General features: G+C 36.4%; 2 protein-coding genes across 2 annotated transcripts; one reads left to right on the top strand and one right to left on the bottom strand.

Annotated features, from left to right (window-relative positions):
• The first annotated feature begins 29,821 nt into the window (after positions 1–29,821).
• LOC149818319 (THO complex subunit 3) lies at positions 29,822–56,990 on the top strand. The gene is made up of 11 exons (XM_089986499.1): positions 29,822–29,940; positions 30,005–30,100; positions 31,824–31,953; positions 54,216–54,307; positions 54,855–54,923; positions 55,410–55,467; positions 55,657–55,756; positions 55,943–56,029; positions 56,282–56,360; positions 56,459–56,591; positions 56,676–56,990. The coding sequence occupies exons 1-11, from the start codon at positions 29,875–29,877 to the stop codon at positions 56,708–56,710; spliced, it is 945 nt and encodes a 314-aa protein (XP_089842625.1). The 5' UTR covers positions 29,822–29,874; the 3' UTR covers positions 56,711–56,990.
• LOC149818320 (E3 ubiquitin-protein ligase WAV3-like) lies at positions 56,816–60,727 on the bottom strand. Its single transcript, XM_089986498.1, has 3 exons — positions 60,350–60,727; positions 60,138–60,221; positions 56,816–58,845 (listed from the first exon to the last, which is right to left on the bottom strand). Exons 1-3 carry the CDS (start codon positions 60,449–60,451, stop codon positions 57,460–57,462), a joined length of 1,572 nt encoding a protein of 523 aa, XP_089842624.1. The 5' UTR covers positions 60,452–60,727; the 3' UTR covers positions 56,816–57,459.
• Between the last annotated feature and the right edge of the window lie 7,927 nt (positions 60,728–68,654).

A 68,654-nucleotide genomic window follows, 5' to 3' on the forward strand; every position in this document is an offset into this window, starting at 1 on the left:
CACAACAGCATCATGCCCACTTCACTGCTGCTATCTTCACAGCATATGCCCACCACATCCATATGTTGCACATCTGCACTTCACAGAATTTCTGTTAGTGATCATAGTTTTATTAGATCCAGCTTTAGCGCACACACCAGCATGCCTTACCATTCCATCTGTTGTTCATCATTGCACCTCCAGTATCCTCGACTTCCCTTGCCATTAACTCCTCCACCTAACACACTCACCATACCGTCACAACAATACTCTGCATATCACTCACTCAACACATTACCCTTACTGTATTACACATCATGTTGTTCCTTTATCATACCCACCTGTTGCCCACGCCATCTTCCTACACCTGCTGTAGCTATCCCGCTGCGATATCACTTACATCTTCACATCATCTTCCCTTTGCATATGTATCCATTCTACGTCAATCACCATCTTCTTGCACCTTCCCTCTCACTTCACTCATACTATCAACATATTCATCTTGCTGAACTTCCACCTTTCACACCACCATCACAGCCCATGTCCCTTTTACTGTTTCCCTCTCTGCATCACTACCATGACTGCTCATTCTTGGACCGAACTTTGTCATGATTCACACCCCTTTACCTTCTACAACCTCCTATCACAACATCCATGCTTACATTGCCACATACTTGCAGCATCCTCACCACCTGTTGTAATTGCAGTAACACTGCATTCCACCCTCTACCTGTTGTACCATCAACAACCACCTATCACTTCACTTCGCTACATATACTCACAACACTCTTCCCTTTATAGCACTTTCACCCATATTCATGTCAATACCTATACACACCACTTACCCACATCCCGCAACACTTTATACAACATTTCTCATTCACCTTCCAATTACAGCACACATTCAGCACATACATACACTTAACTCCAGCCGCACTTTCTCTACACTCTACTCTTCACATTCACCTACTCTGCATCTATGTCATATATAATATATATTACTTCCCATCCACAAGCATCTCTTCATTAAGATAAATATGATCATATGTATATTGATTTCAGCATAATTTGCTTCTATATTTTTACATCTTTTGCTATGTGCTAACCCTGTTTTGTAAGAAATCTGTGGACAGTGTTATTTTCTTTCTTAGATTAGGAATTTTATTTTTTAAAGTTTAATAAATAGATATTAATGAGAATTTTATATTTCCAGCTTAGAATAGAATGTATGAGCATGCAAATCTCACAAATTACCTGTTTCATCTCAATTTTACTTTTATTTCAAAAATTCATGAATGGTGAAACACGAATAGCACATGCACTTTTCTAATAAGAGGTAATTAATCCTAAGTAAATGATTCATATTTATGGTCATAGTCAAAATGTGAACAATACTTAGGATTTTTATCTTTTATGGAAAAATATTTGACTTTCACTTGGGTCTCTTTTAAAAATTATCATGTTTCTCTGAAATTTTCTTCCTTTATCAGAATTTGATATGTGAATTAACTTAAAATATATTCATGGCCATAGTCAAAATATATTGAAGGTTAATTTCATTTCAAATCCTATAAATGTACCAAAAATTTATTTTATTCTTTATTAGAGTTTAAATATAGAATATATTATAATATATTTGTGACCATAGTCATGAGTGTATTATAATTCTAATCTTATTTCAATTCTTTCAAAGAATGAAATATGCTTTTAAATTCCAATCTTTAAATTCTTTCAAAGCATTCATCATTTAGGATAGAATTTCATTTCAAATCATTTTTCAAAATATTTTTCAAATTCCAAGTGATTTTTGAGATAACTTTTTCAAATATATTTTCAATTTTTATTTTTCAATTCTATCTTATTTCAAAATTCCAACTTTCAAAATCCTTCTTAATTTCAATTTCAAAATCATATTCTCAATCCAATTTTCATTTTAGATTCTAAATTCAATTTCAATTTCCAACTTCATTTCCAAGTTCAAAATTAAATTCCAAAATCAATTCAATATTCCAATTTCAAAGTTCAATTCAACTTTGAAATTCCCTTATGATTTTAAATTTCAAGTTGGAATTCAGGTTTTATTCTCCATTTCTATTTTAAACTCCAAAACCTCCAAGTTCTATCTAAATTCTGAGTTTGATTCTCAAATTCAATTCACTTTGAAATTCAAAATCAAGTTTTGAAATTGACTCTGAGTCTCAAAATTGATTTTCTCTAATTCAGTCATAATTTCAAAACTCATTTCAAAATCACTTGGAGAAATCTCAAAACTTCTGAAATACTTCCTCAGAAGCATATATCTTTGCATTCGCATTGCACAAGCATGATTCAATGTGCATTTTAGACTTAGAATAATTTCTTAGACATTGTTTAGGCAAAGCAAAAGGCATAAATTCGATCCTTGGTTCAATTGCCCTTGGTAAAGGCGCTAGGAACGATTGAACCTTGTACCGACAAGCAAATCCCGTCTCTCCATTTTTTCTTCAAATTTTATAAAATGGAGGCAAGTAAATTTTCAAAATCCTTTTCAAATAAAGGTCAAGTGAGACCTTGCAAAAGAGTTCCTCTCTTCTTTCTTTCTTTCTCTTCTCTCTTCTTTCTTTCTTTTTATCCCCTTCAAAAAGGGAAAAGAGGCAGAAAGGAAAAAGAAAGAGAGAAAAAGGAAAAGGAGGAAAATTTTTGCAATGATCACATAAGTGGCGATCGTGATGGGACCCATCTTCGTCCGGTCGAATTTGTGCCTTTGCTGTACTTTGAAATTGTCTAAGTCTTTATTCTTCAAATGTCAGCTTCATTTTCATGTAAACCTTAGGAGCCTAAACTCTGTCCTAGCTGACATAATGCATATAAGATCTAAGTATTGTTTGGTAGGACCATATTGAGGAGTTCTATTCATGCTCACTTAGACTTAGGTCTGAAATACAACTCTCCTCAATTCTAGGGATTGAATGCAAACAATGTATGCAAGTGTGTGCTTCTTTATTATTAAACTCTATCTCTTTAGGACTTTACACTAGAGCCGTCTGATTTCTTGCATGTTGAGCATATCTTCAAAAACATCCCTACCTATATTGTCCTGGTCTTCGCGTTGTTGGGCTGTCTCACTGAACCATAGTTCGGGAGAAAGCCTCACAACTGGACCACTTATTTGGGTTAACACCCCCCTACCACGTACTAAGGTCCATAGTCTGAAGTATATCGGTAGGCGCTCAAGGATTTTGAGAATCCATTGCTTTAGAACCAGAGAAATTTCTATGTCATGTACTTCGAGCTTCAGCTTGAGTATATCGGCGTATCTTGATTGGAATCAAATGATTAAAACCTTAGAATTAAGATTAATGTCCTACAAGCCTTTTCAAATATTGCATTTAGAGTCAACTTCTAGGGAGTGTTGTTCTGTACATCATTGTTTGTATAGCTTTGCTTCTTCTGTGGATATTATCTTATAAATCTTCATTTACTTCACCATTTTCAAACTCTGAATATTCATTTCAAAATTTCTTCTATTTCTCAAAATCCAGGTTGTATATTTCTCTTCCTTTATTTCTTTGTAATAATTTTCCTAAACCCTGGACATTTTTTAAGATTTCCCTATATTTCTCAAATCTAGGTATATATTTCTTTTCCTTTATTCCTTCATAATAATTTTAAAAAAAAACCTAGACATTCTTTTTAAAATTTTCCTTATATTTCTCCAAATCTCGGTATATATTTCTCTTTCTATATTTCTTCAGAATTATTTTCTAAAAAAACATAGATATCTGTTTTGAAGTCTTCTTCTATTTTTCAAAAAGTCTAGGTGTATTTTTTCTTTTCTTCTTCTGATTTATTCAATTCTTTTGATCCTACCTGCAATTCTTCAAATTTTGAATCTTCGCCATCCTTTTCAAACTTCTCTTCTTCTTCATTTCTCTTAGTATATCTTCCAATTTTATTCAAATTTTTTGCCTTCTCACATAAAATGGCTTTGCTTATCAATGAAATGTCAATTTCCTTCATACCTTTGGTGTTCAATATATCTTTCTTTTGCCACACTGGGGCATCTATTATTGATCTTCATTTAATTCATATTCTTTTTCCCGCTCAGGTTAAGGGATAAACCTGAACCTCGACCTTCGAGGTATTTCTTTCTTCCCTTTTAGGTTAAGGGATAAACCTGAACCTCGGCCTTCAAGGTATTTCCTTCTCCCCTTTCAGATTAAGGGATAAACCTGAATCATTTTCCATGATTTTCTCAAAATTTTCCTTAATCTTTATTTATTTTCCTTTCAGGTTAAGGGATAAACCTGATGCCTCCTTCTAACGAGGTATTCCTTTCCAGCGTCCCCGTTCAGGATAAGGGGTAAATTTTGAAAAGTAGTCCACATACAGTTAACTATGATGGTCTATTGAATTCATAATTTTCATCAATCTTGGTCAAATTCTCCTTAATTATTGTTCATCTTTCCATTCAGGATAAGGGATAATCCTGACATCTTTCTCGAGAGAAATAAGATTACCCATAAGGGTTTATCCAAAATCATAAAATTTTGAAAATCTCTGTAAAATCTCTGTCATGATCACCGAAAGCTTTCTAAAGCAACGGTCCTTTTTAAATCATGAGTTCAATATTTTTGTCAAATTTTACCAACCTTCCTCCAAATAAACCCTCATGTTGATCCTTCTTCAAAACCAACCATCGTGTTGATCCTTCTCTAAAAATCAACCCTCGTGTTGATCCTTCTTCGAAATTAACCATCATGTTGATCCCCTCATGTTGATCCTTCTTTGAAATCAACCCTCATGTTGATCCTTCCTCAAAATCAACCCTTGTGTTGATCCTTCTTCAAAATCAACCCTCATGTTGATCTTTCTTCAAAATCAACCCTCGTGTTGATCATTCTTCAAAATCAATGCTCGTGTTGATCATTCTTCAAAATCAATCTGTTGGCATCTCACTTTAAAGATCCCATATGCAGGAAGGATCAAACAAAACCTTTTTGTCAATAATTCTTTATCAATTTTAAATAATTCTCATCAATCTTCTTTTCGTCCCCGTTCAGGATAAGGGGTTAATCCTGAAAATCAGACCACATACAGCTAACTATGATGGTCCATTAAAATCCTAAATTTTTCATTTTCTAAATTCAAGCCTCAGGTTTACTCTCTTCAAAATTCTTGTTTCCCCTTCAGGTTAAGGGATAAACCTGAGCTACCCATTCAGGATAAGGGGATAATCCTGAAAGTGGACCATATACATTTAATTATGATGGTCTACAGTAAATCAAAGGTCCTAGCTCTTTCGTTGGTCATTAAATCAAAGGTTCCAACTTTTTTTGGTCATTAAATCAAAGGTCTCAGCTCTTTCCCTGGTCATTAAATCAAAGGTTCCAGTTTGTCACTGGTCGTTAAATCAAAGGTTCTAGTTTGTCATTGGTCGTTAAATCAAAGGTCCCAGCTCCTTCATTGGTCGGTAAATCAAAGATTCCAGTTTGTTATTGGTCGTTAAATCAAAAGTTTTAGTTTGTCACTGGTCGGTAAATCAAAGGTCCCAGCTCTCTCTTATGGTCGGTAAATCAAAGGTCCCAGCTCTCTCGCTGGTCGTTAAATCAAAGGTTCCCATTTTCATTGGTTGTTAAATCAAAGGTTTCAGTTTGTCACTGGTCGTTAAATCAAAGGTTTCAGCCCTTTTGTTGGTCGGTACATCAAAGGTCTCAGTTTTCACTGGTCATTAAATCAAAGGTTCTAGTCTTTCATTGGTCGATAAATCAAAGGTTCAAGTTTATCATTGGTCGATAAATCAAAGGTTCCAACTCCTGTTGGTCACTAAATCAAAGGTTCCAATTTTTAGTGGTCATTAAATCAATGGTTCTAACTTTTATTGGTTATTAAATCAAAGGTTTCAGTCTTCACTGGTCATTAAATCAAAAGTTTCAACTTTTGTTGGTCGTTAAATCAAAAGTTCCAGCTTTCGTTGGTCGTTAAATAAAAGGTTCCAGTTTTCCACTGGTCGGCAAGTCAAAAGTTCCAGCTCTCACTGGTCAGTCTTTCAAAATCCAGTTTTACTGGTCGAGATTTCTGAAGTCTAATTTTCAACCCAAGGTCTCATCAAAATTGATATTGAGTAGTTATTTCATAAGAGATTCTTGAAAACTTTGCCAATTTACTTAATAACATTTGTTGATTTCAACATTTTACTGCACAAAGGAATCACCTCAAATTACCTCTAGTATTCTTTCCAAAAAGGTGAAGCTTTTTGCAAAAAAAGATAAAATTCAAATCTTTTCCCTGTTGATCAACCAAAAGGATGTAAGAAATGTCCTTGGTATGATTAGCGAAAGAAATATTCAATGATGTTGAAAAGCCATAAGTGAATCGATATTGATCATAGCTATGACGCATGTTTAAAGATGACTTTCTGGCAATCAGGCAGTAGAAATATCCTAAGTTATAAAAAGAATCCACTCAATCCATATCTCCTCAGTCACTTAAGCCGCAATTAAATATCTGCAAAAGGGATCTCTCAATCATCATCAAGTTGAAGAGTGGTGGATGAGTTAGATCCCCGGGGCCAAAGAAGACTCGGATCATCTCCAAGTTGAAAGAGTTTCTGATATGTCATTTCAGGAAAAGTTCATATCACCACCAAGTTGAAGATGGGTGTGACGAACCTCCCGACAAACCCTAAAAGATATTTTAATTTCTACTATCATCAAGAGATTTCCAACCAAAGAGTCAATATCATCAATATAATTCCTGAGATAAAGAAGGATCAGAACATCTCCAAGTTGAAAGAGTTTGTGACGTACCCTTCCTAGGAAAAAAATAAAAGTCAAGACATCTCCAAAAGAAAGGATAATGTAATAAACTTCTCGCCAAAACCCAAGAAAGCTTAATGTCTCAAAAAAAGAGTGCAAAAAGATCATCATGGGAAAACCCTCAGATATCAAACTGTCAAAATTGCCAAAAATAATCTTTTCTTATGCAAAATTCTTTTATCGATATCTTTTCACTGCTTGCTTTTATGAAATTGAGAATATTTTCCTTTTCTTTTCATGTCAAGGAAATGGATAGGTTCCTTGAAGAAAATCAACTGCGCTAAAAAATTGAACTTGACTGTTGAATCCAGGGATTTAACCTCATTTTGGAGGAAATACTCTAGGTAAAAAAGAGAATATCTTTTGCACATACGCGCATATTTTCAAGCCTTTGAATCAACTACAATTTCACCTTATTGGCAAAATTTTCTAGCTATCCAAACATGAAATAAATACTCAATGTCTATTTTGATATAACCTAGCATGGTTTACAAAAAGAGTTGCCTCATTCTGATGAGGTATTTCTTCCAGTCCCATCATGGTTTTCCCCATCAAGAAATCCTTGTCTTTATATATCTATTCAGAAAAGGATTATACTTGAGCCTCGTCTCACGAGGCATTTTTCAAAAATGTTCCATCAGGATCTTAATGTATCTCTTCCCTATTCTGGTAAGGGTAAAACCTTAAATTCATTTTGAAATATCTTCGTCCCATCCAGGTTAAGGGCTAAACCTAAGTCTTTTTCAAAAAGCTTAGTTTGTCTCAGCCAGGAGACTTCTTCAAAATCTCCATCTTTCACCATCTCAGGATCTTCATCCCAAAGTCCCATCACGATTTCCTCATTTCCTTCTGTCCAATTATCTCATTTTCGAGGATTTTGTCATTCCCAAAGCCATTCAGGATAAGGTGCTAAACCTCAGAATAATGTTTTTTAAAATCATTCTTCCACACCCAGTTCAGGTTTTCTGACTGGGGCATTTTCAAAATTTGGTGTATTTTTTATGCCACTAAGTTCGGCTTTCAACCGGCTTAGCAGCAAAGAGGAGCATCTGTGAACACTCCAAATTTTTCAAAAAAAATCAAAAAAATCTCTTTTTGCCCCTGAGCCCCATCCTCTAAATAAATTGGGTCAATTTCTGATCAAAACTCTATTCATTTCTTGGATTCACTGGAATCCAAATTCAAAATCTATATTTGACTCAATCTTGGATTCAAATCCGATATCCGAATCCAATTTTGAGTCCGAATTTTCTATTTTTTAAAAAATCAAAAAAATCAATTCTTTGTATTTTCTCAGATATTTTATCTGAATCCAAATGCAATATGTTTTCAAAATATTGGATCCAGACCTATTTCTAAAACCCAATTTCCAAAATTAACCTTGTACTTTCTCAAAAACCCCATTTCAGAAAATCTTGAATATTTCAAAATAAATATTTTACAAAATACTTCAAAAACCTCGTTTGGATTCCATTTTCCTAAAATCCCTCATATTCTCAGAATTTTTCTTTAAAAAAAAGAAAAGAAAAAGATTTCAAAAAGAATGTTAGCTTAAACCATCTTTTTGAAAAAACTTGTAAATGAACCTTCTTTTAAAAAAATATTCAAAACTTAAAGGACTTCTCCCGAAAATACCCTGAAGGCTTTCTGTTATAAAACAGAGCCGGAGGGGGGTTGAGGAAAGATCCGTCTTCACCCCTCCCTTTCACAAATTTTCTCATCTCTCCTTCCCCTTTTTCCCATTTCTCTTTCTTCCCCTGGTCTTCTTCCCCATCGACTGAAAGAAGTCGATCCTGCTGCAGGAGCTCCAAGCAATCCGGTAAGAGCCTTTCCCATCTTCTCTATGTAATTTTTGTTTTTCTTACTTTCTTTTAATTTTCCTGTTTAATCGACCCCATTAGAGCACTTCTATGGTATTGGTTTGCATATAGCAAATATTGATTCATATACACAGTGAAACATCGACGGAATTATCAAATTCCAACATTTTTTAGTTGTCTTTGCAAAATTTTATGTGATTTCTATTGCTTTGATTTTTTTTATTATTGCTATTGCGTTCTATGTCCTTAAGTTGATTTGAGACTTACATTCTGTTCATTTTTCTTGGTTACAACATATCATCCCCATCTACGATTACATTTGTTTATGTTATATCATGTTTTTCTTTCTTTTTTTTATTTCGATTTCTTGTTTTACTCTGATTGCTTGTTCATATTTGGTGTCTTGTTTTGATAACATCCGATGGCATCTCAATCATTTTTTTTTACGATGTTTCATTCATTCTAATTGTGTTATGCTGCGTTATCTATTACATCTCTGTTTAACTTCATCCGATCTATCAGATGTTCATCGGCATTTCATTTTCGTCCTCGTCCATGGTCTTAATTCAGCACCGGTGTTCGTATTTATTTTCTTCATCGCATCGTCCATTAGATCAAATCTGGTTCATTTGCATTTTGGTTGTAATCCACCTCCACCATTGATTTCAATCTGGTTGGTGCAAAGACCCATTCTCAAGGTCGTATTATGGGGGCACATTTCTTTAGCCATGTTCATGTGATGCCCCTGCTGGAAATTGTTCGCACTGAGAAGGCATCTCCCTAAGTAATTCTTGATCTGATGACTCATTGAAAGGGCATAAAGAAAGTCCTTGTTGTTGTGAGGAACGACATTGGATTTGCAGTTAATCACACATTCTTTTCCTATGCTCAAGAGGCACATCTCTTGGCCGATCTTGGTGTGGATGTATTCAGAATTGAAAGACCAATAAATGATTTTGGCACGCCCATGGGTCCTTTCCAGCTTCAAGATTCGGTTGGTCATGATGTGGCACTCGTTGTTGCGACAAAGTGTGGATTCCCCTTTTTCTCATTTTTTTTTAGCATTTGTGTGTATCTCATTATCCCCTATAGCATATCTCTATTTGCTTAGTCCTCAGCTTTCTCTCTTTTAAGTTCATGTTATATTCACTATCGTGATCCATCCCCTTTGCATATCATGCATCATATATTCACCATCATGCCTTATGCATCCTGCATCATACCTGATAATGTCACAAACAAAAGATTCCAATAATGATTCAAAACTAGGATTAGTTCTTTTTGCCATATGCTTGCAAATACCATTCCTACAGTAGGCGATCATAGTAGACACAGAAATTTGTAGTCATTTTATTAATATGATTTAAGTGTCCTTGTATATCATGCTTACCTCTATGGCAATCAGTGATCTGTAGTAATTGGTGTTTTCACTCACAAAAGGGGTGAAATCATAATCATCCTCCTTCGAATATTGTTTTCCCACCAAGTCTGATTGTGCTCTGCGCTTGTATATTCATAATACAATGTCCTCTATCATTTGCTTGCCTGATTGTGCTATGCGCTTTTTTATCATGGAATGATATTGTTTGATATGCAACCACTTGAATATCTTTTCCCAAAGTATTGTTTGTAAAGCTTCTTTGTCTGAAAAGTTGAAGTCTCAGCAAATTCGGGGCACTAAATCCAATGTCATGACACTTCTTGGAACCACCTGTGATGATGGTGCTATACCAGAATGTTTGGATGGACCTTCATTTGTTAGATCTCATGATGATCTTGAAGAAAAATACACTCAGTAGTGCATCAAGATTTGAAAATATTGATTTGCAACATAAAATTCAAATTGAACAATGTTGTCAAACATAGGCATGGTCGAATATTTTGGGACAACCACTAGCTCCCTTGTCTTCTTAACATGCCAGTGTTGTGATTGACCAAATCTTCACTGGGATATTATCAACTGGCAGGTGGCACCTACTGTAACTATTTTGTGAAAGTGCAGTAGGATCGAGGCAACGAGCACTAGAGGGGGGGTGAATAGTGCTTTTAAAAATTGTCTGCGGAATTTTGATGGATTTTGCAATTCACAAAGCAAACACAATAATTTATCCTGGTTTGGTCTTTCCCGACCTACATCCAGTCCCCAAGCAAATCCCGCTTGAGATTTCCACTATCAACCATGTGTAACTACAAGATCATACAGACCAAATCCGGTCCCACTTTCAGTAACACACCTACCGAAAGCAAACAACTCCTTTAAACCAAGGAGTCCTTCATTTTACAGAAAATTGAAACAAGTAACAACTTATAATACAACCTATGAGCCCTTCTTTTAAATGCAAATGAGATGCAATTGGCTTTTGAGGTTGTTGAAATACTCTACTCACGAATTCACTATCTCTCAAAGGAATTTGAGTGAAAAATATCACGTGAGTGAGGAAATGAATATGAGTGAAAAGCAAAGAGTAATTGATTCAAATTGATTGAATTATAGTGCTTTTGAGTGTAAAATGCACTCATATTTATAGTTGAAAGATTTCATACGTTGAGGGTATGAAAGAGTGTCAAAACAATCCATTTTGAACGATCAAAATGTTTGAAAAAATGAAAAGACACGTCTTTTTAAAGTTTCAGGAAAAATGACAAAATTAGTCGACTGAAACAGTAGTTAGTCGACTAATAATTAGTTATGAGTAGACTGACAGTTATCATCGGTCGACTGATCTGTTAATCGAGCTGTTTGAAAATCTGAAAATTTGAAACTTAGTCGACTAGAGAAAAGTTAGTCGACTGATAATATCATTAGTGAAAAACACAAGTTCTGTCCGGTCGACTGATAAAAGCATTAGTCGACTGCTGCTAAATTTCCAGAAAATAGATGTTCTGTCTAGTCGACTGATAAAGTCATTAGTCGACTGCTGCTAAAATTTCTACAAAACAGATGTTCTGTCCGGTCGACTAATAAAACCTTCGGTCGACTAATTTGATAAAAAATGACATTTTGTTTAGAAAATCTGGCACGAAAGGGTTAGTCGACTGGTGAGTCTATTGGTCGACTAATAAACACAAAAATTTAAGAAAAGAGTTTTCTAAAAAGATTTTCATGAAGGGTTCTTTTAAAAAAGTTTTTCTAAGTACTTTTTAGCTGAAATGCAACTGAAATATGCACTCTAAGTAAGGCTCTTACAAGAATCTAAGACTTTTAATGAATTTAACATTTGCACACTAGTCTTCAAAGATTCTTCATCGAATTCTTCAATGCTTGTCATCTTTCTTCATCGCCTTAGCTGAAATTAAGTTGATTTACTTGCTCATCATCAAAACCTTGTACTTAAAGTATCATGTACGACTTCATTGTCGTAACAATCTCCCGCTTTTTTATGATGACAAACTTAATCAAAGATGAAGCATTTAGATGCATAGATGGAGATTTTACACCCCCTATCAATATGTTGCAAAACATTAAAAGTTAGTACATTTAAAGCACATATATCACATATTGATTGGTTTGCATTTCCATTATTACTTCATGCATTTTTAAAACTTTTAAAACTTTTTCATAAATGCAAATTTCAATGCTTTTATGATGTAATTTCCATGTCATAATGCAATATTCAATTTCTATCTTTTTCTCTTAATTTCGCATTTCTTATGCAAGAAAGGTCTATCTTTTTCTCCTGCAATTTCCATCATGTGTCTACCAAGAGACACCAAGTTCTATCTTTTCCTCCCCCTTTGTCATAATAAAAAAAAATAAGGGCAGAAATAGCATAAGCAAAATGTAAATTAAAGTTCAAAATATTACAACCCATAAAGTATCAAAGTTTAGTAAAGACAGAAAACAAAGATCAGAAAAGTGAGTTGAGCAAGTCCTTGATTGCAGTAATATCTTTCTGAATCGAAGAAAGTTGTTGAGTCACATCTTCACGAAAAGTGTGTTGATGCAGCTCCAAAGCTTCCAGTCGCTGCAAAACTTCATCATTGTATTGACTAGTAGAAAATTTCTTTCATTTTGCTTGAGATGAAGGTGTCGTAGAAGATGGTGAGGGTTCAGAAATTGATGGTTCAGATTGATCAACATTTAAAGGATGCAAATATTTGATTTTCATTCGTTTAAAAATAGTTTGATCAAAGAACTCCTTTTGCTTAATATATTTTTCATTGGTTAAGGGAACTTTGAAATGTCTGAAAATACGAGTTAGAAGACATCCATAAGGAAGAAATGGTTTTTGTTTCCACAAATTAGTAAAATACACATTGGCCCAATTTACAGAAATATTTTCAAATAAGACATAAAGAGCCGTAGAAAGATCTGTGGAATAATAATCAAAAGAACCAGTTTTAGGTAGAACATTATGGGCAAGAATTCGTCCAGCAATGCGTGCATGAGTTTGAAGATTAGTATTTTTGAAAGGAGGACAATGAGGTGCATCGGGAAGAAGAATTTGTTCAAAAATTCTTTCATCATTAAGTTCAATAGTATTGAAAAGAGTGTCTAAGGGTGGAATTTCTAAGATTTGTCCAAGTAGTTTAGAATCAAACTCAATTTCAACATCACGAACAAGAGAGAAAAGAACTCTAATTTCATGATCAATTTGTAAATTTGTATAAAACAAGTGGATCAGAAAAGGATAATGAAGGGTGTCTGCACAGGCATAAAAAAGATGTGAAATTTCTGGAAATAATTCTTTGATATTGTAACGAGAAAACATGTGAAAGAGGACATTTCGGCCTGGTAAAATAAGAAGTGCAGAAACCAATCCAAAAGTATCATATAAAAGAGGATTTTAGAGTAATCTGAGAGAAAATCCATATTTTGCTTAAGGTGTAGGAGGAGGAGAACCTTTTGCGGATGCAGTCTTCTGACGAGGCATGGTTGAAACAAATTCACCAAAAAAAAAATCAGTTGCAGAGAATGATTGATCAACACAGTCGTTGAGAAGAACAGTTGATGTCGGTTTCCAAATGACGTTCGGCGGGAGGAAGATGTTGTCGTGCGTCGTGCAACAGAAATAGAGGAAAATACGGTGGCTGATGGCGGGTGAGAAGGCTGCCACAAGGGGATTTCAGGAACTGAAGATGCACTGATCACGGCAAGAGAATTCCGGCGAGAACTGAAGATGCACCGGTCACGGCAAGAGGATTCCGGCGAGAACTGAAGATGCACCGGTCACGGCAAGAGGATTCCAGCGACTCCCTGTCACGGCCAGAAGATTCCGGCGAGAAGAGGTTCGAACGACTCTCCGAGGGTTTTTCGGAAGAAAGAGAGGAGAGAGAGAGAGGGTTTCGTTTTTCAAAGGGTTTCGTTTTTAAGAAAAATGAAAAGGTGCGTAAAAAAAAATGAAACGATGCCCTTTTTTAAAAAAAAACGGGTGTTAAAAAAAATCCAAGGGGTATCGAGTCCCTTTAGTTGAAATTTAAAAAAAATTTAGTCGACTAAAATTTTATCGGTCGACTAATAAGGTGCGACTTAAAAAAAAAATTAAAGCATCAGTCGACTAGAAATTTATCGGTCGACTAATATGGTGCGATTTTGAGATTTTGTTCAAAAAATCAACATTTTATAAATCCAAAAACGAGCAAATGTCTAGTTCTCTCCTAATTCTCATAAAATCTTCATTTTTAAGTGGTTTAGTGAAGATATCGGCATGTTGTTCATTAGTGGAAATAAAATTTAACGAAATGTCTTCTTTTAACACATGATCTTTTTAGAAATGATGTCTAACTTCAATATGCTTAGTTCTTGAGTGTTGAACAAGATTTTTCGAAAGATTTATAGCACTAGTGTTATCACAATAAATAGTTGTTGTAGAGTAATTCAAACTAAAATCTTTTAAGGTCTGTTTCATCCATAGTACTTGTGAACACACTAAACTAGCCGCTATATATTCTGCTTCAGTTGTTGAGAGTGACACTGAATTTTGCTTTTTACTAAACCAAGAGACTAAGGAATTTCCTAAGAAATGACAAGTTCCACTAGTACTCTTGCGATCAGATTTACTTTCAGCAAAATTTGCATCACTATATGAAACTAAATCAAAGGAAGATGATTTTGGGTAAAACAAACCAAAATCTGAAGTATCTTTCAAGTAATGAAGAATTTGTTTTACTGCAGTTAAATGAGATTCTTTTGGATTAGCTTAAAATCTTGCACACATACAAACACTAAACATTATATCAGGTCGACTAGCAGTTAAGTATAATAGAGATCCGATCATACCTCTGTAGAGCTTAGTATCTACATTTTTACCATTTTCATCTTTAAAAAGAGAAGTAGTTGTACTCATAGGATTTCTTCTTGATTTCGATGAGACCATTCCAAACCTCTTGAGAAGTTCTTTTGTATACTTAGCCTAATTGATGAAGATAACTTCTTCAGTTTGCTTTATTTGAAGTCCAAGGAAGTAGTTTAATTTGCACATCAAGCTCATTTCAAACTCTTCCTGCATAGCTTTAGCAAACTCTTTACAAAGAGAATCATTAGTAGAACCAAATATTATGTCATCAACATAAATTTGCATAATAAGAATATCTGAATTAAGTTTTTTAATAAATAAAGTGGAGTCTACCCGACCAATGAAAAAATCAGATTGTTCTAGAAAATTTCGTAGTCTTTCATACCACGCTCTTGGTGCTTGTTTAAGTCCGTACAAAGCTCTTTTTAATTTGTAGACTTTTTCTGGATATTTCTCATTTTCAAAGCCTGGAGGTTGCTCTACATAAACTTTTCATTGATGTGTCCATTTAAGAATGCCCTCTTAACATCAATTTGATATAACTTAAAGTTCATGTAACTAGCAAAAGCAAGCATCATTCGAATTGACTCCAGTCGAGCCACTGGTGCATAGGTTTCATCAAAATCTATGCTTTCTTCTTGATTATAGCCTTGTGCTACTAGCCTTGCTTTGTTTCGAATGACTTTGCCATTTTCGTTCAGCTTATTTTGGAAGACCCATCTTGTTCTAATTACTGGATGATCCTTTGGTCTATCAACTAGATCTCATACATCATTCCTAGTAAATTGGTTAAGTTCTTCAGACATGTCCAAAAGCCAAAATTCATCATCACAAGCCTCATTGATATTCTTTGGTTCTATTTTAGATATGAAAACAATATTTGCAATATATTGCAATTGCCTTCTAGTTTGGACACCACTCTTTATTTCTCCAGTAACTTGTTCATGTGGATGATTGGGAACTTCTTTCCAAACAGGTTAAAGAGGAACATTTTCATGAGAAGTGCTCTCTAACAAAGGTTCTTCTTGAAGTATTACTTCTTCTCCTTCGCTTGGAGGTATAACCTGCTCACAATTCTCATCAAATGCAACATGTAAAGATTCTTCAATACAAGATGTTCTTTTATTAAAAATACGATAAGCTTTACTTCTAGAAGAATATCCAAGAAATATTGATTCATCTGATTTTGAATCAAACTTATCAAGATTATCTTTGGTATTTAACAAGAAGCATTTACTACAAAATTTTTTGAAATATGAGATCCTTGGTATACGATCATAATACAATTCAAAACATGTTTTATGTAAAATTGGTCGATAAGAACACGATTTAAAACATAACATGCAGTATTTATTGCTTCAGCCCAAAAGTATTTTGGTAAATTTTTATCTTGAAGCATGGTTCTAGCACATTCTTGCAAAGTTCTATTCTTTCTTTCAACAACTCCATTTTGTGGAGCCGCTCTAAGAAAAGCAAATAAATCACAATACTTTAGAAAAGATTCATTTTCAAATTCACCACCATGATCACTACGAATTTTAATAATAGATGTAAAATTTTCATTTGTAATTCTTCTACAAAGTTTGGAAATTTCAGAAAAAGCATCATTTTTGCTTTTTAGAAAAATCACCCATGTAAATCGAGAATAATCATCTACTATAACAAAAGCATACTTGCTACTATTCAAACTTTGAATTTTAGATGGTCCAAATAGATCTAAATGTAAAAGTTCAAGAGGACGTTTTGTTGAAACTATATCTTTTGCTTTAAAGAACTTTTGATTTGTTTACCCCTTTGGCAAGCATCACATAAGTGATCTTTCTTATATGGTATTCTAGGTAGGCCTCTTACAAGATCATTCTTGGATAACTTGGAAATAATTTTAAAGTTAACATGTCCAAGTCTCTTGTGCCATAACCATTGAATTTCATTTGAAACAATAAGACATTTTTCATTAAAAGTGGGTAACTCATCTAGATAAAGTTCATACACATTGTTCCTTCTTATACCTTTAAAAATGATCTTTTTATATTCAAAATCAGAAATTAAACATAAATCATGTTCAAAAGAAACAAGAAAACCTTTATCACATAATTGACTAATGGATAATAAATTATACATTAAACCATCTACTAAAAGAACATTTTCTATCAAGGAAAATTTTGGATTACCAATATTACCAATACCTATTACTTTTCCCTTGTTATTGTCACCAAAGGTGACGGTTCCTCCATCCTTATTTTGGAGGGTGAAAAATAACTTCGGCCTTCCAGTCATATGTTTGGAACAACCGTTGTCCAATATCCATTTGCTCCTTATTTTGTGTACCTACAATAAAATTAGAAGACAAAGCATTTGACCCCTTTCTATTTTTGGGTCCATGAGAGTTAGTCTTAGGAACCCATATCCATTTGGATTTTGGTTTCCTTTGATAATAAATATTCTTTCTATAAAAAGATTTAGCATTTCTAGAGTAATCATGTCTAGGCTTATAAGCATTATAAGTTCCATGATTAGATGCATTTCTATTAGAACTGGAAAATTTAGTTCTATGAACAAATGGTTGAGAATATTGTTTTTGATTCTTCACCACATAGTTTGGTCTATTCTGAGTATCAAAGAAGCTATATCCCAATCCGGTTTTATTAACCGAGCATCTTTGAGAACCAAGAAGTCTTTCTAGATTCTCTTGACCATTTGTGAATTTGGTCACTATAGAAAGAAGATCATTTGATTTTTCTTTTAGACTAGTTATTTCTTTTTGTAAGAGATTGGTTCTAATTCCAATATCTTTTATCTCAAATGCTTGACAAAAGTTTTCCTTCTTAAGATCTTTTATCTCTTGAAGTAACACTTTGTTTTGAGAGTCAAGAGTTGAATTCTCAGATTTTTACTTTTTGTTTTTAGAACTTAGACTCTTAAATTTAGCATATAAATCATTGAATGCTTCTAATAAATCATCATAGTCAAATTGACTTACCGAGTCTTCTTGTGCTGCAAAGCACATGTTGGCAACTTCTTCATTTGATTCTTCATCGGAAGAGGAGTCACTATCATCCCAACATGCTTAAAATGCCTTTTTCTTCTTGAATTGGTCCTTGGGCTTGATTTTGAGAAGAGGACAATCTTTCTTGATATGTCCTGCCTTTTTGCAGTTAAAGCACTTGACTTCATTGGGATTGAAAGAATCCGCTTTCTTTACCTTTCTTTGAAATCTTTCTTTTTTGATGAATCTTCTTAATTGCCTTGTGATGAGGGCAATATCTTCATCTTCATCTTCTTCTAAATTTTCAGAGTTAGAAGTAGCCTTAAAAGCAAGAGATTTCTTCTTGGGTTCTTCTTCTTGTCTGTCTTAAAGTTGGACTTTATATGCCATTAAGTTACCAACCAAATCTTCAAGAGTGAGAGTGTTTAAATCATTTGCTTCCTCAATAGCTGTAGTTTTTCGCTCCCATTCAGGAGTTAAACACCTTAGAATTTTTCTGACTAAATCCACTTGTGAATATTCTTTTCCAAGGGATTTCAGAGTGTTAGTGATATCGGTCATTCTTGTTACCATGTCAGATATAGATTCATTTTACTTCATTTTAAACAATTCAAATTTATGAACTAAAGAAGCAATTTTAGATTCCTTTACCTTTGACGTACCTTCGTGAGTCACGAGAAGAGTATGCCAGATTTCATTTGTTGTAGAGCATTGAGAGATGCGATTGAACTCTACCTTGTCAACGGCACAATACAATGCATTCATAGCCTTGGCATTAAGTGAAGCAGTCTTTTTTTCTTCATCGGTCCATCGGCTGAAATCAGTTGATGGCATTTGGTACTTTTCTGAAACGACTCTCCAAATTTCGAGATCCATGGATTGTAAGAATATTGTCATTCTCACTTTCCAGTATCCATAGTTTGTTTCGTCGAAGAGAGGAGGACGAACAGAGGAGCATCCTTCTTTGTGCTGAGATGTTGTAGTTGCCATGCTAGATGATGGTCAAATCAAAATAATAGCAAACCTACTCTGATACCAAATGAAAGTGCAGTATGATCAAGGCAACGAGCACTAGAGGGGGGTGAATAGTGCTTTTAAAAATTGTCTGCGGAATTTTGATGGATTTTGCAATTCATAAAGCAAACACACAAAGAACACAATAATTTATCCTGGTTCGGTCTTTCCCGACCTACATCCAGTCCCCAAACAAATCCCGCTTGAGATTTCCACTATCAACCTTGTGTAACTACAAGATCATACAGACCAAATCTGGTCCCACTTTCAGTAACACACCTACCGAAAGCAAACAACTCCTTTAAACCAAGGAGTCTTTCCTTTTATAGAAAATTGAAACAAGTAACAACTTACAATACAACCTATGAGCCCTTATTTTGAATGCAAATGAGATGCAATTGGCTTTTGAGGTTGTTGAAATACTTTACTCACGAATTCACTATCTGTCAAAGGAATTTGAGTGAAAAACTGAATTGAAAAATATCACATGAGTGAGAAAATGAATATGAGTGAAAAGCAAAGAGTAATTGATTCAAATTGATTGAATTGCAGTGCTTTTGAGTGTAAAATGTACTCATATTTATAGTTGAAAGATTTCATACGTTGAGGGTATGAAAGGGTGTCAAAATAGTCCATTTTGAACGAACAAAACGTTTGAAAAATGAAAAGACGCGCCTTTTTAAAGTTTTAGGAAAAATGGCAAAATTAGTCGACTGAAACAGTAGTTAGTTGACTAATAATTAGTTATTAGTAGACTGACAATTATCGTCTGTCGACTGATCTGTTAATCGAGCCGTTTGAAAATCTGAAGATTTGAAACTTAGTCGACTGATAATATCATCAGTGAAAAACACAAGTTCTGTTCGGTTGACTAATAAAAGCATTAGTCGACTGCTGCTAAATTTCCAGAAAATAGATGTTTTGTCCAGTCGACTGATAAAGTCATTAGTCGACTGTTGCTAAAATTTCCAGAAAGCAGATGTTTTGTCCGGTCGACTAATAAAACCTTCGGTCGACTAATTTGATAAAAAATGATATTTTGTTTAGAAAATCTGGCGCGAAAGGGTTAGTCGACTGGTGAGTCTATTGGTCGACTAATAAACACGAAAATTTAAGAAAAGAGTTTTCTAAAAAAAAATTCATAAAGGGTTCTTTTAGAAAAGTTTTTCTAAAGACTTTTTAGCTGAAATGCAACCGAAATATGCACTCTAAGTAAGGCTCTTACAAGAATCTAAGACTTTTAATAAATTTAACATTTGCACACTAGTCTTCAAAGATTCTTCATCGAATTCTTCAATGCTTGTCATCTTTCTTCATCGCCTTAGCTGAAATGCAGTTGATTCACTTGCTCATCATCAAAACTTTGTACTTGAAGTATCATGTACGGCTTCATTGTCGTAACATTTTGATCGTGGATGATATGAGAAGGTGGCTTGGCATTAAGAAATTGATATTGGAGTGTACAATCCAGAGAAGGTGTTGATGCCTCTGGAAAGCCACCTAGAAATGTCTTGTTGGTTGACCACACTATGGATGGATTTGCTGCTACAGCTACACTGTATCATCCCTTCACGCCATCTTCACTTCTCTGCACTTTTTCAGCACCTGCACACCATCCACCACATGCTATCACTGTTGCACATTCACTGCACTACACAACAACATCATGCCCACTTCACTGCTGCTATCTTCACAGCATATGCCCACCATATCCATATGTTGTGCATCTGCACTTCACAGAATTTATGTTAGTGATCATAGTTTTATTAGATCCAACTTTAGTGCACACACCAGCATGCCTTACCATTCCATATGTTGTTCATCATTACACCTCCAGTATCCTCGACTTCCCTTGCCATTAACTCCTCCACCTAACACACTCAGCATACCCTCACAACAATACTCTGCATATCACTCACTCAACACATTGCCCTTACTGCATTACAAAGCATGATGTTCCTTTATCATACCTACTTGTTTCCCACTCCTTCCTACACCTACTGTAGCTATACCGCTATGATATCACTTACATTTGCACATCATCTTCCCTTTGCATATGTATCCATTCTACGTCAATAGCCATCTTCTTGCACCTTCCCTCTCACTTCACTCATACTGTCAGCATATTCATCTTGTTGAACTTCCACCTTTCACGCCACCATCATAGCCCCTGTCCCTTTTACTGTTTCCCTCTTTGCATCACTACCTTGACTGCCCATTCTTGGACCGAACTTTATCATGATTCACACCCTTTTACCTTTTACAACCTCCTATCACAGCATCCATGCTCACATTACCACATACTTGTAGCATCCTCACCACCTGTTGTAATTGCAGTAACACTGCATTCCACCCTCTACCTGTTGTACCATCAATAACCACCTATCACTTCACTTCCCTACATATACTCACATCACTCTTTCCTTTATAGCACTTTCACCCATATTCATGTCAATACCTATACACACCACTTACCCACATCCCACAACACTTTATACAACATTTCCCATTCACCTTCCAATTGTAGCACACATTCAGCACATACATACACTTAACTCCAACCGCACTTTCCCTACTCTCTACTCTTCACATTCACCTACTCTGCATCTATGTCATATATAATATATATATATTACTTCCCATCCATAGGCATCTCTTCATTAAGATAAATATGATCATATGTATATTGATTTCAGCATGATTTGCTTCTATATGTTTACATCTTTTGCTATGTGCTAACCCTGTTTTGCAGGAAATTTGTGGAAAGTGTTACTTTCTTTCTTAGATTATGAATTTTATTTTTAAAAGTTTAATAATTAGATATTAATGAAAATTTTATATTTCCAGCTTAGAATAGAATTTATGAGCATGTAAATATCATAAATTACTTGTTTCATCTCAATTTTACTTTTATTTTAAAAATTCATGAATGGTGAAACACGAATGACACGTGCACCTTTCTAATAAGAGGTAATTAATCCTAAGTAAATGATTTACATTTATGGCCATAGTTAAAATTTGAACAATACTTAGGATTTTTATCTTTTATGAAAAAACATTTGACCTTCACTTCGGTCTTTTTTGAAAATCATCACGTTTTTCTAAAATTTTCTTTCTTTATCAGAATTTGATATGTGTATTAACTTAAAATATATTCATTGCCATAGTCAGGATATATTGAAGGTTAATTTCATTTCAAATCCTATAAAGGCACCAAAAATTTATTTTATTCTTTATTAGAGTTTAAATATAGATTGTATTATAATATATTTGTGACCATAGTCATGAGTGTATTATAATTCTAATCTTATTTCAATTCTATTAAAGAATGAAATATACTTTTAAATTTCAATATTTAAATTCTTTCAAAGCATTCATCATTTAGGATAGAATTGCATTTCAAATCATTTTTTAAATTATTTTCTAAATTCCAAGTGATTTTTGAGATAACTTTTTCAAATATATTTTCAACTTTTATTTTTCAATTCTATCTTATTTCAAAATTCCAACTTTCGAATTCCTTTTTTATTTCAAATTCAAAATCCTATTCTCAATCCAATTTCCATTTCAGATTCTAAATTCAATTTCAATTTCCAACTTCATTTCTTAGTTCAAAATTCAATTTCAAAGTTCAATTCAACTTTGAAATTCCCTTCTGATTTCAAATTTCAAGTTTGAATTCAGGTTGTATTCTTCATTTCCATTTCAAACTCCAAAACCTCCAAGTTCTTTCTAAATTCTGAGTTTGATTCTCAAATTTAATTCACTTTGAAATTCAAAATCAAGTTTTGAAATCGAATCTGAGGCTCAAAATTGATTTTCTCTAATTCATTCCTAATTTCAAAACTTATTTCTAAATCACTTGGAAAAATCTCAAAACTTCTGAAATACTTCCTCAGAAGCATACATCTTTGCATTTGCATTGCACAAGCATGATTAAATATGCATTTTAGACTTAAAATAATTTTCTACACATTATTTAGGCAAAGCAAAAGGCATACATTCGATCCTTAGTTCAATTACCCCTGGTAGAGGCGCCATGAACGATTGAACCTCGTACTGACGAGCAAATCATGTCTCTCCATTTTTCTCACAAATTTTAAAAAATGAAGGCGAGTAAAATTTTAAAATCATTTTCAAATAAAGGTCAAGTGAGACCTTGCAAAAGTGTTCTTCTGTTCTTTCTTTCTTTATTTCTCTTCTCTCTTCTTTCTTTCTTTTTATCCCCTTCAAAAAGGAAAAAGAGGCAGAAAGGAAAGAGAAAGAGAGAAAAAGGAAAGGAGGAAAATTTTTGTAATGATCACACGTATACAGTTCCTTCTCTACCATTGCTAAAGCCTTATGGGATCAACTTGACAAAAAGTACAATACCAAAGACCGAGGTCTTAAAAAGTATTTGGTTGCCAAGTTTTTGAAGTACCAGATGGTTGAGGGCAAGTCGGTCACTGAACATGCACACGAGTTTTTGTTGTTGTTCCATAGTTTGGCTGAGGCTGATATGAAACTTTCTGAGAAGTTTCAAGTAATGACCATCGTGGAAAAATTCCTAAGTCTTGGGTAGACTTTGGTATGTCTCTCAAGCACCGTAGAGAAAAGATCTCTCTGGATAATCTTATAGTATTCATAGCCATTGAAGAAGAGCATAGGAGTCATAAGAAAGTTGTGATGCCAACTGAACAGCCTAAAGTCAATATGATGACCAGATCTTTTAAAGGCAAGGACCAAAAATCTAAACCTGCAAAGAAAAACCAATTCAAACCTAAGGCCAAAATTCAGAAAAAGGCAAAGTCCAAACCGTGCTGGAATTGTGGTCAGGTTGGGCACTGGGCTAAGGAATGTCCTTCCAAGAAGGCCAAAGCTTATGGGACCACATATGGTACTCTTCAAGTCAACATGGTGACTGAGGTCGTTGGTACCAACACTGAGTATGTCTCTGTTAACCCTCAAATCTATCTTGCTTATGAGCCAACTGAGTGGCTGGTTGACACTGGGGCTAATGTGCATGTTTGTGTTGATAAGTCTGTCTTTGTCTCATACCAGGCTGCTGAAGGTAGATCCATTACTATGGGCAACTCAACTGTTGCAAAGGTGTTACGAATTGGATGCGTGGATCTGAAGTTTCTTTGAGGACGAGTTCTTTCTCTACACAGAGTGCACCATGTGCCTGTAGTTAGAAGGAATATTTTAAGTGGTTCATGTCTAGTTAGAGAGGGTTATGAATTTAATTTTAAATGTAATAAATTTGTTATTTTACATTCTGAAACCTTTATTGGCAAGGGGTATTTAAATGATGGTTTGTTTAAACTTTGTGTTGAAAATATTTGTAATAATAAATTAGAGAATAATATTTCTTTTGATTCATTGTCTAATGTTGCTTATAACATAGAATCATCTTATTTGTGGCATAATAGATTAGATCATGTAAATTTTAACTCTGTAAAACACATTATGAAGTTGAAAATGATTCATGAACATTTCATACATAAAACTAACAAAATGTGAAATTTATGTGAAAGCAAAACAATGTAGGAAACCATTCCATACGATTGTTAGAGATTCTGAAATATTGGATCTGGTGCACACAGATATTTGTGAGTTTAATGGAGTGTTAACCAGAAATCATAAAAAGTACTTTATCACTTTTATAGATAATGGCACTAAATATTGTTATGTGTATCTGCTAAAATCAAAAGATGAAGCTTTTGATAAGTTTCTTATTTTTAGAATGAAACAGAAACATAAACTGGTAGAAAACTTAAAAGATTGAGGTTCGATAGAGGGAGAGAATATATCTTTAACAAACTTGATGAATATTGCAAATCTGTTGGCATAGTTCATGAATTTACCGCTCTATATTCTCCTCAATCTAATGAGATTGCAGAAAGAAAAAATAGAACCCTAACTGACATGATAAATGCTCTACTTGGGAGTTCTGGATTATCCACCTATATGTGGGGAGATGCTCTGAATACGGCTTGCCATATTCTAAAAAGAGTTCCCCAGAAGCATAAGGATAGTAACCCTTTTAAACTCTTGAGAAATAAGAAATCTAGCTTGAAATACCTCAAAGTGTGGGGGTGCCTTGCAAAGGTACTTGTCTCATAGCACAACAAGAAGAAGTTGGGTCCTCAAATCGTAGATGTTGTCTTTTTGGGTTATGTAGAGAACAACTATGCCTATAAGTTCTTAGTAATTAAGTCTGAGATATCTGACATAAATGTAAACTCTATTGTTGAGCTTCGAGAAGCTACATTCTTTGAGAATGTATTTTTCATGAAAGTTGGTGTACCTCAGAATCTTTCTTCTTTAGATATACCTTCAACTTCTGGTTTCATTCCCGAACATGTGGAAAGAATGATAGATGTGGGGGTTGAGTCATCTTGTTCCTACTCTAGACCAATTGAATCTAAGGAAGTTGTTGAACCAAGAAAAAGAAAGAGACCACGGATTACCAAGGATTTTGGAAAAAATTATATCACTTACCTTATCGAGGATGATCCTCCCACTTTCTGTGATGCAATGGCTTCTCCAGAAGCAAGGCATTAGAAAGAAGCCATAAAGAGTAAAATGGACTCCATTGTCTCTAATGGCACTTGGGAACTGATTGACCTCCCTCGTGGTAGTTCCATTATTAGGTGAAAATGGATATTTAAGAAGAAGTTAAAACCAGATGGATCCATTGATAAATACAATGCGAGACTGGTTGCCAAGGGTTTTAAACAAAATGAAGGAATAAATTATTTTGACACCTATTCTCCGGTTACCCGGATGACCACGATTAGGATGCTTATTGCACTGACCTCCATTTATGATCTCTTGGTCCATCAAATGGACGTGAAGACTGCCTTTTTGCATGACGATCTTGAAGAAGAAATCTATATAGATCAACCTGAGGGTTTTGTGGCTCCCGGTAATGAAAATAAAGTTTGTATACTTGTTAAGTCATTATATGGACTAAAACAAGCCCCTAAACAATGGCATAAGAAGTTTGATAATGTTATTTTATCATTTGGTTTTGTGGTCAATGAATCTGATAAATGTGTTTATTGCAAAGTTAAAAGTGATGCATGTATGATTCTATGCCTGTATGTAGATGACATTCTATTGTTTGGTTCCAATATGAGAATTGTGAATGAGACGAAGTTGTTTCTTAGTAATAAATTTGATATGAATGATATGGGTGTTGCAAATGTGATCTTAGGCTTAAAGCTGACTCGTTCAGCTGATGGTATAGCTATTTCTCAATCTCATTATGTTGAGAAAGTACTTGAGAAATTTGGCTATAATGAAAGAAGATCTGTAGCAACTCCATATGACCATTCTACTCCTCTTTATAAGAATATGACTGGTGTTCCTGTGTCTCAATTAAGATATTCTCAGATTATTGAAAGTTTGATGTATTTTGCAAATTGCACGACACCGAATATTTCGATCTCTATGAAAAAATTAAGTAAATACACAAGTTGTCCAAATCGCACTCATTGGAAGGCATTGGACAGGGTACTTAGGTACCTAAAAGAAACTATTTTCTTGAGTTTGCATTACAAGAGATTTCCGGTCGTACTTGAGGGATATAGTGATGCGAGCTGGATAGCCATAAACTCTGTGAGTTATGGCGTAACAGGGTATATATTTACCTTGGGTGATGGCACAGTCGCCTAGAGATCAATAAAGTAGAACATCTTGTCACAATTTACTTTTAAGGTTGAGCTTTGTGCTTTAGATATCACAGAAATGGAAGCTAAGTGGTTAAAAGAACTTCTAGAGAAATTTTCTTTAATGACAAACCAATTCTTGCAATATATGTGCATTGTGACAATATGACCACAATTGCAAAAATTAAAAGCACAAAATATAATCAAAAGTAGAGAAGACACATCCAAGTCAGAATAAAATCTGTAAGAGAACTGGTATCTCAGTTAGTGGTTGTTGTAGACTATATTGGATCCAAAGAGAATACAATTGATCCATTAACAAAAAGACTAGATAAGTCATTAGTCCTGAAATTCAAAGAGATGATGGGACTGAAACCCATCAGTAGTTCATCTACACTAGCAACCCAACCTATCTGAGTGGAGATCCCACAAAGTAGATTCAATGTGGTAATAACAAGTTGCATGGTGAACTGGATAGCACCTTCTTAATGTGATACTATGCATCTGTGTCTTTTTCCCTGATTACTCTGGAAAGGTGTTGTACATGCAAGTTAAGGAAGAGTTAAAACTCTGAATGAGTTCAAAACCTTCTAGGCAAGATGTTAGCAGTGCATCTCTGGAGAAGCCCACCTATATGAGTGTGACTGTGTGGCCGCAGTTTAAGGAATTGGGTTATTTATGAAGTCACTTATGAAACAAGATTCGAGTGCATGGCTATTAAAGTGTCGCCCCTATAGATTACAACCAGAACCTTTATCGTGTTGTTGCTAATGGACACTTCTGCATCAAAGATTCAAGTTCAAGACTTTAGTTCACTTCGTCCCTGTGGGGGTAAAGTTAGTGGACTAAGTTAGTGGTTCAAACTGGAATGTACCATTACTGAAACCATGATATGTCCTGCTATAGATTACTCCATCTTGCTTCTTTGTTTCCTCCTGTTTTCATTCTTTAAATTTGTGAGGGAATGTTGGATGTAGGAAGAGGAGAGGAGGGAATTCAAATAAAGAAAACATGTGGGGACCACTCCACCTTTATGGAGTGTGTTTGGACTTTGATGATGTGGAATAGTCCCATATTGAAGAATCTCAAGAAAGTTGTAGGCTTTATAACCTATAGAGATTCTAACACTTGTTCCAAAAAGAACAAGGGAGTGAGATGACTACCACACACACACACACGCCCACCCGTTGCGCCGTGTCGAGCCAGGCCGGGCTCGTGTTCGGGTTTGGGTTATTGGCCCTTTAGGGCCATTTTCAATCTAAGTCCAATGTTCTTTTTGTTCTGCATTACCATTTTTATTTCGATTAAAATAATAGGAATAGGAGAATGGATAACTGATCGATCTGTTGGATCGTCATATCTATTGGATCATCACATCCGTTGGATCGAATGGTAATGGGTCTCTTCCACGTCTTTTATAACTGTTTAGGTATTATAAAAGGGCGTGGTTAGAGGGTTACCGCATATTCACAGAACGTGAAAGATTTCTCCTCTCTCTCTCTCCTGCATTTCCCAGAAAGGGGTTTTCTGCAACTGCGGTTCTGAGAGGTTGTCTTCGAAGGGCGGTCTACCGTAAGAGTGCACCGATCCGGATCGTCGAGGCTATTGTATCTTTGGAGAAAGACGTCGGACCCTTTTTGCACCGTATGTAGGGGTGAATCTTCTCTAAGGGGAGTATTTTCATACGCCTTAGTCTGTTACATAGTATTAACATGTTACTGTTGTTCTTATTATGTTCTATGCATCTGTTTGGTCCTTTGTATTTGTTCGAATTTTGGTATAATATGAAAATCGACATGTCTGCTCCCTGTTTTCGTTTCAATCGACTGTTAATCATGTTTATTATGATAATGCCTATTCGGATTTATATCATGATGTTGATTGTGAAATGATTTGATCTGAAAAATAATCTAACAGTTATATGTCATGATCGGTCTTGCAAAGATAAACCATCGAATTAGTTTCCATTTTATTATAAATTGACAATCTATAAATTTATCAATCAACTAAGTAGGAGTCTATCTAAGCCTACCTTATTTATATAGGAAAATAATATAACAATATTTTCTAAAATATCATAAAATGCAATAATTTGACAAAGTTAAAAATGCCTTGAAAATCGCAATATACTAAAAAACATCCCAAATTTAGAATCATCTTGGCTTTATCACCATATATTTGCTTCTGCTGTTAATATCTCGAAATAAAAACTCTATTATATATCTGTATTTATTTGATTTATCTAATTTGATTAGTTATAGGCTTAGTTACCTTGGTGCTACAGGGTCTGGCTCACAAGGATTGCCTTGTTGGTAGGGATGCAAACGGACCAGATCCAGTATGCCACTTTTATGATTTTTGGCTGTTCCATCTCAATCCAAATATGACTTTCATCTGTTCGCATCCCAACGTATTGGTGGTAGCAATAGACCTGACCTGATCTCACCTCACCTTGGAGAAGGGGTGTCAATGGTCAGACCTTTACCGAAATTGAGTGGCACCTACCAAAGCCAAAACCATTTCCAGGTCCTATAAGGGTAACAAATCAGACCCAGTAAATCTTATTGTTGTATACATTTTACATTAAAAAATGCAGATCTTAATCAGGACCCGTGTCCGACCTAGGTTTGTTATAAAATTTATAAACCATATCCGGTTTCGAATGCTAATCAAACCTTACTGGTCCGACCTAGATAATTAATTGGACCCCTTCATCGTCGCCAAACCCCTAGCCCTATTGGATCGGGTATGGGTCAGGATCAGGTCATACCCTGCCCCAGGATCCCTTGACACCACTACCTTGGAGTAGGGTTGGGCATCGGGCAGGGCCAGCCCATTTAGAGCTCAGCTCATCGAGTTTTAAGTATAGCCTGGCCCTGAGATGACCCGGTTCTTAATGGGCTTGGGTTTGAAGAGCAGTAGCTTGGCTCATTATCCCAATGGACCAATGTTCAACTGGTCGGTTGAGCTCGGGTAAAATTTGTAGGTTTATTTTCCATAATTCGTATAATATCAAAAGCAACGAATTAAATGTAAGATTAATGTATTCATCTAATTATCTTTTTATTCTCATATAAGCAATACAATTAATTAGATAACTAATAATAAATACCAAGTTACTATGCAATCAGCTCCTACAAAATTAATTAAGTAGCTCATGCCTATTGTGTAGGACCCATAGCCCGTGGCCAACCCGGGCTCGACCCATGTACGGGTCCGGTCTTAAAATCTTAACCCAAACCCAGACCATGGTGGGCCATGTCGGCTTGGCCCACCGAGCCGCCTCCCATAGCCCAACCCTACCCTGGAGGGAGCTCTCTCTGTTTTCAGGTGTGTGCGCGCGAGAGTGTGTGTGTGTGTGTTTTCAGGTGTGTGTGCGAGAGAGAGATGGCGGAGGCCGTTGGCCCCTTCAAAGGCCTTCACACCAGAGAGTATCAAGGGCACAAGAAGAAGGTAAATCCCTCTCTCTCTCTCTCTCTGCAACCATCGTGATGATTAACTCTGTGTTTGTGAGAAGGTGCACTCTGTGGCGTGGAATTGCACGGGGACGAAGCTCGCGTCGGGTTCCGTCGACCAGACCGCGCGCGTTTGGCACATTGAACCCCACGGCCACGTGATTCCCTCTTTCTCTCTCTACCTATTCTTCTCTTTACCCGTTATCATTGCTAATCTCTTCTTCCACCCTCTTGTTTCTCTATTTTTTCTCTATCCTCCGAATTGGAGTTGGCATAAGTTGGTAATTGCAACCATTTATTGTTTGTTGGTAGTTTGTGAATTGGTTGTAGATCTTCTCTTGATTGAGTAATGGTATTGTATGATTGCTCATATTTTGTGTGTTCTTTCTAATCTTTAATGACCATGGAACTCATACTATATGATGGCTCATACCCAACATTTTATTTCTTCCTCTTTTATCATGATTTCGCAATATGTTTGTTGGTTGTGTTGAACAATTTGCAATCAAGTGAAAAACTAGTGATACTGCTAAGAGAAGTAGGAAAGGGCATTGATGATCAGCCAAGTGGGTGATACAATTTATACTGCTAAGAGGGGTGGAAAAGATACATTTGATCAAACATTAGGGCAGTTGCAAGGAGCTGCAAGATATTAAATAAGGGTAAGATGTGAATGCTTAGGCCTGTTTCAGTTGGGATTTCAAGGCCTAATTGAGCGTTCAACTCTTCCACAGTCAGCTAGTTGTCGAGGGTTGTCTCGAGTCACCAAAGGTATTTTTCTATTCTCCAGCACTCCATTTCATCAGTTGGAATATAGGTGCAAGGGCCTTAGAAGTTCACTGGACAGAAGAAGGGTTGTGGATGCATAAGACACTTCTTAGGTAAAAAATAACCATAATTTACATGTTTGTTAATTGTGATTGGTTTAATGAATTGGTACCAGCTGACCAAATACATCAGTCTTAGGAAAGAGACTTTATTCTTATATGAATGAGCTCTAGATTAGGTTGGTAAGTTACATATCTAGCTGTCTACCAGCGTCTTCTGTGATATCAAGAAATGGACTTTTTCTTGAGAATCGTCCATCTCAACGTCATTTGCACCGGCCACAGTTATAGTACCTGCATTGTTGAGGACCAATGTGATAGATGACCACACAAACATGTAGACTCTATGCAGTGGGGCTTATGACACATGTTTTCTACGGTGAGATATAAATGATCATTCCAGCCTTAGATGTTGAAGCAGCAGACATGCAACCTGCATGTGTGACAAAAAGTTCTGAATAAGAAGATGCACTGTTTCTTGAACATTCACCGGAGGCAAGAGGGAACTAAATCTGGCATGAAGAGAAGTTTGGAATTTTGATGGAGAAACTCCAGTTTTTTTTTTCATAGTGTGAGTTGTCACCACCGTTGAGTTGTGTTCTTGCTGTAGTAACAGATAATTATGTTGAACTATTTGACTTAATGATTATCCAAACTGAATGTCAATTGGGATATCAAATTTCTACCTGTTGTTAGATGGCCACCGTTGAGTTATGTTCTTGAATTAGCTGGAGGAAATACAAATATAGAAGATTTTAGGGTCTAAAATTATGGTGGACCAAGGGGTGTCAAGTTCAAATCCCAAGGGCGGTTATCCCCTGGCTTGGCTATCAAGAAATGCAAACGGTTGTACAAGCTGGGTAAAAAGGAAAAATTGCATGGATATACATAAGATTAATGACTTTAAATTGGCTAAGTTTATATAGATCTCGGAAAAGTAAGATTCATCTGATCGCTGTTGTTTTTTCAACATATTGTTCTCATTACACAAATATAAGTATGCTTGCACTTGTACTCATTTGTCTGTTCATTCATTTATCTCATACATTTGTAGGGGAAGGTCAAGGACATCGAATTAAAAGGGCATAATGATAGTGTTGATCAACTATGTTGGGACCCCAAACATGCTGATTTGATTGCAACTGCATCAGGAGACAAGACTGTACGCCTATGGGATGCTCGTAGTAAGAAACTGAGTGTCTTTTTGGTTTTGAATTGCATTGTTTATGAATATTTCTAGTTTTGTGCTTGATGGTATTTGTATTTCCTTTAAACCATCACATAATCTATGTAGGAGCTAGATAGTTATGAGGGCTTGCTACGTGATGTTTTCTTTTAAATCGTTGTAATTTTGAAAAGATTTGTATATGAAAAGCATGTGAAAAACAGACATCAAATAATAAAAACCGGTTCTCACTAGTGGATGAGACCGGGTCGAACTCAGGGAACGGGAATATGTTGTATTAAAAAACACAAGTCTAAACTAATCTTTATTACCGAATTATTTGAAATGTAAAATGTTCAGAAAAGTAAAAACAACTAACTATTACAACAAATGAATACCCTTCGCAGAGGGCGTAAAGTGCAATATTTACAAACCCACTTAAATTCCTAAATCTAAACTAAAAAGTAAAAAGACTTTATTCTTCGTACTTCGTGTCACGTAATCGCTTCCGCTCCACTCCTATGCTATCCTGCACAATTCAAAGGAACACGAGCAGTACCAGATATAAAAGAAATAACATGTATACTAGACAATGAATTAGAAAATAACTGCTACAAGAATAAAAGCAAACATGAAATGATTTACAAGAAAACAACTAAGATAATAAGAAACTAATGAAAAACAGGAATTTCAGAATGAACAAAAACAAACGAACAAATTGCAGAAGAAAGGCAACTAATTGTGTAGAAAACAGGAAAATTAAACTAACAACAGGAAATGTAAAATTCAACAAACAACAATTGAATTGAAAGCAACTAAGAATATATAAATTGAATAAAAGAAAACAACAAATATGAATTGCAGAACAAAAATTAAAAATCGATCTAACCTAGACTATAGCAGCAACACAAAAATCAAACAGACAATTACATGAAAGAATGTAAAACAGAATATGCCAAACTAAAAAAATCAGAAATTCAATGAAAGTAAACATGATATTAACTAATGCAAAAGAGTAAACTTAATGAATGAAAAACAACAACCGAAAGAAAAAAAAAAACATAACAGGAACTCAAATCTAAAAAAATTGAACAAATCTGTAATTGATAAAAACCAGAACAACTACATAATCTGTATTTTGTTCTATTTATTCCCGTTTTTTTTTTCCAGAAGTAAAACAGCACAATCAGAAATGAAATACAAGATGAAGAAAAAGAATTAACGAAGCTGAAGAAGAAGAAGAAGAATATCAGATGAAGAAGAAGAAGCTAAAGATGAAAGAAGAAGAAGAAGCTGCAAAAGAAGAAGAAGATGCAGAGGTCGGAAGAAGAAGTGGAAAAAGAAAAAGCTGCAGAAGAAGAAACGGATGAAGAAATAGAAATGAAAAAGAAGAGGAAGTTCTGAAGAAGAAGAAGAAGAAGAAGAAGAAGAAGAAGAAGAAGAAGAAGAAGAAGAAGAAGAAGAAGAAGAAAAAGACTCAGCACTCACCGCACCGTGAACCTGAGGGAAGAAGCTGGCGACCTCCACCACCGCCGCCGTCGCCGGAAGGAAGTTCCACCACCGCCGGTTGCCGGATTTGACAGAGAAAGAGGGAGAAAGGGAAGGTAGGGAAGGGAATAGCCACCGGTGTTAGTGGAAGATGGTGAGAAAAGAGGGAAAGAGAGGGAAAGAGGGGAAAGAGGAAGGTTTGGGCATGAATGGAGGAGGCGCCCTTCCGCTCCCTGTTTTTGGGGTTTTTAAAAATAACGAACCGGCTGGAACCGGTTTGAAACAAATGCAAACCGGTTCAAGCCGGTTTGTTTATTTATTTTTTTTAAAAGCAAACCGGGTGAACCGGTTTGTGTTTATTTTTGCAATTTTCAAAAATAAAAAACTATATAAAATTTTCAAAGATTTAAAAACAAAACTTATTTATGAAGAACTAAAAAAAACTATTCTAAATTTTTTTTTCTCTTTTTTAAAAAAAAAAACACTTAAAATGAAAAAAATATTTTTCTATATTATTATTATTATTTTTATTTCATTTTTAATTGCAAACTAAAACTAAACTACTATGAATATAACAAAAACTAAAATATGTATAAAAATGTAAAAATAAAACTATTTTTCATGCATTTTCTATTTTTAAATCATTTTAGCACATTTACTCAAAAACTAACATAAAATTGGGTTTTTGAAACATTATTTCATAAAATCATGCATATTTAAATGTTAATAAACCCTGAATTATATGCATAATCAAATACCCCCATGCTTATGTTTTGCTAGTCCTCGAGCAAACTAGAAAAATGCAAGAAATCAAACTATCACCTAACTCACTTTCGTAGGAATCACGGTTGCATTTAGCTCATGCAACAAGCCCTTTCAACCCTTGGGTTACCCCAGTGGACGAGTAAGGTCTCGTGAGGGTTTGCAGTGATGCTACCCACAAACATCTCTGTCATGTATGCAGAATATTACACATTTTCATAAGCAGTAGGTAATTAAAGACTTTGTTTTCACAAATATTTCATGTTACAAAAAAAATCAAGACATAATTAGAGTCTTTTATATACCACCACAGAAAAAGAATTTCTTTCACTTTTCTAAATATCACAATTATTTATGTTTTATTCTTAGAAAATCCAATAAAAATAAGTTATCATTTACTTATCCTCACTCATATGTTTTCTGCACAGGTTTTCTCAATCACTTCTAAGCACTGAACTTTTCTTTCTTTTTAAGCTCTTTTCTCTCTTTTTTTCATTTTTCATGCTTTTTCTTTTTGCACACTTATTCTTCTCTTATAGCTTGCGTGTGGTCTGCTTTTATGCCTTGTGCAATGTCAATATCTTCTATACTTTTTCAATATATACCAAAAGATATCAACTAAGACATAAAAGTGACTTCCTTCATTCACCTTTATAACATGAGAGTCAAATATTTCAACTTGTATCTGTTCTCAGTTACTTAGGATCACGAAGTTTTCCACTCTCCTTTTTGAAAATGGAATTAAAAGTTTTAACTTACATCTAAGTTCCATCTACTAAGGATTGTGAAATTATCCAAACAACCTAACGCATGCTATTTTTTCTTTTGACATCATCATTTTTTTTTTTTAACACTTTTGTTCATTTGCTTAGTTTTTCAAAAATAAAACTGTGCATATTCATATTTATGATTCAAAATAAACTCTAACATGTATCTATCATCATTTCTTCGAAATCTGCATAAACAACCATAATTTTTAGATCTATGTCAGAAAAATTTTTCGTGGGGCTTAAAAATCCTCTAAAAACATTAGATTTGAAATAACATTCATATAAGTTCAAACTCTTTCTTTAAAAATCTACTTTTCATGATAGATGTGTAAACATGTGCAAGAACTTAAACAGAAATATCAAGGTGTGCACTCTACACCCTCCCCCATGCTTGAATGACACTGTCCCAGTGGCACTCCCCCATGCTTATATGAAACTAAGTGAATGCACATGAGAGAAATAAATGAGGGAAAAGAGTAGAATGACCTGAGATGAATTAAAAATACATGTTCTATGAATGTAATAAATGCAATGTATACATGACAAAACACAAAACTCATGAATGAAACAAAAAGAACCTGAAAAACTCATGAAAAAGTACAAGCAAAATAAAATCTATAAATTCTAAGCAAATCTAATAATATACAAGATATGGGTTGCCTCCCATAAAGCGCTAAGTTTCACGTCCCCAGCCAGACGGATCCCTAGAAAAATCCTTCATCGTCCATGAGATCAATGGACATGAAGTCAGACTCAACCGGGCTCTATGAAGAAAAGAGTGTCATCTGTGACACTACGCACTGTGTTTCCATCCCTTCTACCTCCAAATGTAGCACCATGACTCTCTTGACATGAAGAACGGAGATTAGTGTCATCTGAGAGACTGGTCAAGAATCGAGAGTCTAGGACCGACCGAGTACCAATGAATGCAACTTCAGACAAGTGGTGAATATGATCAGGCTTGACTTGATTAAGCACCTTCTGCATCTGTACCTCTTGCTTACTAAAAATTGGTGATCCTAAAGGCTGAGAAAATGGGGCTTTATATGATGAAAATGTATGCTGTGAGTAAGGCCCCTTCTGTTGAGGTATCATGGAGATCGACTCGTCAGTAGAAATGATATGGGGTTCATGAGTCGATTCCTAAGTAGGGTGACACGCCTTCCCATACTGAAGAGATGTAACAGATTTGACTTGCTCATGATGTGAAGTAGTGGGTTGCAAGTCAAATAACATGGAATCCTCTCCCTTGGATGTGACAACAGACTGACTATAAAGGTTCCCCTGACTTTGTCTACTCAATGTCTGAGCTAACTGTCCCATTTGAGTTTCTAGCTTGGCTATTGACTGCGTATGGGAACAAAGAGTGGCCTTGATATCAGAAAAGGCTTCTAACATCTTCTCTTGAAATGATGAACTTGGAATGGGCTCCTGAGGAGAAGGTAGACAATACTGGGAATGAACCTGTGGAAATATAGGATGCGAGTAACCTTGTGAAGGGTTACTGGGTCTATACTGTGTCTGGGAAGGCTGATGGGATGGGGAAATGAACTGGTTTCGCCAACCTGGGTTATATGATGGTGTAAATGAATCATGCATGGATCTAGCGAAACCTTGGGCAACATTCACCTTCTCCTGAACGAATTCAGGATATAATGGAGCTGCCGGACAATAAGAAACACAGTGTGCAGGGCTAGCACATAACTCGCACACTCTTTCTATTGGATTTCTCGAAGAATTGGCTAGGAATTGATCTAACTTCCTAGTCAACTGGTTAACCTTAGTACGCAATTCTAACTCGGACCCAACTTCGGAAATCCCTACCTTCCTAGGACCACTAGACAGAGATGTAGTCCTATCGAGCCGTGAAGACAAGTTATGATGCATCGTGTTTTCACTCAAGGTCTCGAATAGAGACCACGCCTCGTCCTCACTTTTGAGCATAAAAGTGCCTCCACAAGACGAATCAACCATTTGACGATGCTTTTCAGTAAGCCCGTCATAAAAATACTGCACCAACTGCCAACGAGGCACCTGGTGATGGGGACACTTGCGGAGAAGATTTTTCAATCTCTCCCAAGACTCGTGAAATTGTTCTCCCTCAATTTGAGAAAAACTGGTTATAGCTTTACGAAACTGGTTCGTCTTACCAATTGGGAAATATTTTTTTAAAAATTCTTTTTGCATTCCTTCCCAAGTAGTAATACGAACCGTTTCAAGAGATTTTAACCAGTGCTTGGCTTTATCTTTGAGAGAGAACGGAAACAAAGTTAACCTCATAGCGTCGTCTCCAAAATTATTGATTCGCACAGTCGAGCAAATCTCAAGGAATTCGTCGAGATGACGATATGGGTCTTCATTGCTAAGGCCATAAAACGAGGGTAACATTTGAATCACACTGGCCTTAATCTCAAAATGGCTCGCTCCTACATCAGGTCTCGTGATGCAGGAGGTGGGAGTATACGTATTTGGCATGAAGTACTCCCTCAAAGGACGGATCAATTGATGATCGTCAGCCATTGCGTACACCTTAGAGTAGACCGGTGTAGCACACGTCCTAACTTTGGGTTTTCTACCTAACTAACGCACTAAGCAGTCAAACCACGCAAACCACAAAGCGAGTGAACTAAAAACAACAAAAACTAAACAAACACCACGCAGTTACACATAAAAGAGATTATGCAAAGAAATATAAAATCTATGTGTACGGTACCAATCGTACACAGTCACCTCTAAGGGAATCCTAATAGGTGGGCTGTGCAGAAAAGTAAGCTCGTCTCTAAGATATGCACATACGTGGTTCTAAACCTAAATGCAACACAAACACTAGGCAATAAAGTGAATACTAATATTACGCCGTTCCCCGGCAACGGCGCCAAAAATTTGATGTTTTCTTTTAAATCGTTGTAATTTTGAAAAGATTTTTATATGAAAAGCATGTGAAAACCAGACATCAAATAATAAAAACCGGTTCTCACTAGTGGATGAGACCGGGTCGAACTCAGGGAACGGGAATATGTTGTATTAAAAAACACAAGTCTAAACTAATCTTTATTACCGAATTATTTGAAATGTAAAATGTTCAGAAAAGTAAAAACAACTAACTATTACAACAAATGAATACCCTTCGCAGAGGGCGTAAAGTGCAATATTTACAAACCCACTTAAATTCCTAAATCTAAACTAAAAAGTAAAAAGACTTTATTCTTCGTACTTCGTGTCACGTAATCGCTTCCGCTCCACTCCTATGCTATCCTGCACAATTCAAAGGAACACGAGCAGTACCAGATATAGAAGAAATAACATGTATACTAGACAATGAATTAGAAAATAACTGCTACAAGAATAAAAGCAAACATGAAATGATTTACAAGAAAACAACTAAGATAATAAGAAACTAATGAAAAACAGGAATTTCAGAATGAACAAAAACAAACGAACAAATTGCAGAAGAAAGGCAACTAATTGTGTAGAAAACAGGAAAATTAAACTAACAACAGGAAATGTAAAATTCAACAAACAGCAATTGAATTGAAAGCAACTAAGAATATGTAAATTGAATAAAAGAAAACAACAAATATGAATTGCAGAACAAAAATTAAAAATCGATCTAACCTAGACTATAGCAGCAACACAAAAATCAAATAGACAATTACATGAAAGAATGTAAAACAGAATATGCCAAACTAAAAAAATCAGAAATTCAATGAAAGTAAACATGATATTAACTAATGCAAAAGAGTAAACTTAATGAATGAAAAACAACAACCGAAAGAAAAAAAAAAAAACATAACAGGAACTCAAATCTAAAAAAATTGAACAAATCTGTAATTGATAAAAACCAGAACAACTACATAATCTGTATTTTGATCTATTTATTCCCGTTTTTTTTTTTTCAGAAGTAAAACAGCACAATCAGAAATGAAATACAAGATGAAGAAAAAGAATTAACGAAGCTGAAGAAGAAGAAGAAGAAGAATATCAGATGAAGAAGAAGAAGCTAAAGATGAAAGAAGAAGAAGAAGCTGCAAAAGAAGAAGAAGATGCAGAGGTCGGAAGAAGTGGAAAAAGAAAAAGCTGCAGAAGAAGAAACGGATGAAGAAATAGAAATGAAAAAGAAGAGGAAGTTCTGAAGAAGAAGAAGAAGAAGAAGAAGAAGAAGAAGAAGAAGAAGAAGAGAAAGACTCAGCACTCACCGCACCGTGAACCTGAGGGAAGAAGTTGGCGACCTCCACCACCGCCGCCGTCGCCGGAAGGAAGTTCCACCACCGCCGGTTGCCGGATTTGACAGAGAAAGAGGGAGAAAGGGAAGGTAGGGAAGGGAATAGCCACCGGTGTTAGTGGAAGATGGTGAGAAAAGAGGGAAAGAGAGGGAAAGAGGGGAAAGAGGAAGGTTTGGGCGTGAATGGAGGAGGCGCCCTTCCGCTCCCTGTTTTTGGGGTTTTTAAAAATAACGAACCGGCTGGAACCGGTTTGAAACAAATGCAAACCGGTTCAAGCCGGTTTGTTTATTTATTTTTTTTAAAAGCAAACCGGGTGAACCGGTTTGTGTTTATTTTTGCAATTTTCAAAAATCAAAAACTATATAAAATTTTCAAAGATTTAAAAACAAAACTTACTTATGAAGAACTAAAAAAAACTATTCTAATTTTTTTTTTCTTTTTTTTTAAAAAAAACAAACACTTAAAATGAAAAAAATATTTTTCTATATTATTATTAATTTTTTTTATTTCATTTTTAATTGCAAACTAAAACTAAACTAGTATGAATATAACAAAAACTAAAATATGTATTAAAATGTAAAAATAAAACTATTTTTCATGCATTTTCTATTTTTAAATCATTTTAGCACATTTACTCAAAAACTAACATAAAATTGGGTTTTTGAAACATTATTTCATAAAATCATGCATATTTAAATGTTAATAAACCCTGAATTATATGCATGATCACTACGGCAACAATACACACATAACAGCATAACTAAATGGACCACGTGTACTTGATTTTGTTGTCTAAAAGATTTACATAATTTCTTGACCATGTTTACCAAGTTGGTTACTTTGAATCATTTGTGAACATCTTCTATCCTATGGGTTTCTAGTGCACTAGTTTTCAATAACCCAACCTGCAAACCACAAAGAACTACATATTTATACTTGTATCTAGCATCTTGAAGTTTCAATAGAAACAATAATGTACAAACTTTTACGCCTAGCTCAAATTGAAATGAAATGGGGATCTTCGAAACACGAGCTTAGATTCACAAGGGCAAGTGTCAAGAATGACACTAAAGCATAACCCTTAAAAAGGGTATAACTGAAAACAAAATAAAAATAAAAATGTATTCTTTATTGATATGAAAAACCAATTGCTTAAGAAGCATTGGAATTAAAATACAAGAGGGGCTGCACCCCTTTATATACACAGCTGAAAGAGGACTCAATAGAGTTGTTGGACACAGTCCAACAGCTCTATTGCTAGTCAAGTCTGAACAGGACTTGACTAGCAATAGTCATTTTAGTTCAAACTGAACTAGATGACATAAAGACAAAAAATAAAAATAAAGGAAAAAAATTACAGAAAAAAAGAAATGAAATATATATATATATAATATAATATTATTATATATACATATGTGTATAGTTTTACATTTTAACACTCCCTCTCAAACTTACGGTACAATGAGCGAAAGTTTGTCTAAGAGAAAGTGAAATCGGGGAGCAGCGAGAGGCTTTGTAAAGAAGTCTGCTAACTGATATTCTGAAGTGACATATGGCAGATCAATTATCCCGTGTAGATATTCCTCTCTGACGTAGTGACAATCCATTTCGATGTGTTTGGTGCGTTCGTGGAATGTTCTGTTACTGGCAATGTAGATCGCACTTTTGTTGTCACAACACATTTGTGAAGCCTTTGTTGCTTCAGCTCCCATGTCAGCAAGCAGTCGTCGGAGCCAAACTACTTCCATGGTCGTGGTTGTCATGGCTCTGTATTCAGCTTCGGTGGATGAGAGAGATACCTTCTGCTGCTTTTTATACCTCCACGAGATCAATGATTCCCCTAAAAAGACACAAAAGCCAGTGGTTGAGTGTCTGTTATTGGGATCACCTCCCCAATCAGCATCAGTATATGCAATTAAATCAAGAGAAGAGGAGGAAGATAAGAAAAGTCCTCGTGAAAGAGAAGACTTGATGTATCTGATAATACGCATGACTACTCCCATATGAACAGAAGTAGGAGCATGTTGAAATTGACTTGTTGTATGAACATCATGTGCTATATCTGGTCTGGTAATGGATAGATAGGAAAGTGCTCCGACAAGCTGTCTGTAAGGAGTAGGGTCTGCAAGAAGTTCTCCATAATCAATCTTCATTTTAACATTAACAACTTCTGGAGTGTCAACTTTCTTATCATCAGTAATACTAGACTTGAAAACAATATCAAAAACAAATTTAGTCTGAGATAATAAATATCCTCTAGGAGAATAAGCAACTTCAATGCCTAAAAAATATCTCAACAAGCCCAAATCAGTCATTTCAAAATGAGATTTAAGAAGTGTTTTGATTGTTTCAACTCCCTGTTTATCGCTTCCGGTGATGATCATATCATCCACATAGAGAAGAAGCACAATGATCCCTGCATCATAATTCATAATAAACAAAGCAGTGTCAGTTAAACAGAATTGAAAACCAATATCAATCATAACACGACTAAACCTATCATACCAAGCTTTTGGTGCTTGTTTAAGTCCATAAAGAGCTTTTTCTAAGCGAAGGACTTTACCCTTAGGAATACTTAGACCAGGAGGGGGTTTCATGTATACTTCTTCAACTAGCTTTCCATTTAAAAAAGCATTTTTGACATCCATTTGAAAAAGTATACCATTTTTTGATAGAAGCTAAGGCAATTAAGGTTCAGACATTTGTCATACGAGCTACCGGAGCAAAGGTTTCTTCATAATCAATCTCATATTCTTGGGCATAACCTTTGGCTACTAAACGGGCTTTATATCTTTCAAGAGTACCATCACTCTTGGTTCTAATTTTATAAACCCATCGACATCCTATAGTTTTCTTTCCTGGAGGAAGATTTTGAATATTCCATGTAGAAGCTTTTTCAAGTGCATATAATTCAGCTTTCATGGCTTCTATCCATTTGATATTATTTTTTGCTTGAAAATATGTGGATGGTTCTTCATATGAGTGAATTAATGCAATAACTGCCCTATATGTGGGTGAGAAAGACTCGTATGATATAAACTTTCTTGGAGGCTTCGAGACTCAGGATGATTGTCTAGTTGGAATTTTAGAATATTTTTCAAGTGCACATTGGAGGATTAGACTCTTGTCGCCTGGAATATTGAATACTAGTATTTCTATGAACTTCTTCATTTTCAACATTAAGATCAATAATTCTTTGATCATCATCAAAGTTACAGTCAAGGTCATATTCATCAGATGTTGATGTTAGATCTAGCAAAAAGGAGTACTCAGTGACGTCTTTTAATTTTCTAAAACCAAAGAAGCTCTCCTTTTCAAGAAAGGAAACATTTCTAGACACATATAGTCTATTATTTTTTAAGTCAAGACATCTATAACCTTTTTGTTTTTCAGTATATCCTAAAAAGGCACAGGGAATCGCACGAGGGGAAGGTTTATCATTTTTGTCAGTAAATATGAAACATTTGCACCCAAATATTCTTAGTCTAGAGTAGTATGGAGAAATGTTTATGAGTTTTTCAATGTGAGTGATATTTTGTAACGAAGAAGATGACATCCTATTAATGAGATAGGTGGCAGTTAAGGCAACTTCTGCCCAAAAGTCTTTCGGAACTTAATTTGCTATTAATAAAGTCCTAGTGGCTAAGTCACAGGGACTCGGCAAAACAGGTGTCACACCCGCGTCGATGCAACGCGACGCGGGTGCGCGTGCGCGTGCGGTCAACACGACCCTGGGTGCGGTCAACACACCCAGGGTCATTTTTGTCCACTTTTTGGCGTTAAAAAAAAATTCCCCGATGAAAAGGAGGATTAGGGCAAAAAAAATATTGCCCCTAATCTCTCCTCTCCTCTCCCCCTGAGCTCCAGCTCTCTCCTACCGACGCCCCAGCTCCACCTCCCAGACTCCTCCTCTCCTTTCGCAGGTACGTACCCTCTCTCGCTCTCTTCTTATGTCGGCAGGGGAGGGGCCGAGCCCCCCTGCACCCTCTCGCTCTCTTGTTGGGTCATCAGGGGAGGGGCCGAGCCCCCCCTCTTGCTCCCTCTGTTTTCAACTGGTGAGGGGCATATCCGCCACCACCCTCATCGACCTCGGCCAGCCCCTCAAGATCCCCCTCCCCTACGCCTGCTTCAACTCCTCCGATAACGGCCTCCCCGTCCTCTACCTGTCCTACGTCGTCCAGCCTTCCGGCCATCGCTGCCAGGTACAACACCACCCTCTCCGACCTCATGGCCGTCAATGCCATGGGCTCCCCCGCCATCGCCCCCGGAGACATCCTCGCCGTCCCCTTGGCAGGTTCCAGTCGCTCTCGTTTCGTTTTCCTCGATTTCTTTCTCGTTTTTCCTGAGAGAGTATAGTCCTTTCTGTGTATTCTCTCGATGAAAATTTTGGGGTTTGGATTGAATGTAGCTTGTACTTCTGGGTTTCTGAGATACGCTTCCGACGCCGGATTGATCGTCGCGAACGGGAGCTACGCCATTACTGCTAGCCATTGCGTTCAGTGCAGTTACGGACCTGCCACTATAAAGTAAAAACTCATCCCCTTCCCTCCCCCCCTCTTTTCGTATGTTCTTTCTTTGATTGTTTAATATTCAAGCTTTATGCTTAGCTCTTTTATGAATGTGGGGTGCATGTGGTGATTTGATGGTTATATTATGGGATGTTGAATTTGTTTAGAGTTTTGACCGCTTTGTTTATTTGTTCCATTGAGCTATTTTTGGTAATCGGCTTATAGTAATGTGTTTATTTGTTGCATTGAGAACTGTAGAAGATGAACCGAACCCTAGAGAGAGAAGAGGAGAGAGAGAGAGAAAGAGAAAGAGAGAGACGGCTGCACAAGAAACAGAGAACTCGATAAACCTCATTAGGGCTTCTCTCTATATTAAATAGAGAGAGGCAAAAAAGGAAAATTGCATCTAAGTCCTTATGAGAATAAAATTTCAGAAAACCTCTAATATAAGAGAACTTAACCTAAAAACCACCTATTCTCAACACTCCCCCTCAAGCTGGAGCATAGATATCAATCATGCTCAGCTTGTCACAACATTTGGAGAAATTTGGCCTAGCAAGAGGCTTTGTAAACATATCTGCAACTTGGTCTTCCGACTTTAGGTATTTTGTAGTGATATGACCAGCTTGAATCATGTCTCTTACATAGTGGCAATCAACCTCAATGTGCTTTGTTCTCTCATGAAAGACAGGATTGTTTGCTATATATGTTGTCGCTTTGTTATCGCACATCATGGTCATTGGAGAGGAAACCTTCACCTGGAGATCATGAAGAACAGTATGAACCCATATCAATTCAGCAGCTGTTTGGGCCATAGCCCGATATTCTGATTCTGCACTCGACTTGGAAACCACATTTTGTTTCTTACTTCTCCATGAAATCAAGTTGTCTCCCAAAAACACACAGAATCCTGTGGTAGACTTTCTATCTACTACAGATCCAGCATAGTCAGCATCAGAATAGGCTACTATCTCCAGAGTTCCACCTTTCCTAAACAATAACCCCTTTCTAGGAGAGGATTTTAGATATCTGAGAATCATTATGGCTGCATTCCAGTGTACCTCAGTTGGTTTGTCCATAAACTGGCTAACTTTGCTTACTGCTAAAGCAATATCCGGTCTGGTCACAGTTACATATAATAACTTCCCTACTAGGGAGCGATAGCTTTTGCTATCAACTGGTTTTGACCCTTCTTCAAACAACTGAACTTTATGGTCCATGGGAATATTTGCTGGTTTAGCTCCCAACATGCTCGTTTCCTTTAATAAGTCAAGAACATACTTTCGTTGAGACAAAACCATCCCTTCACGGCTTCTAGCAACTTCTATACCCAGAAAATACCTGAGTGAACCAAGGTCTTTTGTAACAAAGTGTTTTTGAAGATGAGCCTTTGTGGCTTCAATAGCTTTCACATCATTTCCTGTAAGAATGATGTCATCCACATATACCACCATAAAAACTATGTCAGAGCTAGTTTTCTTTATAAAAAGTGTATGATTTGCTGCTGATCTATTAAAGTCAAAGCTTGACATCACTTCAAACAACTTTTGAAACCATGCACGAGGACTTTGTTTCAAGCCATAAATCGCCTTTCTCAATCTGCACACCTTCTGACACTCCCCCTCAACCTCGAATCCTGGAGGTTGTTGCATGTAAACGGTCTCAGATAGATCCTCATAAAGAAATGCATTTTTCACATCTAATTGACACAAGCTCCAACTATGCTGAACAGCTACTGAGAGAACAAGACGAATGGTACCCATCCGTGCAACAGGAGAAAAAGTTTCAAAGAAGTCAATTCCATATGTCTGAGTATACCCTTTCGCGACTAATCTGGCCTTGTGCCTTTCAATAGAACCATCAGATTTGTACTTTATTGTATATACCCATTTACATCCAACAATGTCAGCATCTGCAGGGGAATCAACTAGATCCCAGGTATGCTGAGATACCAAAGCTATCATTTCTTCTTGCATAGCCAGCTTCCAGCGATTATCAAGTGTTGCCTGCTGATAGTTCAGAGGAATGGTTTCAGCAGACAAGGCTGAAATAAAAGACTTCATCTGATGTCCAATTCTGGCATGGGAGACAAAATGAGATATGGGATATAAGGTGCATTGTCTTGTCCCTTTTCGTAGAGCAATAGGCCTGCTATCATCATCCTGAAGATCACTATTGTCAGTAGAACTTACCTCAGGAGAAGAAACAGATGAAGGCTCTTGCGGAAGTGGAGCTCTACGCACATATACCAATGGAGGATTATTAAATCTGGACGAGGATGAAGTTTGGTTCGGTAAGGAGGGCACAGATTCCAAAGGAAAAGGAGGTATAGGTAATGGAAAAGACTCAGTTGGATCAACCTGCAGCGGGGAACCGGAACTAGAGTAATATGGAGAGGATTCCAGGAAAGATACATCCGCACTGACATACTCTCGGCGAGAAATAGGATCATAACATCGATAGCCCTTTTGATTTTTTGGATAACCGATAAATATGCATTTTGTAGCTTGAGCGGCTAATTTATCACGGTCAGGGCCAAGTTTGTGTACAAAACAAACACATCCAAATATTTTTGGTGAGAAAGAAAAAAGTGAGGCATTAGGTTTTAGGATATGTAATGGAATTTGATCACCCACAGAAGACGAAGGCATTCGGTTGATCAGATAGCAAGCAGTGGTAATCGCATCACCCCAGTATAACGCAGGAACATTGGATTGAATCATAATGGTCCTGGCAACATCAAGGAGGTGTCGATGTTTTCGCTCAGCCACCCCATTTTGTTGAGATGAATAGGCACAGGAAGTTTAGGGTTGGATGCCATGATCTTGGTAAAATTGTAACAGACCTTTTGATTTAAACTCGAGAGCATTATCAGTGCGAACAATCTTGACAATAGATTTAAACTGAGTTTTTATTTCAAGAATTAGGGATTTGATAAGACTTGGAACTTCAGATCGTTCTTTTATTAAAAATACCCATGATAACTTAGAGAAATCATCAACAATAACAAGATAATAACGACACTGAGTCCTAGTAGGAATCTTACTAGGACCCCATACATCTGCATGAAGAAGTTCAAAAACTTTATTACTAGACTGACTCTGACTCGAAGGGAACGAACTTCGATGATGCTTGCCCAACTGACATGCTTCACACTGAAATGATGTGGTGGAAGGAATATGAGGAAAGACCGACCGAAGCTTTGACAATGAAGAATGACCTAGACGACGATGCCACTGAACAGGACTGAATGAATGTTCCACTGCAGCATGAACAGAACCCATTGGATGATGTAGGTAGTAAATTCCATTTTCTTCATAGCCTCCACCAATCTTCTTTCCCGTCAGCAAATCCTGGAAATGACAACCCATTGGATCAAATATTACTCTACAGTTTTGTTCTTTTATAAGGCAACTAACAGAAAGTAAACTTTGAGGAAAGTTTGGAGCATGAAGAGCATTTTTCAACTGTAATGAGAAGGATATAGAAATATTTCCCTGACCAGCGACCGGGGAGGAGCTCCCATCGGCTAATGAGACTCCAAGTTGAGCCTTAATGACCTTTAGATTTGAAAAAACACGTGAATTTCTACACAAATGTATGGATGCACCAGAGTCAATAACCCACTTACTATCATTCGGATGAAGATGATTTCCGGTTGAATAGGCAACACCAGCTACAGGAGTGGTGGAACTCAAAGGTCGAAGAGCAATCAACTCATCATATTCCGCACGACTAAGGGTGATACTACTTTCATTTGCAGTGATATTCTCTTGTGCATTTGTTGCCTCAATAGTAGTAACATTTGCTTTAGGGGTATATGACTTGGATGAAGAAGAGATTGGCCGACCATGCTTATCCCATCAACGATCTTCTAAATGTCCAGATTTTCCACAGAATATACATTGAAGCTTTCCTCTGCCTCTCATACCACGTCCACGTCCTCGTCCTCTGATATTCTGAATATTTTCACGCCCATAACTAGATGGGACAACAAGAGCAGATGACTGAGTCACAGGCTGAGATTGTGGCAGAGATCGCAAGTCTACTCAGACGATTATAAGCATCAGCAAGAGTGGGAACATCTGAACCAGTCAACATTTGAACTTTTGCAACAGAAAAATCTGAAGAAAGACCTGTAAGAAAACGAGCAACCATGGTTTGTTCTTGATGATCCTTTTGCTTCGAGCAACAAAGAGGCCTGTGAGCATTAAGTCTTTCAAACGCAGCTTTGACAGAGGCATAGTACTGTGCCAAGGTCTGATCTCCCTGTTGCAAGTTATATATTTCATGTTCGACTTGCAGGATACGACTCACATTCGCTTCTTGTGAGTATGTATCATGAAGATTGTTCCACATTAGTTTGGTTGTATTATAGTAGATCAATCCATCTGCAATATGGGGTTCGACACTATTCATGATCCATGATATAACTATGTCATTATCTTCATCCCAAGTAACATATTTTCCCAATTTCTCAATGGGTTCGCCTTCCAACAAAATATGTTTTCGACGATGTCCAGATACCGACATCATAAAAGTTCTGGACCACCTGGCATAGTTGGTTTCATTCAACCTTACGGAAGAGCCATACGAGAAGGGGTTGGCAAAAGCCTTATACTCCCCAATATGTTCCATTTTGGAATCACATTTCGAAGTTTCAGTCATACTGAAAAAAACAAAATACCTCACTTGAACAACAAGTGTTCAAGAGGAATTTTCAACTCAGCAGGAAACCACACCTACTGTTCCCACAATAAGCAACAACCCACTCACAAAATAAAATTCAACCCAACAGGGAATCACAAATAAAATTCAACCCAACAGGGAATCACACCTGCTATTTTCCACGACAGAAGAGTAACTTAAGCTACCATGCTTCCTTAAAAAAAAAACTCGACACAGCAGGGAGTCACTGAAAACCACATTCTGAAATAAACCAACCCACTAAAAACAACTAAAGTTCAGTTGTTGTCGATCCCACAGAAATCACGAACATTGCTGCACCCAAACACATCACGACAAATGATAGAATGCAGTCGCAAAACAAAATATTCACTACACCTGCTGTTCTCCGACATATAAGGCACAACATCCAGTAAGTATCACACGCAATCAGCTTCTGATCACACGCAATCAGCACAGGCGAGAACTCAACAATCACGGCAAGACAAAAAAAAAATTTTGCTGCTCCCAAACAGCAGGAACACACCTCGACAAGAACTCAGCACCTCACGGCAACACAGAAAAAAAATTTTGTTACTCCCAACCATCAGGAATACCCCTCGACAACTCACGAACCAAAAAAAATCACGTCATAGCAGAAACAAGACTGGGCAACACTAGGTCGCAGCAGGAAATCCAGATGAGGAGAACAAATTTAGATCTTCTCCTTAGATCTGAACAGCAATCAAACTCCCAGCGTAGGTAGTCACGAGAATCATGGCAGGAACTACCAACGAGGCAGTAGGTAGTCAAGAGAAAAAAAAACGAGGAGCTACGAAACTCACAGCAAGTATCCACGACCAACAGCATGCCCAGATCTGTCATCAGATCTTAAAAAAATTTTGAATCGCTGACCTGATTTGAAATATTACTCATTTGATCGAAGTTTGATCACGATCAAGAAAGCCTCTATGATCGACTGTGTTTTGATCACACTCGATCACGCTCCCACGTCACAGTCGATCACGCTCCCACGATCGGCTAGGCTTTGATACCATGTAGAAGATGAACCGAACCCTAGAGAGAGAAGAGGAGAGAGAGAGAAAGAGAGAGACGGCTGCACAAGAAACAGAGAACTCGATAAACCTCATTAGGGCTTCTCTCTATATTAAATAGAGAGAGGCAAAAAAGGAAAATTACATCTAAGTCCTTATGAGAATAAAATTTCAAAAAACCTCTAATATAAGAGAACTTAACCTAAAAACCACCTATTCTCAACAAGAACTATATCTGGTATTTGGCTTATAGGATATGTTTATTTGTTCCATTGAGCTATATTTGGTATTCTCTTTATGGGGTCTGTTTATTTGTTCCATTGAAGCTATATTTGGTATTCGGCTTGCAGGATCAACGTGAGCAAAAAATGAGGAAAATAGAGGTGGGAGCATTTACTTATTTGATTGATAATTTGATATTTAGGTTGATATACTGCATGCATAATGAATGATATTATGACAATGTTAATTGTTAAATGTTAAACTGTTAAAACTTCAAAATTATATATATATATATTTTTTTATTTATTTTTACATTTTTGCCCCTGCCGCACCCCCGCATCTGGGTTTTTTGGAAGTGCTGCATCCCTGCACCCGCACCCGCACCCGCATCCATGTGACATATCCTAGTGGTTTCTATAATATGGCGATGTTTTCGTTCTGCCAGTCCATTTTGTTGAGGTGTATAAGGACAAGATCTTTGATGTGTGATGCCATGCAATTTAAGATAATTTTGAAAATCTGTGGATAAAAACTCTCCCCCTGAATCTATGCGAAAAATAGTAATATCATTTTGAAACTTGTTTTTAACCATATTATGAAAAGTTTGAAAGTATGAAAATATTTCAGACTTATGTTTGAGAAAGTAAATCCACGTATGTCGGGAGAAATCATCGACAAAAATAACATAGTAAACAAATCCTCTTTTAGAAATTATTGGTGCACCCCAAACATTCGAGTGTATTAATTCAAGTGGTCTTGAAGAGAAAAAGGTTCTATTCTGAAATGATAATCTTTTCATTTTGCCGAGAATACAATCTTTACAATTAAATTATTCAGACAAAATTTCCCTAGATTTGGAAAATGTTGGATTTTGGCTATATTTGGGTGACCAAGTCTCTTATGCCATAGTTTCAACTCTATTTTTTGAATATTATAACAAAAAGTTTTCTTCGGCATTTTCAAAAAATCCATGTAATAGTCCTCCTTCTCTATGGCCTTCCCCAATCAGCTTGCCTGACTGTCGATCCTGTACCCAACAACCATGAGAAGAAAATGAAATATTACACCCATAATCAGAAATTTGAGATACATATAAAAGATTTAAATTTAATTTGGGAACATGTCTAATTTCTGGAATAGAAATTTCTTTGTTTTATAATTTTTTTCAAAATTTCATATTCCTTCTATTTCAATAGAAGTCCCATCAGCAGTAAAGACCTTTGACACACTTGTTTTATTTTTAACACATTTGGATAGATTTTGATTATTTGGGGTCATATGAAAAGATGCACCAGAGTCAAGGAACCAAGAAATTTTACCTGGATCAGAAAAAGATGAGGCTGCTGCGCCGGTTGAAGCTTCAGATGAGGAAGAGGCACCTTTGATGAGAGACTGAAGAATCTCCATTAGTTGGACCAGGGAAACTGGTGCATCTTGATCTTTAGACTCCGATCCAGAATTGCAACTTTTTTTTCTCTCAGCTCCTTAAGTTTGGGATATTGTAGTCTGTAGTGTCCCGGTTCATGACAGTGATGACAAATAACTTTCTTCTTATCATAGTCACCATTTTGTCGGTTAAAGTGAGGAGGCCTATATGGTCGAACATGATTCCCTGGTCTAGACACGGCTAAAACGGAATCATCTTCAATTTTTGAAGAACCTTTTCGGAGACAATTTTCTTCCATTGTTAACTCTTCAATAGTTTCAACAATAGAAGGAATTTTCCTCCGGTGAAGTAAGGCCGATTTAGTGGTTTCGAATTCCGGCCTTATTCCAGTGATAAACTGGTAAAAATGTTCAGCATCGAGTTGTTTCTGACGAAGCTCGATGTCTTCGACACAATGCCACTTTGGTTCTAAAAGGGAAAGTTCTTCCCAAAGTTCGGACAACCCATTGTAATATTTACGAATAGTTTTGTCTTCTTGTGTCATCATTCAAACTTTTTCTTGGGGGTTGCACACGTGTGCAATATCTTTAAGGGAATATATATTCTTAAGGTATTCTCATGCCTTATCGGCATGATCAAATTTGGAAAGACTTGAGTATTTTTTAATTTCAACGTTATTGGTAAGCCATGACATTATCTTCGCATGAGATATTCTCCATTCTTTCCATGTTTTCTCGTATGAGGCAATAGCCGTGATTTTCTCTTCTTCCGATAGAGGGACCTCTTTATCTCCCTTCTTTTTAGTAAGAGATGGCTTAGGTTCCGAATCAGAACCATCCACAATCCCTCATAGGCCTTTTCCCCATATATGGTGCTTCATGATTGAAGCCCATGTTACATAGTTCGTATCACTTAGTTTCATAGGCATGATGGTGACTTTATCATTGTCATCCATCGATTACAAAGAGAGAAAGAATAGGGATAGAAGAGAAACATGAAGGAAAATGAAAAAGAAAGAAGAAAAAACAATACAACAAGATGTGAAATCTTCCCCAATGAAGTGATAAAACACTTCTCTTCAAGTGGCGAACACTTTTGCAAACGGGCACGAAAACCGAGGCAGCTTTTCCTCAAGATTTAGTACTTCTGCGGCTCTGATACCATGAAATGAAATGGGGATCTTCGAAACACGAGCTTAGATTCACAAGGGCAAGTGTCAAGAATGACACTAAAGCATAACCCTTAAAAAGGGTATATCTGGAAACAAAATAAAAATAAAAATAAAAATGTATTCTTTATTGATATGAAAAACCAATTGCTTAAGAAGCATTGGAATTAAAATACAAGAGGGGCTGCACCCCTTTATATACACAGCTGAAAGAGGACTCAATAGAGCTGTTGGATTGTGTTAGTCCAACAACTCTATTGCTAGTCAAGTCTGGACAGGACTTGACTAGCAACAGTCATTCTAGTTCAAACTGAACTAGAAGACATAAAGACAAAAAATAAAAATAAAGGAAAAAAATTACAGAAAAGAAAGAAATGAAAAATATATTTATATATATATATATAATAATATTATATATATATATATATATATATGTGTGTGTACAGTTTTACATTTTAACACAAATAACATAAATGCACATATGCATACATAAGTTCTGTAACCCACATCTTCTATTCAAAATGTAATATCCCCAACCCTATGTCACACATACACTCCATTTTTCTCTTTGTACCCGTGCTGACACGTGTGTCCCTGTGTCGACACATGTCGACACCTGGACACATAATTTTACCCTCCGTACATACAAGTTTGTATTCAATTTATAATTTATAATTTATAATTTATAATTTATAATTTATAATTTATAATTTATAATTTATAATTTATAATTTATAATTTATAATTTATAATTTATAATTTATAATTTATAATTATATTTTCAGTTTATAACTTTATATTTTCAGTATATAATATACATTTTAGATATAACATATATAGTCAGTTTATTTTAAATTTATTTTGTATTTATGTTATATATATATATATATCCGTGTCCCCGTACCCATATTTTTTGGAATTGCCAGGTTTGTACCCACACCCTTACCCAGGTGACATAGCCTAGGCATACAAACACATATTTGTGTAAATGCATGTGCATTTATTTGGAAATAGAACTTTCAATAGGAATCTTTTATTCATTCTAGCTCTATCAAGATATCAAAACTGGCAAAGGGTGCACTTCTAAAGCTGTAAACATCATGCTCCCCAGAAAAATGGAAGTGTGATGCATCATCTTCGCAATGATGGGAAGCCTGCTTCTTGTCTAATGGAACCAATTTCCCTATTCGCTTCCATATGGCTTTCTGTCCAGTTTATATTTTCTTTCTGGTTGTTTCCTATTTTTATAGGTTGTGTGCAGTCAGAATAGGGTTTGTAATCACTTAGAGCCGTACCACTTGGCCTTTCACTTTTTAGGAAACACAAAAAATGTAACAAATTTGTCATTGCAATGATGGGAAGCCTGCTTCTTGTCTAATGGAACCAAATTCCCTATTCGCTTCCATATGGCTTTCTGTCCAGTTTATATTTTCTTTCTGGTTGTTTCCTATTTTTATAGGTTGTGTGCAGTCATAATAAGGTTTGTAATCACTTACAGACGTACCACATGGCCTTTCACTTTTTAGGAAACACAAAAAATGTAACAAATTTGTCATCGCAATGATGGGAAGCCTGCTTCTTGTCTAATGAAACCAATTTCCCTATTGGCTTCCATATGGCTCTGTCCAGTTCATATTTTCTTTCTGGTTGTTTCCTATTTTTATAGGTTGTGTGCAGTCATAATAAGGTTTGTAATCACTTACAGACGTACCACATGACCTTTCACTTTTTAGGAAACACAAAATGTAACAAATTTGTCATCAATGTTTGGAAGATAATTTTTTTCCCAAAATGTGGAGATCTCCCAAAGTATGTGGGAATGACTACTATGGAAAATTAAATTGACTTTTGAAAGCATTGAAAACTGCAGAATCATGACACAAAGTTATGACATTAATGAATGCTGTATCATAATCCTTGGGTTACAAATAGTTTGATATTTCAGGTGTGTAATTTGATTTTTCACTTGTATTCTCAACTTATATTGTTGTTATTAGATAAATGTTGATGTTATCTCTGGCCTGTTATTTCAGGTGGAAAATGCACTCAACAAGTAGAACTTAGTGGTGAGAATATAAATATCACATTTAAACCTGATGGTACACACATTGCTGTTGGGAACAGGGTATGTGTTGCAATCTGTCACCTTATTTCCAGCTTAAGAGTAAGCTGTGGTGCATTTTGTCATTACATTGTTCCTTCTGGAGATATACAGACCATAGTGACAAAATTTTTATCGGCAATTTCTCATTTTTCAAAAACTCGCGAGAAATTGAAAAAATTCCATAAATCTCGCATTTTTTGGCAAAATCTCTGCAATAAAAAACAAATAAATAAATAAATTATTTTTTATAAGAAAATATTAATAAAAATTATTTGAAAATAAAAATACACGATTTTTTGCGACAAATAGCCGTTTAAAATGTAAATATCGTGTTTAAATCGCGGTTTTTATGTTTTTTTCATAAATCTCGCAATATTTTGAAAATCTCGTGAGAAATTGCCCTTTTAAACTTTCAGGCAATTTCTCACGATATTATCGCGAGATTTTTGTAAATCTCGCGATATTTGTCACACTGATACAGACTCATTGTTAGTAATATATATTTTCTTTCTTAGCATCCAATTGTATTGTCATGCAGGAGCTCATTAAGTGTCTATTTGTCTTGCAGGATGATGAACTGACAATACTGGATGTTCGTAAATTTAAACCAATCCACAAACGCAAGTTCAGCTATGAGGTGAGTAACAACATAGTGGTTTAATGAGTATTTGATTTTTTCTCCTTTCAAGAGTTTGCAGTTGTTCATTTGGTCCAATCGGCTCTTCTCTGTTCTTAAAAGTCTATGAAACCATGCCTGTGATTGTCATCCACTCAAGATAACCTCACATGTAAGTCACTTAGGCGGACTATAGATGATGTCTTCATTTTTCCCACACGGTTAACCCTATCTGTGCCTTGTCTGGATTACACTGCAGACTGGTTTGCATTTCCTTAGCAATCCTTTTCTTTTTTTGTAATTAAAAAAAAAGTAGATTCTTCCACAAAAGGGATTTGCTGCATATGACTTTTTCATTGTGCGGTCAGCTTTAGGTTTGTTATGACTTCTTACCTACTTCCATTTTTGGTCATCATGCTTATCACTCTGATCCTTTCTAAACAAGATGCTTATTCTTTGGAAATATCCTTATGACAGTAAAGCCCTGCATATTGTGCTTATGTTCAGGTCAATGAGATTGCGTGGGACACGACAGGGGAGGTCTTCTTTCTCACTACAGGAAATGGTGAAGTAGCCAAATTCAGTATTCTATCCATGGTCTTTCACCTTGCAGTTGACTAGGCTTCCTAGTGGCCGTTAGGCCCTTAAGTTAGCAAGGGAGAACTTCTATCATTTGTTTGGTGTTGCTTCGATGGATTTTGTATGAGTGGCTTGTTCCTAATTTATGAAAACTAACAATTGAAAATTTACACAGGTACTGTAGAGGTGCTAGCTTATCCATCCCTTAGAGCACTTCACACCCTCGTTGCACATACAGCTGGTTGCTACTGCATTGCCATTGATCCCGTAGGAAGGTCTACTAAATTTCATATCTCTACCATTTGCTTTCATTTATGTTGCTTTATTGTTGAACAATACTTCATGTTTGCTGTTTGGTGTAAACTCAAAATTAAGGATTGAAATGCTTGGGAAGGTTCAATTTATAAGCAACACTCTAAAACACCTTTTTTTTTTTCGGATCATTTTTTCTGAGATGACAGATACTTTGCCGTTGGGAGTGCCGATGCACTGGTCAGCCTTTGGGATATGTCAGAGATGCTTTGTGTTCAAACATTTACAAAACTTGAGTAAGTTTCAACTTTCAACAAAGTTTAAATTGTGTTGTCTTATTTCAGACTTCAATAGGGCAAAAATGACTGGTTCAGATACAATTTGCTTAGTTTCATTAGATTCCAAATTCCAGGTCCCATCCACCTGGGACTTGGAGTGGGTCCATGTTGGTCTGGCTTGCCAATGCTGGTTAGGGTTGTAAGTCGCTGCTGTTCTGGTTTTCTTTGAAGCAAGTCATGCAGCCAGTGATCCTTCTCTGTTTCTCACAGGTGGCCAGTAAGGACCGTTAGTTTCAACCACACAGGAGAATACATCGCCTCAGCTAGTGAAGATCTATTTATTGACATTGTAGAATATCCATTGCCATATATATATATATATATATATACTGAATTGTGCAGGTTTCAGGAAACTGTGCCCTCAAAGTGTCTGTTGTGTTTGAACAGTCCAATGTTCAGACTGGGAGGACGGTACATCAGATTCCTTGCAGAGCTGCTATGAACAGTGTAGAATGGAATCCTAAATACAATCTCTTGGCTTATGCGGGTGATGACAAGAACAAATATCAAGCTGATGAAGGTTTGCCATTCACATACCAGATTTTGATTTCTCTGGGATTGTTCTGGGCTTATTAAATGCTATCTTGTTGGGTCTTTACTGCAGGTGTATTTCGAGTTATGGGGTTTGAGAATGCTTGATCTTAACAGAAAGCAGCTTATGAAGAAATTTTTTACACGTGAGAATTACAACCATCATCAGGGGATCAACTGGAACTATTATTTTGCTTTTGTACTCTAAAAAAATGTAGCAAACTGCTATTTTCAAGAACTTTCATTGATGTTGTGACATGAGCCAATGTTCTGCAATTTTGAAACATATGGAGATGTGCATTGCCTTGCAAAGTAAATTTTTGCTGGCCAAAAGATATGTTACCATCTGATAATGAATGGCAAAGAAAGTGTCTTTTTGTCTTGTAAACATGTTCTGACTGGGTCTGTCTGCCTCCGCGGTTACCTATTCTCTTGGCAAGCAAATTTTTGTGCACCAAAATATATGTACTATGATTTATAATAAATAAAAAAGCTCACTATAAGAAAAAAAAAACTTCTTTCAAATGCTAGAGATCTCGAGGAAACCAAAATAAACTTGGCTAGTCTCAGCAATCCAAATGGCAGTCACCAATTCCAGCTTTTTGCGGTTGAATCATCCTTCTGTGTCGATGATGCTCTTGCTGTGCATCTGTTTGGGTGGCTCCTTTAAAAATGCCACCTTCAGTGCTTAATGCAGTTTGAACCGTCTCTGCTCTTAACTCGTGTCTGCATTAACTTTCCATAGCTTGTGATTTAGAACAAGAAGCAAAGCCAGAAAAGAGAATGAGAACAGAATCATGAATGGAGAACTCCATAAGAAAAAGAAAGCTACATGAATATGCAGCTTCACTTGAATTCTATAGCAATCCGTGCAAGTGTTTAGCCCATCTTCTCGCCATGCAAGGATCATGATACTCCCACCTCTCAACACTGCTCCTTCTTCCACCAATACTCATCTCCCTCCTTGAGAAATCACCATCACTGGTCTCCCCAAATCGCGCCATTACTTCGCCTGTTCTCAAACATTCCTCACCTTCCACACCTTCCACATAATTGTAACCAACAGGAATTATCCCACATTCACCTATATCTATCAAGATTCTCCTTTCTTCTCCTCCCCTCAAATCACCCAACCAAACCATCAGCCCCTTCTCTCCAATTCTCAACCTTGTCTCTCTGATCACTTCCCCAAGCAACCCAGCCAAGAACTCCTCAAACTCATGTTTGATGCATGTATCTGTGGAATTGAAACCAAACCCAAACCCAAACCCAAAATGATGGACTGGCACTTGAAATTGTATGTCATGGCATGAGAAAGGCTCTTCTGGGCCATCAGACAGCAACAAGATGCGAGCGTGGGGATTATGGTGAGCACGATCTTCTAGTATCTTCATCCCTTTCCTCAGTCCTTCAGCATGGTCTACATCACCTACGCAAAAGAGACGGTCAATGACCTGTAGAGCAGCTCGCTTACCTTGTGCAGACATGCACCGAAGCGGAAAGGCACGGGTTGCAGTAGTGGAGCAGGTAACTACAGCTACACGGTCTATCGGACGCAGCGAGCATACTACTAAAGCCATGGACTGTTTGAGAAGTCTCAACTGTGTACCATTTGAGCTGGCAACCATGACAAGATCTATTGCAGGTGCAACTGCAAGTCTTACTGATAGGTAAGCTTTACTGGAGTACTGATACAGCTTCTGCCCACTTGGTGAAGTACTGAACATTGATGCAGCTGGAACAATGCTTGATTGATGTAGTGTTATCTCTGTCATGGGCAGCATTGGTTGACCGTGTTGGTGATTGGTGTTATTGCGAAGTGTGGTGAGCGGGATGACTTGCAAAGCTGAAGGCCTGCAGGGAGAAAACTCTGGGGGTGGTGGTGGTGGTATGGGCATGAGTGTGAGGATGAGGCGGGGATGATCAGATGTGGGGTTTGGATCTATTGGATCATCATCATCGTATCTTGCTGAGCGATGAGAGGAGCGGCGATGAACGCGAAAGTTGGCAATGGAGTCGTCGAGGATGCGGAGGATTGGGTCATTCTCATGGACTTGGAGGGGAAATTTGGGTCCGAGTTGGCGAGGGAGCTGGCTCCATTGGAATCGGCAGATAGGGCAGGTCGTGCTGCCGTGCCGCACATTCGAGGAGATGCAGAGGAAGTGGAATGCATGGGAGCATTGCGCCGTGAAGATGGTCTGATGGCCTGGTATCAGTGGCTCTAGGCATATAGCACAGAAGTTCTGCAGCAGAAGCGAGCAAAGCATCAAAGGGAAAGAACAGAAGATGAAACAGGAGCCGTTTTGCAAACTAATAAAAGATTAGGCAGTTTTGGAGATTCGCCAGAAAGACTAACACCCACTAGAAACTTTTGTTCAATTATTCAAAAGGGATCTTGATACCCTAAACAATTTTTAGTATGTCCTTAAGGTCCCTCAGTCTTTCAATTGTGATATGACCTACCTTTTTCTTTTTGTTTTTTTGGCGTGACTGCTTTTAGCTTGTTGAGAGACATGAATATCATTGTTTAGATAAGAGCAGAAGTAAGCATATCTGCCATTACGCATAAATCCATGCCTAACTTCAATTTTTCAAACAATTATTTGTCTACATGCAAAGACATGTTAGCCCACAAGGGCTTGGCACAACTGGCTAGATAAGTCAGCTTAAAGTATTCAAGTTGAAAGATGTCGAGATTAAGTAAGCTGCACGTCCCTTACCGCAAGGTCAAAGCTGGGTGTACTCTCCAGTGGACAGGAGATTTCAAGGGTTTTACCAACAGGAAGCCAGCCAATGCAGTCGGTGATGGGGGTTTTCCCTTAAACAATAAAAAAAAAATATTTGTGAATAGGAGAAGTATGAGAGCCATACGGTGGTTTCTCTCCCCCCCTCCCCTTATATTTAAGGAAAAAAAATATATTTATTAGTTATTCAGATATATCACTTCATTTATACCAGTTTTTTGTGTGGCTTAGATCTTTATTTTTAGTAAAACAAGATAGAAGGAAAGATCCGGGGATCCGTATACATGACCCTCATAATAATAGCATTCTTATCACTGAGATATTGGAAATGCTCATTATGCCTCTAGCAGATAAATTTTAAAGAGTGTTGCCAAGATAACGATTGGCAATGTACAAAAAAGCAAAAGAAAAAAAGTAACAGTTTTTTATTGCAGAATAATTTTAAACCGTTGTTTGGAATTTTCCTTGAAAAAAAAACTGTTACTTTTTTTTTTCAAACGAGATATACAAAGACCCTTTCATATTCTGAAATTGACAGGAAACGCACATTTCTTTCTTTTTTTCTTTTTGACAGGAAACGCACATTTCTAAACGTCATTACACGCTTAACAAATTCTTTTGCATTAGCCGAAGGTAAAATCTCTCTCTGTCTCTAAGATTTCAGGACAATCTCAGAGAAGATTCTAGTGATTTTCTGGGGATAAAACGCCATTAAGAAAATCTGAAAAAATGGGTCTGATTCAGCAACAAAATGCAGAAAATGAAACAATATAAAGAGAAAAATAGCGTACCTTTGTTGAGCCACTTCCTTCTTCCACCTGAGAAATCACATCAACATTCTCCCCTGCATGCGCCTCACTCTCTTGGCAGCAGATCTGAACCCCCAAAACAGTAACAGTGAAGGAAGAAAGCAAACACCAAAATCCATCCAAAAAAACTGCAATCTAAAACTAAATCACAAAAGGAAACTACCAACAAAAGGAAAACACCAAAAAAGACCCACATTTTCCTTTGGGGGCTCATCCTCACTCTCTTTTCTGGGGATCGAGATGCACGACATTGCGAGCTTCTTCGCTGCCTCCTTCAATTTACACCCTCCCATCATCTCTCTCTCTCTCTCTCTGAAAATAATGGGCAACGGTCTCTCTCTCTCACACACACACAGGATAATCACTAAGACCCCTCCTTTCCTCCCCCTCTCTCTATCTCTTTCTTCTCTGGGTTGAGGGTACTCTCTCTCAATAATGGGCAACAGTCTCCCTCTCTATACATCTGTAGGTAGTGGACTGTCACCACCCACCTCGTTTTCTCTCTCTCTTCTTCTTCCTTCTCTGCGGTTCCTGAACACAATAATGAGGTTTTATATGCGCCTTTATTCCCTTTCTTTAGCTTATACTCCCGCATTTATATACCCCACTTTTAGCCTTAACCTTTGGAAAAAATGAGAAAAACAATTAAACAAACATATAATATTTATGTATATGAAAATTAGTGAGAATTCCTTGTACCACCTTCTTCATACTTTTTCATTTTTCCAATTCTTTTTTCCTTCAACCACTTTTACTTTATTACTGCATTTACCCTTTTTCATTTTTACCAAGTTGGGAGCGGCATCTTGTCCGCTTCGTAGTCAGCAAAACCAATTACTCGGGAAAACCACGGCCCACGCGAGATTTTCGGGGCCTTTCTCGACGTCGAGAAACAGCGAAAGATCGCAGAGGAGAAAAAGTTCTGAAAGTACCCTTAGTGGATATGGGGTTTATGTGGACCTATTGGTGGCAGACGAGGGTGGATTGGTCATTTCCAATAAAATTTTTATGTCCTCCTCTGGATTTGGCGTGGCGTTAGTAAATTACGAATTTGACTTTTAGGGGCATGTTTGGAATCTCTGCACTGGGATGGCGTTTATGCATTTGGGATGGGAAGTGACGCCCTTTCTCCTTTGTATTTACACTAAATCATGGATTTGGCAGCAGACACTTCATCAAATTCAAGTGTTAGCGTGTGGGATGACGCTCATCCTAGCTACAGATTCCAAACAAGCCCTTAATTATCAATTTGAACACCAAGTGTAGTGTGGAATGACGAAAATGTCATTGATAGTTCAAATAAAAATTAATGAACTAGCACCTCAAACGGGTTTGGCGCAGTGGGGCTCGAGACTCCCTGGGGTCTCCTACCATGGTTGGTAGGAGTAGGGGTGGCAAAACCTGACACGACCCGCCAACCCGCCTCTTAGGCGGGTTTTGGTTGGGCTTAAGCCAACCCGTTTAATAAACGGGTCGACCAGCCTAACCCGTTTACTAAACGGGTCAGGTTCGGGGTATGCCAACCCGGCTGACCCGCCCGCTACCCGCCAACCTGTTTTCCCGACCCAACCCATTTATTAAACGGGTTGGCGGGTCATGTTGGGTTACCCGTTTATTAAATGGGTCGGGTTAGGGTTGAGGTATGCTGACACGCCAACCCAACCCGATTGCCACCCATAGGTAAGAGCTGTCAATGCACGTTTCCTTGAGGTGGGACGTTCCAAGTTCAAATTCCATGTACAATGAATAATAACTTGTGGGGTCTGCCAAACCCCAGATTGCCTTTAAAAAAAAAAAGTGTAGCAGGCAGAGCCAGCGGCTAGGTTTATGATCCCAAGCAGGGATGGCAATGGACCAGGGGACAACGGCCCCGCCTCGCCCTGTTTGGACAGGGGATGAAGGGCATGGAGGCAGGGATGAAGGTTAAAATCTATCCCCGTGCGGAGATGGAGGCGGAGATGGACTTATGATTTTCCCCGCCCCGTCCCATCCCGTTCCCAATCCTTCAAGGGATCACTATAAACTAAGGGGAAACGGGGCCTCGCCCTGCCTCACCCCGTTTGGACCGGGGTTGGAGGTTAAAATTCATCCCCGTGCAGGGATGGAGGTTTGGATTTTGAAACGGGGCAGGGGTGGAGACCTTGTCCCCCACCCCGGTCCACTGCCATCCCTAATAGTAAGGATGATTTTTTCATGTAAATGTCAAAATAATAATAATAATTTACGGGAATGACAAGGGTGTCATTTTGATTTTGAGACATGGGTATCTTTGAATGTTAGGAATGGGATGTGAAGCAACCAGCAGCAACTCAATTTTTTTATTTTTAAGAGATAATAAGAGAAAATCACTTCTCTTACTCGCGTTAGAACTAGGAAAAGACAAGAAAATAAGGGAAATTTGCACGAATGAGTATGAGTGTCACACTACTGAGTCTATAAGGTCCATTCAGATCTATTTCTTATTATTTAAGGTTTATGTAATTATTTAGTTTAGGTTTTAGTTTTAGATCTTAGTTAGTATCTGATCTGTCTCACATCTGCAGTAGAATTTAGGTTTCTATGATATCTCTTTTGTTTGCCATAAAGATTTATTGTAAAGAAGAAGAGAGGAGGTTGATTATGAATTATTAATGTTTTTAATTAGTTTTTCTTTGAATTTTGTTAATTTCATTATATTTCCTACTTTCATAATTTTGTAGTTGTGTTAGTGTATCAGTTCTTATGGGTTCAAGAGCGATCCTTCTGTTCACTGCATCATCACTCAAGTTGTTTGAACAAAGAAATTTAATAATGTAACTATGTGATTAATATCATGATATTTAAAAAAAATGGAAAATGAAAAATTGTCACAAACTTTTAAAAGATATTGATTAGATCCCAAATATTGAAAATATTACAATTTTATCATTGAAAATATATCACAAAAATAATAATGTTTCATTTTTATTGGCAATTTCTTGCTAAAATTTTCAGTTTGATTTAGTATATTTTGTGAAATTTATTCAGTTTATTTAATTTTTCTTGACATTATTTTCTTGATAAAAAACTGAACAATTTAAAAAATTGGTCAAAGTCTAATATTAAATACATGGTCGACAAATTTAGAGATCCATTTGTTATATATATATATATATATACAGAGAGAGAGAGAGAGTAACATCAAATCTCCTTTCGCATTGCACAGTTGCAAGGGTGTTAAGCATTTTGATTTGGGCCAAATCAGCACAAAAACAACAACTAGCGGCAGTCCTTCACCACACTAATTGTCATTTTTGCACCAGAAAAAAAAGGCTCGCTGTTGATTGTGAGCAATGGTGTGCGGGGTGTTTGATGGCTGTCGAACAACTTGGTTGTTCAACACTAATATATATATATATATATATATATATAGAGAGAGAGAGAGAGAGAGAGAGAGTCCTACCTTTTTTCGTTAGGTCCCATTAAGACCTTCTAGCAATTGTACTTTTAAGTAGTTTTGTCCGATTTGAACAGTCAAATGTGTTTATTATTGCTTATTTGCTAAAAAAATAAGTTTTCTTTTAAATTGATTTGATGTAAAATGTAATATCAACAATTGATTTTTGACTTTTTAAAATACATATCTGAGCATAAAATTTCTTTGTACAAGTTCTTTGTTGACTAAACAATAATAAACACATCTAACTGTTCATATCAAGCAAAAATACTTAAAAATACAATTTTTAGATAGTTTCAATGGAACCTAACAAAAAAAGGTAAGGCCATCCCCCTTCTCTCATATATATATATATATAAAGAGAGAGAGAGAGAGACTGACCGGTAAAGAGGCCAATGAAGCTTGGGCCAAAAAAAAAATTAGGGGCCCATTTTTAAGGCTCGAGCTCCCCATTTGTTTAGAAAAGGTTCGGGTAAAGGATCAGACCCAAATCCTTTACCCGATTCGGATCCGATTAAACATTAAAAACCCATGCGCCCCCTCGTCTTCTTCAATCTAAAACCCTTGCACCCTCTCACCTTCTTCAATCTAAAATTCTTGTGTTGCCCTCTCTTCTTCTTCAATCTAATTCAGTAGTTTATATAAATATTTTATATATATTTATTTAATATAATATAAATATTTTGAATATTATATTTGTTTAATGTGAATGCAAATTTTATTGTTATTTTGATTCTTTAAAAAAAAATCGGAGGCACTGCCCCCGAACTCCTACTATTAATAAGGGGCCCATCTTTTCCCTCCGCCTCAAGCCTTGATGGCTGTCGAACAACTTGGTTGTTCAACACTAATATATATATATATATATATATATATATATATATATATATATAGAGAGAGAGAGAGAGAGAGTCCTACCTTTTTTCGTTATGTCCCATTAAGACCTTCTAGCAATTGTACTTTTAAGTAGTTTTGTCCAATTTGAACCGTCAAATGTGTTTATTATTGCTTATTTGCTAAAAAAATAAGTTTTCTTTTAAATTGATTTGATGTAAAATGTAATATCAACAATTGATTTTTTACTTTTTAAAATACATATCTGAGCATAAAATTTCTTAGTACAAGTTCTTTGTTGACTAAACAATAATAAACACATCATATCAAGCAAAAATACTTAAAAATACAATTTTTAGATAGTTTCAATGGAACCTAACAAAAAAAGGTAAGGTCATCCCCCTTCTCTCATATATATATATATATATATATATATATATATATATATATAAAGAGAGAGAGAGAGAGAGAGCCGGACCTGTAAAGAGGCCAATGAAGCTTGGGCCTCAGGGCCCTTGGGCCCAAAAAAATTTTAGGGGCCCATTTTTAAGGCTCGAGCTCCCCATTTGTTTAGAAAAGGTTCGGGTAAAGGATCAGACCCAAATCCTTTACCCGACCCGGATCCGATTAAACATTAAAAACCCATGCGCCCCCTCGTCTTCTTCAATCTAAAACCCCTGCACCCTCTCACCTTCTTCAATCTAAAATCCCTGCGCTGACCTCTCTTCTTCTTCAATCTAATTGAGTAGTTTATATAAATATTTTATATATTTTTATTTAATATAATATAAATATTTAAAATATTATATTTGTTTAATGTGAATGCAAATTTTATTGTTATTTTGATTCTTTAAAAAAATTTGGGAGGCGCTGCTCCCGAACACCTACTAATTAATAAGGGGCCCATCTTTTCCCTCCGCCTCAGGCCCCATAAAACACAGCTGCAGCTATGTATACAGAGAGAGAGAGAGACTCAATTGGATACAAATTAAGGGATCTGTTAATAAAATGAGTCAGCTACGTACCTTCTAGTGTTTCATGTTTCACAAGGATACTCCAATTTACTCACTGTGCTGTCTCTTTTATGTACTAATATTGTAAACCCATGTCCTTTTTTAACTGTGTCCATGTGACATAGGTACTGGGGGGTGCAAGTGGGTTGGATTCCGGTCATTTATGATTAATCAACCCCTGAACCAGTTGAAGGTACTTTGGGCATATATGATTAATCAACGTCAGGTTTAGAACAAATAATGCCCGGTTTAGTTGGATCTAGGCTTAAATTGGATAATTGAGTATGTTCTGAACTGGGTTTGACGCGACACATTTTTGTCTATTTTCACGTAAAAACCAACACATTTGACATGTTTTTTTAAGATCTAATATCATATTTAAATAAAAAAGTCCGCCATGTCTTTTGAGTTGGATTTGATTGACAACTGGACCCTCTCATGAACAACCAAATCCAGCAAGCTTAGCTAGTAAATGAGCTGAGCTTGAAGCATTCAAGCTTAGCTGATTCTTGCGGTGAGTTTAAGCTCATAATTAGTCTAAGCTAGATGACCCGGGCTCGTGTCTCGTGTGTGTATATATATATATATATATATGAGAAATGTGTTCGACCTAACCCCTTGTTTTGGGTTGGTCAAATCACTCTCACCTGAACCTACCTGATCGACGGTTCATGCCAACAGCATTCAAACATTTGAAGTTGTTGGTTTTAGGTTTTGTTAAAAAAGAAAAAAGAGGTTCCCGCCCTTTGGGCTCCCAGAACCACTCTTTCTCTCTCTATCGTTCTTCCTCTTTCTCCTGTCGGAGCTCCCCTCAGGCCTCTCTCTTCTCTATTGTTTTAAAAACTTGAGCACATATATTATACTTTGATTTTATGATCTCTCTCTCTCTCTTCTTTTTATTTTAATCTCTCCCATCTGGTAACAGGAAGAAGAAATTAAGATTTTTCATTGTTTATTTAGATTTTTAATAATATTTTACTTAAATTCTCGAAAAAAAATAAGATTACCAAAAATTAAAATAGCTCTAAAGCTATTGATTGCAAGCAAAATGTTTCGCACTTTATCATGTGACGTAAAATATTTGTAAAATATAATTATTACTATTTAATGAGCTTGTATGATATGAGCTAAGCCAAACACCTATTGTAATGTTTTGAGTTGTCGGCCCTATTTTATGATAGTTTAAAAAAGCTCTTTTTAGGTACCCAAGGTCAAAGCTGCTCGACTTGTTTTTCAGCCCTTTTCATGATCAAATGGATGTTAATGGGTAGGACATCAACGGGTCAGGTTTGGTTCGGACCCAGGTAGAACTAAACTCAAACCTGATTTGAGATTATGGTATTGGGTTCGAAGCCAGGTTTAATTGGACTCACCATAAGAGAAACCATACCTAGATCCATCTATTAATAGGACCCTTTAGATCCAACTCAGATTCTAAACTAACCATATTTGTTCATCACCAAACCCTGACCCTATAGGGTATGGAATGGACCCGGACCCATCAACACCTTTACGTGCATTTACTAGATGCCAAACATGTCGTTTGAAGGGGCACGAGAACATTTCTGTCATTGTCAAAAAAATTAAAGCTGCAATTTTTCAGCATTCATGTCGTGGTTATAAGGGACAAATCCGTCAAAATGCAGGAATTCTTTTCTTTCGAGAATCGGCGATTTTTTTCGTTTTCCTCGGCGCAGTGTCAAAGGTGCAGGGGTGGCGAAACCAATCTGCGTCCGAAGATTCGAAATTCAGGACCCACTAATTTTCCTTTACCCCCTTTTGACGCTTTAATAATTTCTGTAAAGCCCTCCATCCCTTTTCACTAATATCGAGGTATGCCCTAGCTAGCTATCCAGCACTAAATGCCAGAAACAAACGGCAGCCACACAGGTCTCATCTGCAGTTTGGTTAAATAAAGAAACAAAGTTACTCATAAAAAAAATCTGCTTGTGGTGATTCTGGTGAATATAAACGGGTGTAGTAATGTACCTCTCTCTCTCTCTCTCTCTCTCTCTATATATATATATATATAGTCTCTCTCTCTTTATATATATATATATGTTTTTTTATTTATATATTTATATATAATACCTCTCTCTCTATATATATAATATATAGACAGAGACTAGTGTATGGTCGACAGTTTTTGCACCTCTGATCATGCGCACGATCAGCAGCGTTTTTTTCATTTTTAGCTTTTTAGTGGCAGTCAGCTAAAAACTGGTTTTTGAAATTTTTTGACCTGCGGCACTTAATCGCACGTCTGGTGTCCGGAGTTTGACAATACACCATTTTTATATATATATATAGTTAGTTAGTTAGTTTTTACAATCATTTGTATGTACAAACCAACTTTTGAATCACTAGGACCCAACCTGTGTATAGGATTTTTCGGTGATGCAAAAATCAATGGTTGTAAATTCATCATTTTTTTCTGACTCAAAAACCTAATATGTTTTATAAAAAAAAACATAATTCAAGGATCATTTTCCACAAATTAGAGCATCCTGAACACTTTTAGGTAATTAGATTGACTAAAAAATAACTATATATATCCAAGGTGCTTTCTAGGTGAATCTCGTAAGTTCAAGCTTTATTTGGCCAATTTGACTTCATTAATGCATTCAACATGGTCCATTTAGTGGGAACCGCACTTTTAAATGGGATGGTTACAACATAAATATATGCTTTTCTTAATAATGAAATATTATAAATTGTGAAATTTTATAACTCGTAAAAAAACTGCTTATACAATACAATTAGATAGTCTAAAACATGTCTTTGACTAAATAAATCATATCTATATGGCTTGAGTAATAAAAAAAATATTAAGAAAAATGTGAAGTAATGAGTGGTTTCTACTAGAAGGTAGGGTACGCTCCAGGATTGACAATACTCTCATCTCTCTCTACCAGAAATCCAAGTTAGGGTAGGCACGGGTGTGTGTGGCAATGGACCCGCTGCCAGAGAGAAACAAAGGGGTGGCAGGGCACAACATTTAGGTCAGGGTGAGCACTGCCCACCCTAAGCCAAACCTCCTAAATGGAGATTTTTGGGTCAAGGTAGGCTCAATGTAGCTCTCTCTCTCTCTCTCTCTCTCTCTCTCTCTCTCTCTCTCTCTCTCTATATATATATATATATATATATATATATATATATATATATATATATATATATATATATATATATATATATATACACACACACACACAAGTTGAATCTAATATTTTATATTTA

The sequence above is a fragment of the Nuphar pumila genome, chromosome 13 (genome assembly GCF_984573655.1).
Source record: "Nuphar pumila chromosome 13, dmNupPumi1.hap1.1, whole genome shotgun sequence".
Lineage (NCBI taxonomy): Eukaryota > Viridiplantae > Streptophyta > Magnoliopsida > Nymphaeales > Nymphaeaceae > Nuphar > Nuphar pumila.

Bases quoted from the DNA above. Each gene is read 5' to 3' on its own strand.
- LOC149818319 (XM_089986499.1), top strand. From the start codon at position 29,875: ATGGCGGAGGCCGTTGGCCCCTTCAAAGGCCTTCACACCAGAGAGTAT. The intron at 55,468-55,656 runs GTGAAGTAGCCA...AAATTTACACAG, and splicing joins CTTTCTCACTACAGGAAATG to GTACTGTAGAGGTGCTAGCT. The intron at 55,757-55,942 runs GTCTACTAAATT...CTGAGATGACAG, and splicing joins GCCATTGATCCCGTAGGAAG to ATACTTTGCCGTTGGGAGTG.
- LOC149818320 (XM_089986498.1), bottom strand. From the start codon at position 60,451: ATGATGGGAGGGTGTAAATTGAAGGAGGCAGCGAAGAAGCTCGCAATG. The intron at 60,222-60,349 runs GTGGGTCTTTTT...TTGGGGGTTCAG, and splicing joins ATGAGCCCCCAAAGGAAAAT to ATCTGCTGCCAAGAGAGTGA. The intron at 58,846-60,137 runs GTACGCTATTTT...CTTCTGCTGCAG, and splicing joins AAGGAAGTGGCTCAACAAAG to AACTTCTGTGCTATATGCCT.